Source organism: Nicotiana tabacum, chromosome 19 (assembly GCF_000715075.1).
Source record: "Nicotiana tabacum cultivar K326 chromosome 19, ASM71507v2, whole genome shotgun sequence".
NCBI classification, from domain to species: domain Eukaryota; kingdom Viridiplantae; phylum Streptophyta; class Magnoliopsida; order Solanales; family Solanaceae; genus Nicotiana; species Nicotiana tabacum.
In genome coordinates, this window is record NC_134098.1 from 141,173,943 (window position 1) to 141,246,031 (window position 72,089).

At 39.2% G+C, this 72,089-nt stretch overlaps 2 protein-coding genes and 1 long non-coding RNA gene across 3 annotated transcripts in view; 2 read left to right on the plus strand and 1 right to left on the minus strand.

Annotated features, from left to right (window-relative positions):
- The first annotated feature begins 17,179 nt into the window (after positions 1–17,179).
- Positions 17,180–20,252, plus strand: LOC107785429 (homeobox-leucine zipper protein HAT3-like). Its single transcript, XM_016606734.2, has 4 exons — positions 17,180–17,785; positions 18,237–18,547; positions 18,799–18,878; positions 19,507–20,252. The coding sequence occupies exons 1-4, from the start codon at positions 17,638–17,640 to the stop codon at positions 19,862–19,864; spliced, it is 897 nt and encodes a 298-aa protein (XP_016462220.1). The 5' UTR covers positions 17,180–17,637; the 3' UTR covers positions 19,865–20,252.
- A 579-nt stretch (positions 20,253–20,831) lies between these two features.
- LOC107785419 (actin-related protein 2/3 complex subunit 5A) lies at positions 20,832–25,709 on the minus strand. Its single transcript, XM_016606725.2, has 4 exons — positions 25,485–25,709; positions 25,288–25,360; positions 25,088–25,188; positions 20,832–21,111 (listed from the first exon to the last, which is right to left on the minus strand). Exons 1-4 carry the CDS (start codon positions 25,571–25,573, stop codon positions 20,976–20,978), a joined length of 399 nt encoding a protein of 132 aa, XP_016462211.1. The 5' UTR covers positions 25,574–25,709; the 3' UTR covers positions 20,832–20,975.
- A 45,648-nt stretch (positions 25,710–71,357) lies between these two features.
- LOC142173318 (uncharacterized) overlaps positions 71,358–72,089 on the plus strand; it is a 7,052-nt gene continuing 6,320 nt past the window's right edge. The window contains exon 1 of the long non-coding RNA XR_012703043.1: positions 71,358–71,863. This is a non-coding gene — a long non-coding RNA (uncharacterized LOC142173318). The remainder of the gene's footprint in view (positions 71,864–72,089) is intronic.

Here is a 72,089-nt window from a genome sequence, read left to right on the forward strand (position 1 = left end):
GGGACGAGTGTGCACCTTTTTGTGCTCACAATCATATATGAATTTGATCATGGCAAGACATAGAAATTTTACCACTTCGGGTGGTTATAATTTCTTACAAACTCTATTAGAGTTATAAACAAAATTTATCGTCTTTGTTAGTATTTAAAATTAAATTATAGAATTTTAACAATTTAAAAGAGAAAAATAAGGTAAAATACTTACCTTAAATCAAGAATTTATTCCTTAGGGAAGTTCATGGAACAATTGACAATCATTATGCTCAATATTATGTATAAGTTGATGTCACGACTCAAAATTTTCTGAGTATATTTCAAATATCTCAAGACTCATTTCATTGTCATGACAGTTCAATGCGAACTTTCTTATGTCGTACATTAATACATCTCAACTTTCTACTGCATATCAGATTATTGACTATACTTAATGTAGCAATATTATATTATAACAACAGCTGAAATGATTGGCATCAGTTGTGGCCACAACCTTTTAATATATAACATATTTCGCAACCATTCCGTCTTTTTCTAGCATTTGTATACTATTTATTCTTACTCCAAAATGCAATACAGGTCTATATGAGAAATTATAGCACCTTCATTCATGAAACAAATCCAACTTGCTATGGATTTTTACCATTTTTATCAGTTAGTTCACCACATTATAGACCATTGTATTAATACATCCATTCTGGAAAGGCATGTGAACAACTTTCGAATTGGTAGCTTCATCAATTAGTCATTACTAAGATTGAACAAGTAATGAATTCATCGACTACCATATCAGTATCCATTAAGGATTCATGGGGTTTGAAGAATCATATGATCTAGTTCTTCTAAATAATATAGACATTACATCTAACATTCGCTTTTGTCATGCATAAGCTTAACGCCCCCACATTTCAAACATTTAATGTGCCTTTTATATTATTCTTTAATTTTTAAAACCATTCGATATTATTATTTGGTCATATTTTGCATGCCATTATTTGGTGCTTGTTTTAGTCCGTAAAGTGACTAACAAGTCGACACACCTTCTATTCTTTTTTGGGAACCACTCTTTAGGTTATTCCGTATAAATTTCTTCCTCCAAATCTCTATTTAAGAAGGTTGTCTTCACATCCATGTGATGGATTTCGAGGCCATACACGGCGGCTAACACTATTAACACCGAATAGATGTAATCCTAGTTACCGGTGAGTATATGTCAAAGTAATCAAGACCTTCTCATTGCTAAACCCTTTTAACAACTAATCTTGCATTATATTTGTTAATAGTACCATTAGATTTTATTTTTCTATTGAAAATTCACTTAGAACCTAAAGGTTTATTTTCTGGAGGAATATCAACCAATTTTCGAGTATGATTACTTAATATAGATTTTATCTCACTATTGACTGTCTCTTTCTAATATTGTGCTTCCGAGGAAGACATTACTTCTTTGAACGTTGGAGGCTTATTTTCCAACAAGAATGTTAGAAAATCTGGTCCAGAGGAAGTAGTTGTCCTTTGACGTTTACTACGTCTTGGATTTTCCTCATTAAAGGTACTTTCCTTTGCTTCTTCCCAAGGTGGTTTAGATTTTTCACTAGACGACTCATATTCCTTTTTATATGGATTTATATTCTCAAAGAATTCAACATTATCTAATTCGATTACCATATTAATATGAATGTCAGGATTTTATGAAAAATGAAGCAGAAAGCAATATGTCTTATTATTTGTTGCATATCCTATGAAACCGCAGTCAATGGTTTTCGGTCCAATCTTTATCCTTTTGGGTTTAGGGACTTGTGCTTAAGACAAATACCCCCAAACTTAGAAATATTTTAAGTTGAGCTTTCTTCTTTTTCATTTTTCATATGGAATAGATTGCGTATTGCTATGCGGAACTCGATTGAGTATTCGGTTAGTTGTAAGAATACTCCCCCCTCCCCCCTCCCCCCCCCTCCCCCCAACAAAAGTTTTTGGGGTAAACCAGAACTTATCAACAAGGCATTCATCATCTCCTTTAACGTTCTATTCTTTCTTTCCGCAATTCTATTAGATTGTTGTGAGTAAGGGGCAGTCGCTTGGTGAATAATGTCATATTCCAAATATATTTCTTCAAAAGGAGATTCATAACCGCCGCCCCTATTACTTTGTAGAGCCAACCACAAGAATTGTTGTTTGTGTCATGACAGAGACAAAATTAATAACTGTGAAGTTTTTAATCTTCGAACCGAGTAATATCTGACACAATCAGATTTAATAAACGGTGAAGTTTTTTAATCTTCAAACCGTATATCTGACACAACCAGAAATAATAAAATGAAGAAGTTTTTAATCTTCGAGCCGTAAAAATCACTAAGATTTTAATCTCTTGAACGAGTAGAAAGTCACTTAGACTTTAATCTCTGTCAAATGAGTAGAAAGTCACAAAGACTTTAATATCAAAAAACGAATAGAAAATCACATAGATTTTAATCTCGAAGCAGGAGTAGAAAATCACGAAGATTTTAGTCTCCAAAACAAAAGTAGAAAAACACTTTGGATTCTAATTTTCTTCCAAATGGTTTTTAAACCATTATAACATGTTAATAGTTTGATATATTATTCTTATCAAACTAACATATGTATATCTTTATATAAGATATCACCTTCATGATCCCAAAATAGTTTTCAAATATCAATGTAAGACAAATTCATATCTTACAATCTTGAAAATAACTATCCACATATATTTATGCATGTTACCAAATTGCATATATTAACAAATTAAATAAATTTTTTTATTTGGTCAAGGAATAACAAAGTAACCTTTAAGCACGTGTTATTCCTAATCATGCATACAATTTCTAAATATATGATATGAGATCATCACATAATAAACATATCTAAAACCGGATTTTATAAATCACAAAGGGTAATTAGACATAGAAATTAAATAAAGTAAAGAAAGTAGAACCCGATTCGATCACTTTCTTCAAGTTTCATTGCTTTGATGTTGTCGCTCTTGACATATGCTAAATCAATGTCACTGCCCCGAACAGTACCTTACAGACTTGTAACACTATTATCACCATGTTTGAGAAAATTCCATATTAATATCCAATTTTCAGAAAACCACTAAAATTTCCCAACAGACTAACCGACTCTTTCTCACTATGGTTATCTCAACGACTTTGAGCCACAACATCATCTATATCTTATAATCCCAAATGAATATGTAATGTTTGAGTCGTCACATGAGTCTATAACTTTCATTTATCAATTATGAAAGATTCCAATTTTTAAGAAGAAACCAACGTGGATGGCGAGCCTTGCTTCTTCTACAGTAGTAAATTCAAGTACTCTGTATTCCTTCTCCTTCTGTTAGTAGTTGTATTGTCACGGGCCGTTTCCTTACTCAGCGGCACCGAATTACCTGTGTGGCGCTTGCAGTTCCCCTCGCTGCAGGCCACCCTTCATCCTTTCCCAGGTTTTCAAGCACGATCATGTGCCTGTGGTGAAGCCTGCCTGGAAGGCATGCTCCAATTGTGCCGCCCGTAAGATGCCTAGGCTCTTGGCCTCGACATGTCGTGGCGCTTCTTGTCTTAGGATCATAATCCATAAGCACCCTGGGGGTTGGTTAAGGACATGTCTTGTCCTTCGCCCAAGACTGAGCATCGCTCTCGTGTGCACAGCCCAATCCTCAAGCTTGACACTCGCTTGGTGCATCCGCAACCCGGCTTGTGCCTCGTCCGAGTAAGGCAACCTTTAGACCTTGGCCATTGTCATGTGCGACTTGCGTGCCCTGCCCATACATAGCCCTCGCAACACACTTCCATCCCGTCTAGTGCAGTGTCGCCCCACAACTGCACGTTTAGACCAACGGACCCTTGCTCGCATGGCTGAACCCAAGCCATGCGTATAAGTCAACACATGATGCCCCTAAGATAGGTTCATCAAGTATCCAATCGGCATGGAGGTCTCTTTCCAACACTTCGGCAGCCCGCGGGGCAGACCGTCCCACACGTTGAGCCTCCAGCGCCCTTTTGGTGCCCAATGCTAACCCGAAGGCGTCGCGCCGTCCATAGAGTTCCTTAACTCGTATGGATACCTAGGACACTCCTTTGAGTCATCCAGGCAGGACCTTGAGGTTGCCCCCCAAGGTAGCTCATTCAATACGGCTTGGTGGCAGCACGTATGGGGGAGGCAGGTCAGAGCTTTCATTACAAATACCCCCCTTATATATGCTTAAAATTAAAAAGCCCAAGTTACCTGAGTAGACAAGTCTACGCCAGACAATCAGAAGAGCCTTTTCTCACCAGTTCTTGGCAGAAGTCACAACCCAAAGTGCGGGTTCTGACATCCTCCCACACTCATTATGTCATCGTCCCCGATGACATATCATGGCCTACGACATCCCGGAGTCTGCCCCCTCAGGTATGTACATTTCGGCTCCCTTTGTCCTGTGGGTTGGACTTCCTCGAAGTCCTGCTTAAAAGGAGTCGTTCCCCATGCACTTCTCCCCCAAGTATCTTCCAAGCGTGCCTCTGCACTTCACCTACTTTCGGTGTTCACTTGAAAAGTGCCTACGCACTTGCACCCTCTGGTGTCTAACTTTGTGATTGACCCACACTAGTCAATCACACCATGACCCTTACGACCTTCATGTCCGTCTGAAGCTTTTCCTTCAATGGTAAGCATATCAACGTGCTCTTTGGCGTGACTCTAGTAGCTCAATCACTCACATAGCCTTATAATTCCCTCCGACATAGCTCCCGTAGCCTTTCACTCCCGTAGCTTTTCCTTGCCCTCAGTACCTTTGAAGATGTGTTCGCTTCCGGACTCACAACTTCGCCCTTATGCCTCTTGCATAGGCGGGATCCTCCCACACTCAATGTGGAGGATATTTCTTAGCGCACACGTCCCACTTGGCATTCAGCCAACTCTTGGGATGTCTCTTGGTGAGTACTACATTCTCAAAGTCATAGCATCTCCGCATTCCCGAACAAAGCTATTTGTTTTCCAACTGTCACTTCCTCAGCAAGTACCCAATGCTCCCGGTAGTATGTCAATACTCGCCCTATAGTCAGGTACTCTCTTGGTCCTGCTAGCACGGCTTCCCGGTTGGGTTGTGTCTCGCACTTGGACTCTCAACGGTCCCCGATCATTCGGCGTACCCCTTCCAGAATGATGACATCTTCTAACTTGGAAATTCGCCCAATTCTGAAGCTTCGCTATTTCCTTCGAATCCGTCTCCTCACCTTGGCAATTTCCTCAGGCAGTCCAAAAGTCTATCCCGTAGGAAATACACTCAACTGATGTGTTGCACGCATCCTTGGCAAGATCTCCGCTATGATCATGCCCAATATTTATAGTCCACGGCTCCCACTCTTTTGCAATATGGTTGCACGACCTGGGAAACATGGCCTTCCCTTGACCATCCGACTCATCGGCATATTACCACATTCAGTAGCACCCTAGACTTTCTTCGACCAGCATTATCGGGTTCTCGATCTCTGGTGGCATATGAACATCAATCTCTGCTTTGACATGATCTCCGCACTGACATCCAAAATGCACTCGCCATCTCCACCACTGCCTTGACATTGTGCCATGGCATAGTATGGCCTTAATCAGCTCTGATACTATGTGTCACGGGCCCATTTCCTTACGCTCGCCAGTGGCACCGAATTGCCCGTGCGGCGCCTGCAATTCCCCTCGCTGCAGGCCAGCCTTCATCCTTTCCCAGGTTTTCAAGCACGATTCTGTGCCTGTGATGAAGCATGCCTGAAAGGCATGCTCCAATTGTGCCGCCCGTAAGGTGCCTAGGTTCTTGGCCTCGACATGTCGTGGCGCTTCTTGTCTTAGGATCATAATCCATAAGCGCCCTGGGGGTTGGCTAAGGACATGTCTTGTCCTTTGCCCAAGACTAAGCATCTCTCTCGTGTGGACAGCCCAATCCTCAAGCTTGACACTCACCTGGTGCATCTGTAACCTGGCTTGCGCCTCGCCCGAGTAAGGCAACCTTTAGCCCTTGGCCATTGTCATGTGCGCCTTTTGTGCCATGCCCATACATAGCCCTCGCAACACACTTTCATCCCGTCTAGTGCGGTATCGCCCCACAACTACACGTTTAGGCCAACGGACCCTTGCTCGCATGGCTGAACCCAAGCCATACTTACAAGTCGACACATGATGCACCTAAGATAGGTGCATCAAGTATCCAATCGGCACGGAGGTCTCTTTCCAATACTTCGGCAGCCCGCGGGGCAGACCGTCCCACACGTCGAGCCTCCAGCACCCTTTTGGTGCCCAACACTAATTCGAAGGCGTCGCGCCGTCTATAGAGTTCCCTAACTCGTATGGATACCTAAGACACTCCTTTGAGTCATCAAGGCAGGCCCTTGAGGTTGCCCTCAAGGTAGCTCATTCAATACAGCTTGGTGGCAGCACGTATGGGGGAGGCAGGTTGGAGCTTTCATCACCTATACTCCCTTATATATGCTTAAAATTAAAAAGTCCAAAGTTACCTGAGTAGACAAGTCTACGTCAGACAATTAGAAGAGCCTTTTCTCATCAGTTCTAAACTAAAGTCACAACCCCAAAGAGCGGGCTGTAACATGTATCCTTCATAAAAGTCCACACCACAGTATTCTTTATTTATATCATGATTTGTATATTTCTCATGATTTGGTCCATCGTTTGTGGAATAAAAGATAGGAAAATCTGTTAGGTGCATTATTGACAAGTTAATACATCCACTTCCAGGGCAAACTTCTGAAATTTAACAAGCACCCATTGTCAAAAGTGAAAGAGAAATATATACACTAACGATCACTCTGCCCGTAAAAAAATTCTTTTCTGAACACACAACATAAGAAAGATACTAAAGACTCCCTTAGTTTTGAGAAAATCAAAATAACAAACTTTATGTCTTAAAAGGCAACTAATAGCGTCCTTTCCATGAACAGACGCAAAAAAATAACCGCTAATGGCAATTTTCAAGGCATCTGCCTTGCTCTTCTCACCACCGAAATCACAATTTTTTCCCCCTTAATTTCTTTGGTTGAAGCAGAAGCACCACTAAATAATATGGTTGAACGACTAGACGACAGCTGCACTTCAAGTCCGTAGACTCTACCTTTATTTATTTTTATGAGAAACAAAAAAAATATTTAAATGAACAAGAGAAGAAACATACAAGTTGTGCAAAATAGTATCAAAACGAAGTCATATCTAAAAAATTACTAAAATATTTTATACCTCTATTTACTCCACCGGTTGCTTGTGTCCATATCGAAGTCATATCTTCGGGCGTCAGTTGAGAATCGGGATGAGTTTGTTGCCACTCCTCCATTCTTCTTTGATACCCTTCCTGAAATGTTGTTGACAAACATTATATAAACGAATTAATCTTAACCAAGAATAAAGGTAGTATTGAATTTAATATCTTACATATGTCTCTAATGCATGCGGTTCGACCCATCTTTCTTTTGTACCATCCTTCTTCTTCTTCCTATGTGTCTCCTCAAGACAGTAGCATGAGAAACATTTCCCCCATGTGCCTTTTCCTTTCAAAATCAAAAATATGAATTTATTACTTGAATCTCATATAAGTAAAGCTAAGTAAATTTTTATAAATAAATTACCAATCTTCATCGATGGGCCGCAAAACTGATTGAACCTCCGGTGTGCAACGAGCCACCCTTACTGGAGGCTTTGTTTGCCTTCGCCTTTTCGCTCTTCTGCTTCCATTCTTCGGTATTCCACTTCTCCAATAGTTGTAGTCAGACATCTTCATGCAACCATAAAGGCCTGCTCCCACCTTTCTGAGCAACAAAATGTGTATCTTTAATCCTTTTCTGATCTTTCTTCTTGAAATTAGCATTTACCTGAATTTCATGCTGAGGCTGCTATACATACTTAGTCTGCAATTAAAACAAAAGTTAGACGAATACAATAGATATTATATAAATTATTTGTACCTTAAATTGAAGCCACATATTCACTCTGATTTGGTATGGAATCACTCTCAGGGAATTTCACGGCTCATGGAAAAATGGCTTTATAGCTTCCACAACCATATGTGTGGCCTAAAAGGATGGCAAAAACCTATATTATATATAAAATAGACATTCGTTAAATATATTTAGATCTTTATTCTAATAATTAAAATTAAAGAATTACTTACCCGTCCCCATGGAGTACGATAATGCCGAAGAATGGTGTGTTTCCAATAAGGTAACTCCCAAAATATGCTCTATTTTGTCGAGTTTTGTGTTACATTATACCCCGGTTTCTTATTAGGCAATGTATACTCTGTTACCTTAGGTAGATTCATAACTCTGTTCCAAATCTCTTCATGTGACAAGACATGCAGTGGCTCCTCATAATCAATTTTGTTCTCCAAAAATACACTAGTATTTCTCCTAAACTCATGATCTATTAGCAAGAAGCGGCGATGACAGTCAAACCATATGTTCTCGCCTCCATATTTCAAAGTGAATGCCTTTGTGTCTTCCATACAAGTCGGGCAAGCTAATTTTTCGGCAGTTGAGCACCCGGACATCATTCCATAAGCAGGAAAATTTTTTATAGTCCACATCAAAGCAGCACAGAGTCTGAAGTTTTGCGTAGTTGATACATCATATGTTTCCCCACCTTGATGCCACAATAACTTCAACTCATCAATTAGGGTCTGCATGTATACATCAATCAATTTTTTTGGATTGCATGGACCTGAAACAATACAAGTTAGAAACAAATATTGACTTGTCATACACAATTCAGGCGGCAGATTATATGGCGTAACAAACACTGGCCAACATGAATATGGTGCAGCAGATACTGCAAATGGTGAATCCATCAGTACATAATCCCAGCCTAATATTTATCGGTTCACAGGCAAAGTCTGGGAACACCCTATCAAAATGCTTCCATGCTTCTCCATCTGACGGATGACATAGCACATAATATGGCCTTTTATGTTCATAATGCATTTTATATGAGGAGCGGAACTCATTAATGCATACAACCTCTTTAACCTTGGTATAAGGGGTAAGTAGTGCATCGCCTTCACTGGAACCTTCTTCTGTTTAGCATTTGTGACTTCTTTGTAACGCACCTGGTTACAAAATTTACAATTTTCTAAAGTTGTATCATCCTTATAGAATAACATACAACCTTTCTCACAACAATCAGTCCTCTCCGATGAAAGACTCAACTTGGAAACCAATTTCTTTGCCGTATAAAAATCTTTGGCAAGTCAATCTTGGTCAGATTAAGTTCATTCATAAGGCCAATGATAGAATCCATACCCACTTGAGAAATAGAATTATCCGATTTATACTTAGTAATCTAACTGCAACAAACAACTTGGAATGCGCTGCGCTTTCATAAAGCGGACAACTAGCTTCCTCTAACTGTTTGAAGAAGCTCTTAGCCTCATCATTTGGTTCGGATTGAGCCCCATGAACATCTCAAAAGCATCCCTCATCATTTCATTAAATCTAAAATTTTCAACATTAATATTCTCCGATGTGGGACTACCTTCTTCACCACCAGAAGAGTTCTAAAAATGAACACCATCTACACTAGCATGACTCTCCCCATGAATAGTCCACACATAATAATTTCTCATAAACCCCTTTCTACAGATAAACAGTAACAATATCGGACACCAATAACTTAAGGCACTTGCATTTCACACAGGAGCACCTAATCGTCCCTTCGATAAGGAAATCATCAAGTGTCTTTGCCTTAACAATAAAGCTAGAAACCCCTTCTATAAATTCATCCCGCAATCCCGTACGATTCCCATCAAACATCCATCTACGATGTCCAAATTCCATCTACACAAAAATGTTAAATATTATTTCATTTAAAAGTTCTTATTTTGAAAGGTTAAATGTTATTTCATTTTGCGTATCTACCTGATCATTTTCACCTTTGTATGTGAGTTAAGTCAAAATAATACTACTACTATTTAGCAAGAGCATTGAATACCAAATATAATTACCCAAACAAAACAAAAAAAAGCTATTAAAAAAAAATCTACATATATAACAATTCTAAAATATTTTCAAATATAATTCAATTAAGGATCTAGAAAAATTAAAGAACTAGTTGAATGAATTAAATTGTGGCTCTTAAATTCCATTGCTTGCTAATAATGGAAAACACAACATTAGACATAATTGTGCCATGCCTTCCATTTTAAGTAAAGTTCTTACCATCTACATGAATTATTCATCTCATTTTTTAATTTTTTTCTTTCCCTTTGAGTTTTCTTCTATTTAAAGTATGTTTTTAATACTAAAAACAGTGAAGAAGTCAATAAACAACTACATTATCTCATTAATTATTCTATGCACATATCTTCTTCCTAAAAAAAATGTAAGAACTTCACAGATTAGATAGCAAAATTATTTAGTAAAACTATCCCAACTTGGTAATGTTATCCCCAAACTAGTAGGTAAAACTTAATGTTTTAATTGTTAAATTTTATTTCAAATTATATTTTTAGGGTCTCCGCTACTAATTCATATAATCTTCTCAAAGGCACTTCTAAGTTACCAACATATAAGTTTAATTTAGCTACTAACAATAGTCATAGATTTAATTTAGCTAATAATAATCATTTTTAACAAATCAAACTAGAAGGAATTAAAAAAATTAGTGTATTTAAAAAAAAATAAAGGAGGGTGAGGGAAATACCTACTTGACTGGAGGGAGGGTCGTCGGTGATGGAGATACTAGAGAGGGAGGTCGCCGTACGGAGCTGCTGCTGCTGGAGGGACGGTGGACCTGGGCAGCCGGCTGGGAGGAGGGAGGTTTGAGTGTGAGAGAGAAAAGAGAGAAGGATGAAAAAAGAAAAGGGTGGGGTGGGGGGGGGGGTTAAAGAGGTTTCCGACCGATTCGATCACAAAGGAGGTCAACAAAGTCAAACCTCGTTTTAATAAATGTTTGCGACCGAATCGGTTGTAACTTTTTTAGTTATTTTTATTTTTCCGACCGAATCGGTCGCTAATAGCTTCGCGGTATTTTCCGCCAATTTTTGCATTTAATGGACGGAATATCTGTCGTAATTATTATTAATAATTGAAAATTATATTTTTAGACCATTTTTGACCGATTTCGTCGGAAATTTTCGACTACTTTTTCCGGTTGGAATATTTCGGTCGAAAATTGGCCGTTTTTAGTAGTAAAAATCAGAAAATCAGAGATGGAAAAATCATAGTTCAATAAACAAAACATAAAATAATTCCGAGCTCACAAGTTGCTTGTGTGTCCTTAAGAAATTTAATCCCCTCACTTGTTGCCCAAGGTTATGGATTAATTCTTTTCAGGATAGAACAGAATAACTATGCTGTGATAGCGGCACTACAAATTACAGAACTTCAGGGAACTCATCAAACAGAGCAAATCATACTTAACACTTATATTTATTTGGAAAATAATGCAACAATGTAAAGAAGAGGAGAGAAGTTTTTAGATTTTCCATGTATAAAAAATGAGACCAAGCTTCTAAATTTATAGACAATGAAAGGGTGAGATGAAAAAGTGCAATCCAAAAGGTGCCTCTTCCATTTTTCATTCACACCCTTTAAGAAAAACAAAGGCCAAATACATATGTAGGCCCTCAAACTTGTCACTTTTTTTCATTTGGACACTTAAACTAACCTTTATTCCTATTGAATACTTAAACTTGAACCTAAGTGTGTCTATTAAATACGTCTCCCATATTTTCTCTGGAACAACTTAAGCGTGTGTTTTCAAATGCCTTTTATTCATGGTAATAACAAATCCATATGTGACACGTGGAAAGTAAGAAGAAAAACAAAAAGAAAAAACCTTTCTTTTATAATATTTTATTCGAATCTCTTTCTCCCCATCTTCTTCTCCGCTCCCCCAACACCCCAAGACCTCCATCATGAAAGTGAAAAAGATTTATCGAGGAGAGAAGGTGGCCACATAACAATCATAACTTGAGAAATAATCCTACAAAATCACTTTGATATTCGAGTTAATATTTATACGGCACATAGCAAACATGAAATGAGAATGAATCTCTTAACTTTGAAGAAAATTCTTTAATAGAGGCAATTTATATGCTCTTCTTTCACTTAAGAATTCTGGAAATCAAAAAGTATTTTGGTCTGGTTAGTTATTGATTGAGGTTAAGGAGTATAAAATAATTTTACAGAATAAGAATGAGGGTGGTTGGCGAGTTGGTTGCCTTACGGTGGAGCCACAGAGGAAATCTTTGAGTATCTCTTAGTGTCTCTGTGGAGAATAATGTGTGTAAATTTTGTAGTATGATTTTGTGGCGTGTAGGTGAGTGAATTTCAATCTCTTTGTGTGGAATTAATTTTGTGGTGAGAACAGAAGAGAAAGGTGGTGGATGATGGTGGCAAGGGGAGAGAGTGAGGAAGAAGAAGGAATTGTTTTTGATTAAAAAAAAAAAAAGAAGCCTCACGCGCTCATAGTTAGTGCACCACATACACTTTGCCATGTTAACAATGTGTGTTTAATAGATACACTTAGGTTCAAGTTTAAGTATTCAATAGGAACAAATGTTAGTTTAAATGTCTAAATGAAAAAAAAAAGGACAAATTTGAGGGCCTACATATGTATTTGGCCAAAAAGAAAATCAACAATTGTTGTTAACCTCATAAAATCTCCTAATTAGGACTCCTACTATGTATATAAAAGAAAAAGAAAAAAGAACTAAAACTTTTTAAAGTATTTGAAAAACACTTCATTTTTTTTTTCAGTTTTTAAGAAAATGTGAAAAAGAAATTCTATTGGTTGATAGCTTCTTCCAGCATTAGCAAAGTGGAGGGACAAAACAATAACAAGCGCGTGTATGAACTTTGTAATGTAGAGAGTGGCTACTAAAATCTCAAGAGAAAACTCGAGGGCAATAATGTATAGAGAGAGTATCCAATGATTGTACAGATGCGCGTGTCGGATGGTATTGAGGCAATGTGACACGCACGAGCGCTCTAAGTGGGTCCCATGTTCCGCCACGTGAGCAAGCACCCCATGCCCCATCACGTGATCCTCCCTCTTTCTTGTCTTTTTCCCTCTTTTCAAAATCTTTTTAACTTTTTTGTTTTTGTTTTTGTTCTTTTTCCCCTTTTTATTTCTCTTTCATGGAGCTCATCCTTGGCTTTGGATTCTTCCAATTTGCTTGGCTCAAACTTTATAGCCCAAAGGTTGAAACTTTTTATCCTTTCGTTTTTTGCTTTTTTGCGTTTCTTTGTTTTACTTTCATTTTTTATCATCCTTTTCTTATTTTGGAAGTCAATGAGCAGAAAAAAATGTGGTGGGTCTAGCTTAAGTCCACCTTATTTTCTACATGATTACATAATAGTTTGTGATATTGGATTAGCTAGGTGATGGTTTAGATTATAACTTTACATCATAGTTGAACAGTTTATATGTGTAAGGTTAATTTCGTATATATTTAGTAGTATGGTTGTATTTATTCTTCAAATCTCCGTAATAGATAGTTAATTAGTTTTAAATTTAAATAAATAGTACTTATATTCTAAAAAATAATTTTAAGAAATACTTAACTTTGTAAGTATTATATTAGTTTACCTAAGTGTCATTCTCCTAAGAGGGTGTGGCGTCATGTACTTGCACAATACTTATAACTTTCATATAATCAATAATTTGTCAAATAGAACACTTCAATGCACACTACAACCAAAAGGCACAAACTGTAACATCTTATTAAAAAGTAATTTAACGTTTGACCATAGATTTTCAAATTTGTTTTGAAAAATTTTATTTGGGTGAAGTTTGGTTTGAAGATAAAAATGTATTTGGATATCAGTTTTCAAAACATATTTACCAAATTTATTTTGGAAAAACATGAAACATGACTTATACCCACAAGTTCTAAAAACTATCATAAATACCTAACATTACCATTATCAATAACATTCATTATATTATCGCAAACCATAGTCCTGAATATAAATAAATTTGGTACAAAATTATCATTTTTATAATAAACTACATGATACACTATCAGATGACCGAGAAGACAAAGCAACATCATTACAAAATTATAAATGGTGGGCTCTTTTATGAAATACAAAAGTTTGGGACAATTTTTAAAAAATGTAATAGTAATATTTTGGCCCAAAACCAACTATTGAGTTGGTTTTGAAATTTGGGATTTTACCAAAATATAGGCAAAATCTATGGCCAAATATGTGTTTGCCAAATAAAATTCAAATTTATTTTGGCAAAATCTATGACTAAATGGGTCCTAAAAATAAGAAACATATCTAAATGAATCTTTTTTCACATATCGCTTATTCGATCACCCCATCGCTTATTCGATCACCCCATCCATACAGAAAAGGTATTCCAAAACTATTTCATACGCAGTTATCTGTCGACAACCTACTAGAATATAAAGAAAAGGCCTAAAATTTAATTACTATTCTAAAAATATTTTTGTATACTTTGCTAAATTATCAAAGGTAAGCCTCTCATTAAAAATTGCATGAGCCCTATTTAACTTGTACCGGTTTTATTTTTCCATTTGTATCCGTACTTGTCTTTTTGTTAAAAGTATTTTAAAAAACGATTTTGCCCTTCTTTAATAAAAGATTACTTTCTGTCCAAGTATATCGGTATATTGTCTCTTGTCTCTGTCTCTCCAACAAAATTATGTATAATCACATGTACGATTTTAATGGTTACTTTTGTACATTGCATTAACTGTGTATGAGATTTTAATTTAGGATTCGTTTTATGATTTAATTTCTGAATTTTTAGTTGATAGTAATCTTAGTTGAATCGTTTTTCTCTTTTTATTTGTGCTAAAATAAATTAAAGTTTCGGATAAAACTCATGACAAAACTGTAGACTGCAGGACAAATTTCAGCATGTTTTGGTATGAAATTTTAGCAAATGAACTAAATAACTTCAGCATGCATTAGCAAAAACTCATTAGAAAATTATATACTGCAAGACAAAAACTTAAGCATGTTTAGTCTGAAATTTTAGCAAATGAACTAAAAAACTTCAGCTTGTTTAGACTGAAGTTTCGGATAAAACTCATGACAAAACTGTAGAATGCAGGACAAAACTTCAGCATATTTTGGTATGAAACTTTAGCAAATGAACTAAATAAGTTCAACATGCATTAGCAAAAACTCATTAGAAAATTACATACCGCAGGACAAAAACTTAAGCATGTTTAGTCTGATATTTTAGCTAATAAACTAAAAAACTTCAGCATGTATAGACTGAAGTTTCGGATAAAACTCATGACAAAACTGTAGACTGCAGGACAAAATTTTAACATGTGTTGGTATGAAATTTTAGCAAATGAACTAAATAAATTCAGCATGCATTAGCATGAAATTTTAGCTTCAATCAGGGGCTGAGCTACAATAGTGGGTGCGGGTTCGGGCGAACCCAGTGACTTTTTTCGGAATCCTGTATTTGTATTGAAATATTTACTAAATTTATATAAATATATACTGCCTTACCCAGTAACAAAAGAGGTCTTAGTTCAATGGTAAGGATTGTGGGTTCGCTGGGAAAGATGGGGGTTCGATTCCCTCTGAAAGCAGTATTTTATTTTAAAATTTAAAACCCACACATATCAAATCCTAGCTTCGCATCTGGTTTCAATGTGAAACAACTTCATGCTATATTAACATGAAATTTTAGCTTCAACGTGAAACAACGTTTTTCTATATCCTTCACGCATTAAATTTGAAGTTTTGAAAAGTTTTTATATCCATCAAGTGTGATTCTGAAGATGAATCTGGTTCAAGTTTCTAGTTTTTTGATAAAGCTGCTGAGAGGAGAGGAGATCTTTTTTACGAATGAGGTTGCAGATCACGCGATTAATGCGTGATGCAAGTTTTATATCTTTTGTCAGGGGTATAATTGTCATATTATTGCGGAATTTTTGTCAGCTGACTACCAAATCAATAAATTTTAAAAATAAGGTACAAATTAAAATGTGACACAAATATAGGGTACGACTGCAACCCGCTATCCCAGTGAACATATAACCCAATGTTTTAAGTTCGTAGAATACGTGAAATTAAAGCTTAGATACAGTAAAGAATAATGTTAAAGTTTTTTCTTTAAAATTCTTTTGTGGAGTATTGGGTAAAATTCATTCATATTCCTGGACCTATTTGTTGACAATATTTTTTGTTGTCTGAATCACAGAAGTTAGCACATAAATGCAAGACTATAAGTGAAAAGAGAGTAATATATAGCTTTAAAGGTGAAACGGTAATTATTTGAATTTGGAACGAGTTAGCCAAGATCAAACAATGCCAAGTCCTTATATCCTTCCATTTGACACTGGTACTTCAGAAACTGTTAGTTGAAGTTGTAACTTACAATGTAATTGCAAACTCAATTAAAAGACAACAGTAATTAGTTTCATTACAAATATTACTTCTGTAACATACTACTCCTATCATTTAAAACAAGGGAAACTTGCGTTTCTTCCTCCCCCATATTATTCAAACCAAAACATTCTGTAACCTATTATTCAAACATATAATTATGAAAACTTATGACAACTCTTAATCAAATCAATAAGTACATATATCACTATTAATTACTTTCGCTGTTTCATAACATTGTAACAGTTTTGTTTCCGATAGTCAAACTAGGTCAATTTTGACTTACCATTTAAACATATCCTTTTGTAGTTGTGATACGATAGAGATAGCATGCAGTTATAACATTTTTCATGTACTCTTTAAATTTTGTAAAATAAATATAAAAATAAATCCATTTAATTTGAGATCAATGCAATTGAAATGGAGTTTTAGCACAATAATATAAGAGTTTCAGCTGTGTGATTACATAGGTACAAAATTCAGCGCGTGAGTAAAAAAGTAGTTTAGAAAAAGTCTTTCACGAGGGAGCACGCACGTTAGTCAACAGTCAACGTTGGGAAAAAGAGTAAAAAAGCCGCTTTTCAATGAGAAGTTACAATTCAGGGAAGAAAAAGCAACATTATTAACCACAGGCGGAATTGAAAGGTGGAGCACAGTACAGTCAGTAACTCTACCTTCGGTTACTTTTACACTCACAAGTCATTCACCATGGTTAAATTTCACTAAACCACGGTCTAAAAAAGCCCCATGCAAAATTTGCCAAATATAAATAGACAGAAAAACATCCAAAGAAACAACAAGGGAAAAGCCAAGCTAAAATCAAAGCCAATCTCTATCATCATCATTGAGCCAATAGCCACTGACATAAGTCATCATTGAACATCTATTTGCCTTCTTCTCTGTCTATTCACACATCTCTTTCTCTCTAAATCAGAAAGTATTTTTTTATTTTTATTTTTTGTGTTTACAAAAAATAAAAGGACACAACTATAAATATTTTTCTTGTTTGTATATATATTGTTCATTTCTGAATCTTCTGACCTATCCTATAAACTGTATTGCACTAGCCAAAGGAAAAAAGCTGTAACTCCTCTGCTACAAAAGAGAACCAGCCCATTTTTCTTCGTTCTGTCCCCCACCTCCTACCCAACACATTCATATCCCAGAGAAAGAAAACCCCCATTTACCTTTCTTTTGGTTTCCAAAGAGAAAGAAAAAGGAAACTTTATTGGTTATTCAGAGGAAAAAAAAGGAAGAGCAAAAAGATGGGCGGTGAGAAAGAAGATGGTTTAGGTTTGAGCCTCAGCTTAGGAATGAGTTGCCCTCAAAATAATCTCAAGAATAATGACTTCATTTCATCATCAACTCCTCCATTCCTCTTGCCCTTCTTGCATAATCATCAAATTTCTGCAGGTAAAAGTGACAAAAGATTACAACTTTTTGTTTTTTTTTTCTTTCATTTGGTCCGTGAAGGAGAGACTTACGGCAACGATATAAAGTTATTTGTGTGTGACCTATTAATCACGGGTCCAAACCGCATGGAATAATCAGTATATAGGCCGCTTACATCACAACACTTACGGTGCAACCTTTTCTCAAATCCTATGCTTCGTGTACCGAATCAACCATTTTTCTTTCATTTGGTCTTGGATGCATGCTCGAAGACGAATCACTTTTGAACTGGAGTGGTTCAACTTTTATACTGTCCTAAAATTTAGAATTAGTTGAAATTTTAGAAAATTGTCACACATTCAAACCCATCAGAATATTAGATTCAGTTGAACTCAATAAATATAGGCTTCATTCGGGCCAACCAAATGGGTTTTTTTTAGCACGTTTGATTTATGTAAATGTTTTTTGGCAGAGAGAAATGAAGAAGCAAAAGAATCTATAAGAGGGGAAATAGATATGAATCAACCAGCGAGAATGATAGAGTCATGTGATGAGGAATTAGAAGATGAAGGTTTGATAATGGTTTCATCACCTAATAACAGCACAGTTTCGAGTGTGAGTGGGAAGAGGAGTCATGACAGAGAAGATAACGAAGGGGAGAGGCCCACCAGCTCCCTGGAGGATGACGGCGGCGACGCGGCGGCGAGGAAGAAACTCCGGCTGTCCAAGGAGCAAGCAGCCCTTCTTGAAGAGACATTCAAGGAGCATAACACTCTTAATCCAGTAAGTGGCAGTTGTAAATATTTTATGCTTAAAGGGTAATTTCGGAATAAAGATTTATTAAAAAAAAGTTTGTTTAAACGTGTTTAGTAGTTGTAATTGGCTTTGGGGGTGAGAATATGTCAATCTACTTCTCCCCAAAAAAATAATCCGATAGTATTATAAAAAATTTGGGAAAAACTATAAGCATCTATGTTTCTCAAAGAATCTGATTTTTTAAATGCTAAGGTGATGAATTATTATTTTTTCTTTAGAAGCAAAAATTGGCACTGTCGAAACAGCTGAATCTCAGGCCAAGACAAGTGGAGGTGTGGTTTCAGAACAGAAGGGCAAGGTATGTTATTTGCTTACTGATTCAAGGGTATTTTTGGCATTGAAATAATATTTCACGTTTGTAGCATGATCTCCGATAATTACTTGAGCACGTGTAGTGTTCCATTATAAGATTTTGATTATGATAATCTAAGTAAAGCCCTCTCGGGTTACACACGTGTGCATGGATTATACTTCTTACCCTTGAATTTAAAACGGTCAAACAATTTATTCTACAATAATTACAAAAACAGATTTGTCCTATTTCATTTTAATTTATAAGGTTTTTTTGCACTGAACTTATTATACTTAGTTAAGAATTTCATACTGGTTGATAAATTTAGTTTTGTTAATGTATATATGTTTCGCGTTAAATTACGGTTCATGACTGTGATTGTGCCTTGCTTGAGCCAAAGATCTATCTTGGTAAGGTAGGGGTAAGGTTGCATACACACTATCCTTCCTAGACCCTCACTTGTTGGATTACATTGGGGTTGTTTTTGTTGTTCAAATAGCGGTTCATTTGCTTTTGATTTTGGTTCATTCGACCCCACTTGTCGGATTATACTGCTGTCAATTATTTGAACATAATTTTCTATGACGACTAATACTTAATTTAGAAGGACTAAGTAATGGCTTGAATAATGCAGGACCAAGTTGAAGCAAACAGAGGTTGATTGTGAGTACTTGAGGCGTTGCTGTGAGAATCTGACAGAGGAAAACAGACGATTGCAGAAGGAAGTTACTGAGCTTAGAGCATTGAAGCTTTCTCCACAAATGTACATGAACATGACTCCTCCCACCACCCTTACCATGTGCCCTCAGTGCGAGCGTGTGGCCGTATCGTCTTCTTCCTCCTCTGCCGCCTCTTCTTCAGTCACCGGTGCAGGTGTCTCTCGCTCGAACCACCCTGTAGGCGCCCTTCACCAACCGCCAGTGCCCCTCAACAAACCATGGGCTGCAATTTTCTCCCCTAAAACACTCGACGTGCAACGAACACAACTGTAGTTTACTCTTGTTGTGAGGGTGAAAAGGTCATTTTAGACACAATGGGAAGAGTATAAACTCTACTTGGAGCCAAACAGATAGACAACGGGTAGTGAAAAGTGGTCCAGATAAAGGTAGGGAGAAATCAGAAAGTGTTTATAGAGTAGGATGAATGAGATGATTACAAGAGAATCTTTAGTTCTTTTATTCTTGTTGGGGTTCTCTTTAGTAGATGAATGATTAATGCTCCAAAAGCGGGATGTAATGTTGGGTCAAGAGCAACAATTGTTGAATTTGTTCATTTCATTTGTGTAGGGAAATGGTTACTTAAATGGGACGACATATATAATTGTGCTCACTAACCACCTTTATACATCCCTATTGGGCACTTGTGGACATGATTGCTATAGTATTATCCATAAACCTTGTGCCTCTTAAAAGTATTTGACTAGCTAGGCTTCCCCATAAGGTCACAAAGTCGATTACATTAACCAATCCCCTCTGTGTCTGTTTATTTTACTTTTTATTTTTTCACAACAGTGATATCTGGATCATCTTGCACGTACCTTTCATTAGCAATAACTCTATCTATTAAGGGTTGAGCAAATATGAAAAAAATAATAATTCCATCTCATTATTTTCATTCATAGATAGCTAGGCCACACCATTAGATGCAAGCGATCCCGAGGTATCACAAAATGCACCGCATGCCCTAGAATGTATTAAGTTGCAATCTTTTGGTTTGGGTTGGGGGATGGGGGCTTGAGATGATCTCAAACAACAGCAAAGTTGTACAAAAAAACTTTCGATACAGTTTATAGAACTCTTGGAAGCAACATCTCCTTGACTTGATACTGTCACATAAACTACATCCACCAACAGTAGAAAAGGAATGGCAGAAAGCTCAAATAGCCTTGGAACAGTTCTTATGTTATATATCTAGAAGAATACAGATTTAAAGAGAGGAAACAACCCTTTGAAAACAAGCTGAACTTAATCTTAGCTTCAATTAAACATGCAAAGACATATACCAGTGCAATTTCAAAGTAAACATTCATTTGTATTGATGAAAATCTTTTTTGTTCATAAAGTTTAGCATTGTGTTCATTCAGCTTTGATAAACAGATATTAGTCACACAGTATTCACAGTGTCAGCAAGACAACGCAGTATGCAACCCAAACCAGCTTTTTCTGTAAGTTTTTCATGAATCCTTAGGCATTGGTCACATGTTGGGCGGTCTCCAGTAGACAAACCTCTGTACAAGTACCTGCACATCAGATAAGAAGGTTTGACTGTGAATCTTGTAACCCAACTTCAGAAATATGCCACATTACTTGTGCAACATGTAGATCTATGGATTTATTTTCCTTTTTAAATATTCATAAATGGCAAGGCAAATTCATATTCATTTCTTCTCTGTGTCTCAAGTATGTATACATCATACAAGTTCATGTTCAACTACAGAGTGTGTGAAGCAGAGTCTAGATGGTCCAATATCAGAAAAAGAAAGAATGTCTCCTTCCATTTCCCCTCATCCTATAACTTCAACTTGACTTGTTCTGCTATTCCTAGAGTTCAAATTAGTTATGCTGGGGTCACTGGAATGGTCCATTAAAGCAAATGAAAGCTGTCAAAAAGAGTTCATTCAACAAGGAAATGTCACCTTGCGTCACATAATTCCTTCATCTTCTTTACACTAACGAAGATATAAACAGATTTAGGACTAAACTTTAACCAGAACCATAAGAAATCAAATCAGCAGCAAATTATTTAAAGCTGGCATCTTGTTGGCAAAGGTAGAATATTGGTATATCCACATTTGCTGCAACTAAACTAATTAATGCTAATCAGCATACAACCATAACTGTACAGGTAAGAAAGATCTTCTCTTTATCCCTCCCCTTAATTGAACTAGCTACTAGACTAAATGAGACATTATGTGAAACACTTATCAAGGTAGTCTGAGAAGGAGATAAAGGAAAAGGACTTGACATAAAAATTTATATATACAAGGCATTCCATTTTCTTCAATTTCACCTAAGCTTTTGTTTTGATTTCAGAAATCATTGTATCTGTCCCGAATTTCTCCCGTTAATTTTGGTAAAAGTATCCAAAATCGGTTGACCAGATCCGGATCACACACTCATACCCATGTTGTGTCGACACGGGTGCGGCACCGAAAATGAAGAGTCTGAGCAACTTAGATACCACCTAAGTCGTAATGCCTTATTACAAATTATGATTATGCAATCAACTTTTTTATGTAATCAATTTATATTTCTTTTTGTATCATTTTTAATTCTTACGATTATTCATTAATTTAGGTTATATAAAATATAGTATACTTCAAAATTATAATATCCTTCCAACTTGTGTCATGTTCCGTTATTTTCAAAATTTGTGTCTTCATGTAAGACATGACTCTCATGTCTGTTGTTTCTGTGCTACTTGTGTCGGACCAGTGGGGAGCATAAATACAAGTCTCCATATTTGGAAGGCAACTCCATCATGGCCTTATATTTCAAAAGAAAACAAAAAATACTCTTAGGTATCAATATGTCTAGCTTTTGTCGTTTTTCAAAAGTCAACTATATTCCCTTCTAAAAAAAGTCAACTATAATAAACGTAGAGAAAAATAAAAAAAAATATAATGGAGAGGATTTCAATATACTGCATATTGTGCATATATTGCTATCAGTGATTGAAAATTTATAATAGATGTTAAGCGGGTGGAAGAGAAAATATTTGTCTAAAGGAGAAGAGAACGCTATTGAAATCTACTTTGCCTAGCTCGAAACAAGGGATAAAAGAAGGTTTTATGGGAGAAAAAGGAGAGGGAGTAGATATATCATTGATGAAATGGGAGAAAACAAAAGTCCCCACAAGGGAGGAATAAGGAGATTAGATGTATAAATATGGCCTTCTTTGGAAAATTGGATATGGGGTTTGCATATATGGTGATGCTTTACAGAAAAAAGCGATAGTGGCTAAATACAGAACATTTAGAAATGGATGATAGTCGAATGAAGTAACTGAGTAAACACTATGAAAAGGGATTATGAAGGGGAAAGATGAGTTCACAGGGTTCACTGGCTTTATTTGTTGGGAACTGTAACTGGAAACAATTTGGTTGGATATATGATGTGGAAACTGAAATTAAACTTGAAGCTTGCTTATCAAGAGTCTATGTGATTACTCATGATATGATGGCAATTATCACTGAAATCATCACAATAAGAACTAAGAGTTCATCTTGGAAAATTTCCATTGAGAAGACCTGTTCAGATAGGGAATGGAAAGAAGTAGAGAAGTTCATATAAATCTACAGTTTCTGTGGCAGAAAGTGGTGAGGATATACTAACGAAGTTGAAAGGAGCGTTGCTCGTACGTTTTTAAAGAGCTTCTATAATGTGGGTCTTACCAAGGAGGAGAAAAGAAAACACGGTGAAAGGAGATAAGGAATACACAAACACCAAAAAAAAATCACTTTCTTCACATGCTGCATAGTGGGATGCAATTCTTTCTGACAGAAAATCCAATAAAGAGGAAATAGATTGTTCTAAGTTGGTGTTTCATGTGCAAGGTATTGTTATACTGCAGGATGGCCTCAAAGCTTTGGGCGGAGGTGTTTTTTTACACCAGAAGACAACTATAAAGGCATGGCAAGTTGGAGGGAAAGGGATCTTCGGAAGAGTTGAAAACATGCCCCACTTTGCCTTTTCAAGACTACATGGAATGAAAGAAGTAGTAGTAGCCCTTTCAAAATTCAAAGCAGTAACAAGAGCTTAAGGAATCTGAAGAGCTTCTGTTGTTTCATTTATATATTTGGTGTAAAGAAAGAATATACTCTGTATACTAAATTAGGTAGTTAGATAGGTGCCAAAAGTAGCCTACATAACCACATTGTACATATATTTTGAGCACCATCTCGATGAATTAATAAAAACGATATCTGATTATAAGAAAAACTCAAACTTGTAGCATTTTTACAGTGCTATCTTAATTTATAAATAACATTTCAAATTATTGTACACATTTAGTTCCATTACAAACTGATCAAATTAAAACATTTGGAAGTGAAACAGGGCCAAATACAATGGGGGCAGGAAAATATTGGGTAATATTTGTAAATGGGCCCGGATAAGCATACCAACCCAAGTTATTCGCAATGAAATTCAGACTCTTCATGCCAGATGATTCCCTCAACTTTAGAGTTTACATATGTAGTTCCATATCAGTTTCCAGAACTAAATTTGCACCCAATCAAGAAACTAGCAAGTATTAGAGCAGTTCCCTGGTTGCCGGTAAGTGGTAACAGAAAACCAAATGAAAAAGGCAATCTCACCTACCTATATGGTGAATTCATTTAAAAAAACATTTCTTTTAAACTGTAATATCTTGTATTCATGGAGATATAAGACCAACACCAAACTTAAACTAGTAGCTGCACTTTAAAAACCTAAATTGAGGTCATAAAAACTTGCATATTGTTGATCAAATTTGATGAAACATATTGTTGGCAATTACCAAAATGTCCAACTATAGTTCTTTGGAAATCTCTAACAAAGTTTCTCAAGTTCAATAGATTTCATGACACATCTCAAATCCAAACCTAAAGTAAAATGAACATAAAATATTTAGTGCAGTGTATAAGAGTGTACAATTTCAAACTATGCCATTTTCAGGTTGTGATACTCGATGTAAGAGCTATAAAAGACTGTTCCACCAATTATTCCACCTAATCTTTTTTTCTTTTTTGAACATGGTAAATCTCACCCCCAAACGGCCGCAACCTAGGAGTCCAACAGTGGCCTTTTCCATTTTTTTCCCATTGGTGACTCGAACCCCGACCTCAAAATTGGAGGTGGAAGAATCTTATCACTAGGCTAGTCTGCCCAGGTCTATTTCCGCTTAAACATAATTATAACACTAGACTGGTCCTTAGTAGCAACATAAGGTAGAGAAATATGTGTCTCATTCAATCGCAGAGGAAATACGTTGTGTTTTTCACTTTCTTCTTGACCTTTACAATTAGTTGCCTATGCATGTAATTGCACAAATCTATTTAAAATGCTTTGCAACACCAATAGCTCAATATACAATGATAGAGATAGAGTACTCATAGTAATAACAATTCTCTGTGGACATGAATCACATCTATTATTATATATTGGCAACATAATCTTCAAATCCTATGTAGGCCAAAAATACAAATAACAAGTAGGAATAAGAAATAAACTTACTTCATGAGAATATCATAGTACTCAGGATCCAAAGCAGAGAACAAGCTATCAACATCTTTGATAGCCATTATAGCCCTATGCACCACTATCCAATTAGCAGACTGCAAATTCCCAAAACAAAAAATTAAATGTCAACCTCAGAAGTTGCATCATAGACCAGCATTCTAATAAAAAAAGATAATTTTACAAAAAGATTGAACCTTGCATCTTTCATCTTTGGTCTTGGGAGGTGATCCTTCTAGAGCTGTTTTCAGAGCTTCCACTGGTTTATACCTAACAAATAATCAAAATCACAAGTGGGTCTTTAGTATTATACAATTATAGATGTGGGTATTTGCTTTTATGCAGGTATAAACGAGGAAAAATTGGAACTTGAAAAGGGTAGAATTTTATGTACTGTTTGAGTAAGCTTTCGATCTTGCGGGACTTGTGTTCGATTCTGGTGATTATGGCTTCGAAATTATCTGCTTCAACAAACTCCGCCATTTCCTCTACCTTGAGCCCAATTGCGCCGCTACTTTTGGGATCTTTATTGGGTGTGTTTGATGATCTGAATACCGGTATTGATTACCAACAGGAGTGAGAACTCGAGTTCTAACTCTAAGACGCTTTTGCCAAATAAGAATATTAAATGAGAATATGGCGAATTCCTCAAACGATTTATGAGTCGTATTAGCTTATTGCGATTTATAAATTGCATTAAATGAACCGCGACTATGGCGCGGAATGATTTCCAAATGCGATATACCAGCTGCGATTTAAATATCAACCGGTTTTTGTAAATTGTATTTAAATGCATTTTATCATTCGATATTACTAAATATAATTGGAATTTGTAAATTATGATTTGCATATGAATCAAATTCTAACAAAAACAACTTATGATTTGTAAGAAAAATGCGGTAATGTTCCTCTTAATTTTTTAAAATACCAGTCTTAAGGTACTCGTGTGCGCGTGTACCTCATCTCAATAGATACAAATTTTAAAAAAAAGACATTCATGTTAAACTTAAAATTAGAATTTATTTTTTCAACCAATTCGTGTTATAGCTTTCTTATGTGCCTATACGCACTGCAACATTTCCAAAGAATTCGAAACAGTAGAAAATAACTATTTAAACAAATTAAGTTACCGAAAAAATTGCAAACAGTTCTTATTCAAATTGAGACTCTTTCAGCAAAGTATTTACATAGCAGATGCGGATTCATGAATCAGAATTCATTAAAAATTATAATTGACGTTGTATAGGGTAAAATGTGTTTATATTAAATGATCGCATAAGGAAGTGATACGTGGAGCCGAAGACAGAAAATAGTAGACAAAAGATAGTTGAATCCGAAGGCAACAATCTCATATGTTATCAGAGAGAATTATACTCATAAAGACGAAATAAATGCCTCCTACCCGGTAGTATTTAATGAGGAATATTCTATAGAGTTAAATACGCGGACCGTTACAAGGAATATGACATTCACTGTCCGCCGTTACATATTCTTCAATGGCTCTCATAATTAACATTAAAGAATGGCTTGATCCTAGATTTCGTTCACTAAGTGCAACTATAAATAGTAAACTATATTATCATTGTAGAGGACATGACTTTTCTGGCAAAAAATACGCTACACTTTATTCAAAGCTCAATATAATTTTATCTTCTTGTTTATTGATATCATTACCGTTGTGCACGGAAGCCTTACTCCCGGAATTGCTATTTCTGCTATTTTATCTTTATCTCAAGGCTAAGTATTACATTTTCGTCTAATTCATCTATTATTTTAGGATCAAATTAATTCACTTGTCTATAAACCACGTATAAATTCAACTGTACCATTTTACGGGTAAATAGTTTAGCGCACATCGTGGGGCTTAGACAGTTGTATAATTAAGTTGGTCCTTGCCTCTTTTACTAACGTGTTTGATTATTTATTCTTAGCAAAAAATCATAGAAAATGGCAGATAATGGTGTTAAATACACACACAACCTTGAGGCCCAAGGAAATCAACCCCGACACGAGGATTCAAATAGTGATACCCGCAGTGAGGGGAACGAGGCCACTCCGGTCCACGACATGCGGTATCCACGACATGTTCGAGAGGCAACTCCTGATAATGCTGAAGAAGAGCACGTTGTCGAAGCGGTAAGGGTGTTGCAGGAGAAACAGGAGGCCATTTTAGGTTATCTCACACAGCAGGATAAGGTTATGACGGAACTGAAGCAAGCGTTATCGGGTGCTTCCAATAACACGAATGGACGAGGTCTAGTTCCTCCCGGTGCTCCCGCAAATCAAACAACACAAAGGGTCGACAACAACACCCCGAGGGGTGAGGTTGGCTTCGATAGGGCCGGGGGAAACGGCTCCGGTCACAACAACGAGAACGATCCCTTAAAAACGAACTCTTACGGTTTATAAGGGAAGTGAACGCCCGCATGGACCAAATCTCGGGTGCGCCATTAGTGTTGGAAGGGCCGAACTCAAAGAAGTACACTTAGTTGTTGTACAAATCGAGCGCGACACCAAAATTGATCGCAAAGCTGTTTAAAATGCCAGACATGGTGAAATACGACGGGACTTCAGATCCTTAGGAGCATATCACCACTTATACAACGGCGGTGAAGGGGAGCGATTTAGCTCCCCAAACAAGGTGTACAAATTAGCCATAAGAAATGGCAATGTCTTTTTAGCACAACGAATGCTTATGTACTTTTGAGAATGGAAGGAATAAAGTAAAGTCCTTTTATTTCTATCTTGTTTCTTATCTGAATGGTGAATTGATTTTGTCATTTGAAAGTTAAACAATTACTTCAAATGTTAGTGACGTAATAAATAGGAGACGACCTCTTCAAGAGCACCGTAAACATAAGAGAGCCCTCTCTTATGAAAACCCTCACGTTAAATGGTTGATTTCAGAAGAACTTATACCCGGAATCCAAATGCTTTCGGGGTAAAATACACCCGAAGCCTTGCACAAAAAGACACAAAAATCAAACTTGCAAAAATACTTAAATGAAAATAGACGCAAGAAGAAAACTTGCGCAAATACTTAAATAAAAAAAGATGCAAGAAGCAAACTTGCATAATGTTTAAACGAAAGCGCGCAGAAAGGAAAATTCATGCAATAATTAAGCAAAAAGTATTTTTATTTACAATGAATGCGCCAAACGGAACAAGTACAAAAGTATGAAAAATAAATAAAAAGCTAAGCTGCTGCATCTCGGGAACCCGGAGGTAAGAGAAGCATTCGCGCCCCAAGGAGAAGGAGGTAAATCCGCCGCTGGTTCGATATCTTGGCCTTCATCATTTTGACCCTCAGCATCGTCACCTTACGGTTACTCTTTAGTTCCCAAGAACTCAAAATCGGAACCAGAAGAATTAGTAGCATCGGGTCTGGCCGAAGGACCTCTTTTTGCAGCTAACTCCAGCTCAAGGGCCTTAGCGATTTCGGCATCAAAGTCTATGACACCCGCTTTGGCCTCTTCCAAGGTTTTTCTACTCATGCTATACATAGAATGTGTTTTCTCAACAATGAGGGAAGCTGCTTGACGCTGAAGTTCTTCTTTAAGTTGGTCAATCTTGGAAGAAAGATTTTCCCACGCGGATCTGACGGACTGTAGGCTGATATCGAGGTCACGGGCCGAGAACTGAAAAATCTATTATGATCAATGATCTTCTTATACTTCTCCTCCAATTGGGCATACTTCACCCCTGCAGCTGCAAGCTCTTCGGTTTTGGAGTTCAAGGCCGCTTCCAAATTATTTAATCTTTCAATGGAGACAACCTCGCGATCGGATGCAGTAAGAACAACATTATGGACTTCAGTCCATTTGGCCCTAGCCTCTTCAAATTGAACCCTCAACGGGGCTATCTCTTGGCTAAGGGTATCTATTGCTTGCTCGCTTTGATGCAACCAAGCTTCCAACACAACAACCTCAGCAACTTTAGCTTCCAGTTCTAAGAAGCGAGCAACAGTTTGGTCCCACTCGGCCAAAAGTTGATCCCACTTAGAGGTAAGTTCTTCTTTATCTCAAATCAACCTTTGGAGGCCCTCGGAAGCAAGAAAATTTGCATGCGAAAAAGAAAATGTAAACTCAAAATAATATTGTATAAAAGGTAGAAGAAATAACGAAGGATATACTATTGAGGCGTTGTGCATGGCATTGTTCAACAAGCACTCTCCCGAGAGAGCTTGCAGCTTTTCCCTATCTTTTTCTAAAGCCAAAGGCTTCAGATAGTTAGCAAGTTCCACCGGCCGGGACATCAGATTGTATCCTGCAGAGATCGAGAGAGTAACACTCCTCCTTTGCGGATCCTCTAAGGGGGCAACATAATTTTTTCCCAAGTTCCCATAAACTGGGGACTGGGGGAGGGGAACATCCTCTTCTCGAACAGATGTGGCCGGTGGAGATGATGTAGCAGTTGTTGGTGGAAGAGTTGCTTAAGAAGGAGATGAAGCTGATGGCATTGAAGGGTGAGAAGCAGCTGCGACAAATGCAATACTGGTTGCTTGTCAACCGAAGACGACAGGGGCCCGGTACTCAGCCTCACGGTATCAGGCGCAACGACTGGGATCCGTCAATGGGAGTTGGCATTTTCTACCATCTCAAACTCCCCCTAGAGCATCGAGGCATCGTCCTCGGTTTGTGCAACTAACTCAACAGATTGAGTATTCTGTTGAGTTGATGAAGGTCGTCATCTTCTATGTAGAGAAGCCCCCTCATCACTAGTTTCTCTGTCATTATCAATAACCACAGTATTTATGGCTGGCTCGAGCGCGACGCTCGACACCATAGCATCTTAAGACCATTCGGGCACGACACTCCTTGCCCTTTTTTTCCCCCGGCCATGGAGGAACGTCTCTTTTTTTCTTGCTTGCTCTCCATCCAGGGACTCCGAAAAGAAACACTTGTACCCGAAGCGGGCCCGAAGACGCTTGTTCGAATAAACGCCTCCTGAAGTAGCCTCGTCGCTTCAGCATGATTAGCCAAAACATCCTCCTCGGGGATGACAACCGAGCCGGGGGGTAGACCTGAATTCAGCAAAAAGAGAAAGGATTAATCAACTTCCTTACACGAAAAGCAAAGACGAGACGAGTCCAAGTTACCATGATTTTTGGCCTTCTACTTGTATTTAAGGGCTAGTTCTTTCCACGTGTGGGTCTCGGGAGTAGTGACGTCCAAGATTTTCTGGACCCACTAGTCCAAGCCTTCAACCTTAGGTGGTACCCATTGAGTTGCTGAAACAGGCGAAAGAAAAAGGGTCAATAATGGTATGAGATGATCTTTAATGAAAGAAGGGTTAAACGAGGAACTTACGAGTACGGTTCCATGATTCCGGAAATGATGAAGCCATTGACGGAATAATATCATTAGTGGAAACTGCAACGAACCGTTCCAGCCACCCATGATCGTTGTCATAATCCATGCTAGATAACAGATCACGGCGGCCACGTTTGCTGAAATTTATCATTCCCCTGCAGAAGATCTTGTGGGAATAGAGGTTCATCACTTGAGCTAGATATAGCTCCTCTCCCGTCTCCTGACATAGGCGCCGAAGATAAGCGATTGTCCTCCACCCAGAAGGACTTACTTCTACTAAACAAACTTGGTAGCGGAGGCAGAACTCCACAATGACAGAGTCAAGCTCTCCACTCAAAGAAAACGCTCCCAAAGTGAAGGGATACATATAAAAATATGTAAAACCCTTCTTGGGTAAGGTTACCTGCTTCGCCAGATCAGGAGCGATAATGTTTAGATCTTGGCAACGACAGTCTTTCTTCACAGCAGGAATGCTGGAAGGACAGATGGAAGAAGGGTATCTACCAACGACCCATGTACGAGGGTTAGGAGAAGGAAATTTCTCTTCGAAGTCTTTAGTTATGACAAGCATTTCGGGGATGATGGTGCTCACCGTAGGAGGAGAAGCATCATCGGCTTTGCCTTTGTTCTTTGAGGAACTAGGGTTTTTAGAAGAAGAAGTCATTCTGTATTAGAAAAAAAGGAAAAGCTTTTCTCTTATGAAGAAGGTTAAAGAAAGGTTGAATGAAGAGAGTTTGAGAAAGTTTGAAAAATTATGAAGTGCAAATGAAGAAGTTTGATGCGTATAAGCGACGAAATAGGAAACTATAATTGTGGCCATAATTACCTCGATAACCGAAAAAAGTGATGCTAAATCATGGGATGATGCGTGTTCAGAGCATTAAATGCGGAGAGATGTGCGTTTAATCAACCGTCAGAAAACTTTTCGGAGGAGGTCAGTGAATTTCCCACCAAAGAAGGTGTTTCTACCAACTTTCCGGTGACAGAAAGTTATTCCACCGGAAAATAGGGAGACTATCTATATAGGGTAAAATATATTTATATTAAATGATCGCATAAGGAAGTGACACATGGAGCCAAAGGCAGAAGATAGTTGAATACAGAGGCAATAATCCCATCTATTACCAGAGAGAATTATACGCATAAAGGGGAAATAAATGCCTGCCACCCGGTAGCATTTAATGAGGAATATTCTATAGCGTTAAATACGCGGCCAGTTACAAGGAATATGGCATTCACTGTCTGCCGTTACACATTCTTCAATGGCCCTCATAATTGACATTAAAGAGGGGCTTGATCCTAGGATTTCGTTCACTAAGTGAAGCTATAAATAGTAAGCTATATTATCATTGTAGAGGACGCCACTTTTCTGGCAAACATACGCTACACTCTATTCAAAGTTCAACATAATTTTATCTTCTTTTTTATTGATATCATTGTTGTTGTGCCCGGAAGCCTTACTCCCAGAATTGCTATTTTTACTATTTTATCTTTATCTCAAGGCTAAATATTACATTTTCGTCTAATTCATCTATTATTTCAGGATCAAATTAATTTACTTGTCTATAAACCATATATAAATTCACCTGTACTACTTTACGGACAATATGTTGACTATCAACGAAGATTTTGGAGGTGGAGTTTGTTCATTTATTTTGGTAAAGTAATCTAAAAGAATCAAAGTGGTTTATTTACAGTAGGTTTCAAACTCTGTACTAATTAAACAAATGAAACAACAACTTTAGGAAAAAAAAATTATCACTACAACAAAATTTTGAGAGGTAAATGTTTTTGTTTATTTTGCTAAAAATATATATAGAAAAAATCAAAAAATATTATGAAATAAAGAATGTAAAGTAAAGACAAGTATAGAGAGAAACTAATATATTATTCAAATTTCAAACTTATGTACATAATAAAGTGAAATCTCCTCTATTTATAGAAGAAAGGAAGTTGTTGTGTAAGCTGTTTCTATACCAGATATATATAATCTTCTATCGGGGGTGATGTTTATCCATAACGGGGTACCGAAAGGATAAGCTCATTGTACCAGATATAGATAATCTTCTACCGGGGGTGATATTTATCCATAACGAGGTACTGAAAGGATAAACTCATTGCACCAGATATAGTAAATCTTCTACCGGGGGTGATGCTTATCTATAACGGGGTACCGAAAGGATAAGCTCATTGTATCAGATATAGATAATCTTCTACCGGGGGTGATGTTTATTGATAACAGGGTACCGAAAGGATAAGCTCATTGTACTAAATATAGATAATCTTCTACCGATGGTGAAGTTTATCCATAACGGGGCACCGAAAGGATAAACTTTTTCAGGAGGCTTATTTCCAATATAGCACTAAATAGATAAACATATTTACAGTGGAGTCCCATATAGATAAGCTTCTTTAGGAAGCTTATTTACAAAGGAGTACTAAATGAACATCCATAATATAACACTCCCCCTTGGATGTCCATTAAAAGATAATGTGCCTCATTAAAACCTTACTAGGAAAAATCACATGGGAAAAAAGCCTAGTAAAAGAAAAAGAGTACTCGTATTTAATAATACACATAACTAGTTGTCTCAAGTGGTGAGCACCCTCCAGTTCTAACCAAGAGGTTGTGAGTTCGAGTCACCCCAAGAGCAAGGTGGGGAGTTCTTAGAGGGAGGGAGTCGAGGGTCTATCGGAAACAGCCTCTCTATCATAGGGTAGGGGTAAGGTTTGCGTACACACTACCCTCCCCAGACCCCACTAATGGGATTATACTGGGTTGTTGTTATTGTATAACTAGTTGTCTCATTAAAAACCTTATTGTGATGACCCGATAGGTCATCTTTGAATTTAATATTTATTTCTGTATTCTAAAACCTCAAATAGCACCTTTCAGTATACTTTGGCTTGCGTGCACAGTCAGTGAATTTTTCTGAAAAGTTTTTATGTGAATAATTAATTAAAATATGAAATAGAGCTTTAAAACTCAACTAAGTTGACTTCGGTTAATGTTTTGAAAAAACACACCCAGATCAGTATTTTGACAGTTCCTGTAGGTCCGTATCGTGATTTGGGACTTGGGTGTATGCCCAGAATCAAATTCGGAGGTCCCTAGCTCAAATTATCGCAATTTAACAGAAACTAGAAATCTAAAGGCTAAAAATTTCTAAAGTTTGACCGTGAATTTGACTTTATCGATATCAGACTCGGATTGATATTCCGAGAGTTGGAATAGCTCTGTTATGTCATTTGGGACTTACCTATAAAATTTGAGATTATTCCGGATTGAATTGACATGTTTCAGCGTGAGTTATAGAATTGAAAATTTCATAAACTCATAAGTCCGAATCGAGGTGCGAATTATAGTTTCGACATTGTTTGACGTAATTTGAGACCTTGAGTAGGTCCGTGTTATGTTACGGGACTGGTTGGTATATTTGAACGGGGTCCCGAGTGGCTTGCGTGAGTTTCTGGGTGAGTTTTGAACGCATTTGGGCATTTCGACACTCTGATGATGTTCTGGAACAATTGAAGTGCGGAGGGCACATTTTGGAGTGCGGATGTGCGGCCACAAACTCCCAAAGTGTGGAGGCAGTGGTAATTGTGCGGAACGCAGTTGAAAATTTGCGGACCGCAGTTAAAATTGTGCGGTCTAAAGAATTCCTCTCGCGGCCGCAGAAAAGTGATTCTGGAGGTTCGATAGTCTAACTTCGGAAGCTTATATCTTTTAATCTACAAGGAATTTGGAGATGATTCAAAAATGAAAGTTGTAGCTTTTTGAGTCTAGTTTCCAAAACGGTATACTATTAATCATCTGAACATATGTAGAAAAAGTTATGGGTAATTTACTGAAGTCTGGTAGTGCAGAGCTGCTGAAGTGCGGCCGCACAATTTTGGATTGCGGTCGCAGAACGTAGGATGTGCGAACCGCAGAAAAAATGTGCGGTCAGCACATTGGGAGATCAGATCTCGTACCATATAAATGAGGGTTTCATCTTATTTTTTTTGTTTTTGGACTTAGAGAGCTCGGCTTGTGACGATATTTCGTGGATTTTTCAAGAAATTCATCGGGGTAAGTGATTCTAACTCGGATTTGGTTAATATACATGAATATATCATTGTTTACATATTTCAATTAGTATTTTGAGATGAAAATTTGGGAAAAATGATAGAAACTTCATAAACTATAATTTTATGATTCGAAGGGCAATCCGATGTCGGAATTCGATAATTTTTGTATGGTTGAACTCGTATCGGAACGGGTGTTCGAATTTCGTGATTTTTTGTCGGGTTCCAAAAAGTAGGTCCTATGTTGACTTTTGTTGACTTTTCCGAAAATGACTTAAATTAAGTTTCTTTCGAATTGTGAATAGTTTCTAAAGCTCAAATTGAATTATTGGTAAATAATTTGCTAGATTTGATTGGTTTGGAGGATAATTCGAAAGGAAAAGCTGTGGTCGAGTGATCACTTGAAATTGCAAAACAAAGTAAGTGTCGTGGTTAACCTTGACTTGAGGGAATAGAACCCTTGAGTTATTTGTTAAGTGAATTTCATGTGTAATGACGTATAGGCGAGTGAATTTCATGTCATGGGCTGCTTTCCATCATCGACCCATGACCCCTTGGACGTGCCCCGTGGCGTCCCGGCAAGCCTCCCAACGCTTAGCGCCATGGTCGGCCCCGTGGTCTCGGCAGCGCCAAGTGACAAGCGAGCATGCGCCTCTGTCGCCCCACCGATAATCAGTGCCAGCGCCCAGCGGCTGGCAAATGCCATCAGTGTCGCGCGCACCGACAATGCCGCGCGCACAAACCATCATGTTGCCAAGAGCGCCGCATGCACAGACAGTGCTCCACGCGCAGACCCAATGCCAAGCACCAGCGCCCCGCCGCTGGCAGATCCAAATAGTGTCGCGCGCGCCCACAGCAATGCGCGCGCAGACCCTGATGCTCAAGACAAAGTTGCTGCCATTGGACTTGCTTCCCTAGAAGACTAAGTCCTTTTCATTGTAATTATAGAGTAGTTTTACTTCAATAATCTTCAGTGTGTTTCTACAGCTTTCTTAGGTCAACTCATGTAACTTTGGTTTATTTTTTTTAAGCATTATTAAGGGGGACCAAAGCATTCAAACATTCAAGCATTCAAACAATTCTCTGTACTGGTGTCTCTCCCCCCGACACCGCATTGCATCTTGTAATAGCTTTCATCATCATCAATACAATCATCAGCTTTCATCATCAATTGCTCATTTTTCGCTGCTCAATTGCTCACGATATTGGTTTTCCCGTACGGCACTGTCAATCTAGTCTAGCGTACGGCGAGGACCTCAGTTGGCGCATAGCAACCGCACTGACATCGGTTGCTTAGCCTTACGTCGCCCTTCCAAGGAACTTCAGGAAGGCGCCGCGTAACAGTTGGTATCAGAGCCTAGGCTCCACATCGGACGAGGGAACTCATTGCCATCATCATCACCATTTCTGACCATGGTGAATTTCGGGGATCGCATCACAACCCTAGAAGAGACGGTTGACGCATTACGGCCCATCGTGCATACGTTGCCTGATCTAAAAACTGACCTAGTGCAAAGGTTGGATGACCTGGACCGCAGTATGCGGCAGGCAGAAATTGACATAGCAAACATCAGTCAAGACTCTGAGGAAGACCGGGAAACGGCTGCCGTCGAGGCAACCAAAATTCATGGCAAATTCGAGGACCTCCAACAGGAGCGTGCCGAGGATTTAGCCCATCGGGAACTAGAGGCAGACAGACTGACAGTCATGCAGCAAACCATAGACAACTTGACAGGCCAGCTCAATGTTGTCAATGCTGCCCTTCAAAGCCTGCTCAAAGGAGGCGAAAACCACATCAGGGGTGCCATGAACATTGCCCCCACTCCACATAAGCTGAAAATTCCAGAGCCCAAGCCATACAACGGATCCCGGGATGCTAAAGAAGTGGAAAACTTCATCTTCGACATCGAACAATACTTCGATGCCGTTGGACATTTGGAAGAATCCAAAAAGGTAGCAACTGCTGCCATGTATCTTCAGGGTGATGCAAAACTCTGGTGGCGAGTCAAATATGAAGCCATCAGGGCCGGTGAAGATACTCTCCAGACATGGGCAGAACTGAAGGCCGCCATACGCCTGCAGTTCTTCCCCAAAAATGTGGAATACAATGCACGAAGAAAGTTGCGTGAACTCCGCCACACCAGGTCGGTGCGGGACTACGTGCGTGATTTCTCCGCACTCATGCTAAACATACGAGATATGGGGGACAAAGACAAACTGTTCGCATTCATAGAAGGTTTGAAACCTCATGCTCGTATGGAGCTGCAAAGAAAACGGGTAGATACCCTGCCCAAGGCCATTCAAGTTGCAGAGTGCCTTGGGGATTAACAGTTGGAAACTCAGAAGGATAGGCCCCAGCCGCTTGCCCGAGGGGGATACAACGGGAGCCAACCTAACAACGGTGGCCCCAACAGAAACGGAGGAGATCGAGGTGCATCCAAATCCAAGACTCCTTCCTCAAGCAGCAACACTGCTGCATCAGTCAACAACAATCAGGGGAGAAAGCCCCCATCAGAATGCCGTCATTGCGGCGGGGAACATTGGAACAATCAATGCCCCAATACACAAATCTACGCTCAACAAACTGTTGACGATGATGAGTCCGATCCAGACGGCTCAGTCACCGAAGAACAGGTAGGGGCCTTCAACGCATTTGTTGGCTCCATTCATGATACCTTGGCGGGAACCAGTGCTGGCAACCCCAAGAAGAAGGCATTCCCAATCGACAAGAAAGGGAAAGGAAAGGCGGACGAGAGGCCTCTCTCATCACAAAAGAGGACCTTAATGTTCGTTGACATGAAAGTAAACGGCAGACCTATTCGGGCATTGATAGACACGGGTGCTAGCCACAACTACCTGGCCTCAACTCAGGTGCAACGCCTCGGTCTAGCAGTGCAAAAATGCAAGGGTCGTGTCAAGGCTATCAACTCTCCATCTCAGCAAGTGAGTGGAATAGCCAAAGAAGCGCCAATCCAGCTTGGCCCATACAAGGGAATATTCGACCTACGCATAGCTATCATCGATGACTTCGAACTGATAGTGGGATTGGAATTCCTCAGGCAGACCAACACCATCCCGGTACCATATGCCAACATGCTCCTAATGATGGGAGACAACGGGGCCAAACCCCACACCATACCATGCATATCCAAGAAGATGGCCGCTGGAAACATCACGGCCATGCAGTTTAAGGAGGGAATAGATAGACCTGAACCCACGGTTCCGGCTACCCTCAACATCATCAAACAGACATCACATCATCGGGGTCCAACAGCTCATGGCGCCCCTCATTGTGTGAAGCCTTGTCAAGCAGTCCAAAAGGACAAGTCGGATCACTCAGCACAAGCGGGACTCTTGGAGCCGCTTCCTGTCCTACAGAGACCTTGGGAAAGCATCTCCCTAAATTTCATCATAGGATTACCCAAGGTCGGAAATCATGCAACCATCATGGTGGTAGTAGACAAATTTTCCAAGTATGCTACCTTCATCGCAGCCCCACAGAACATATCGGCAGAAGAAACAGCTCGACTCTTCTTCTCCCATGTTGTCAAACATTGGGGTATGCCCAGCAACATCATTAGTGACTGCGACCCACGCTTCACTAGCAAGTTTTGGACCCAACTCTTCAGTTGCCTCGGATCCAAATTGAGTTACAACTCAAGCCATCATCATCAGCAAACATGTGATCAAACAGACAGGTTCAATGACATGCTGGAGGAATATCTCCGCCAATTTGCAACCGGATCACAAACACATTGGGTGAAGCTTCTGGATGCTGCTCAGCTGTGTTTCAATTCACAAAAGTGCGCCCATACAAACAAAAGCGCTTTTGAAATTTTACCGGACAGCAACCGCTACTCCCACAAAATGTGAATGCACCAAACATGCCATCATCTCATCGAGCTGCCAGTTTCTCTACAGAATGGGAACAAACTTTGAAGATAGTGCGGAGCTATCTTGTCAATGCCCAAGACAGGGCAACGAGGCAGGCCGAACAAAACCGTCGCTTTGCCCAACATCAAGCAGGGGACAAAGTGATGGTAAGAACCCCGAGGCGGAACTTGTTTGCAAAGAGGACCCATGATCCTCGCCTATTGCAAAACTACATCGGGCCTTTTTCCATTGAAAGGCGCATCGGGAAATCCACATACAAGCTGAACACACCAGCCTGGTGGAAAATCCATCCAGTCTTCCATGTCAGCCACCTCAGGTCATTTCAGAAATGCATGGAAGATCATTCAGAAAGACATCTCACAACACCGAGGGGAACAGACCTCCCAGCCAACAAGACCCTGACCAATCATCATCATCCGGCAGGTAAGGCTCCGAGGACGTCGCCAACTCAGGTGGGGGAGAATGTCATGGGCTGCTTTCCATCATCGACCCATGAACCCTTGGACGCACCCCGTGGCGTCCCGGTAAGCCTCCCAATGCCTAGCGCCATGGTCGGCCCCATGGTCTCGGCAGCGCCAAGTGACAAGCGAGCATGCGCCTCTGTCGCCCCACCAATAATCAGTGCCAGCGCCCAGCGGCTGGCGAATGCCATCAGTGTCGCGCGCACCGACAATGCCGCGCACACAAACCATCATGTTGCCAAGAGCGCCGCACGCACAGATAGTGCTTCGCGCGCAGACCCAATGCCAAGCACCAGCGCCCCGCCGCTGGCAGATCCAAATAGTGCCGCGCGCGCCCACAACAATGCGCGCAGACCCTAATGCTCAAGACAAAGTTGCTGCCATCGGACTTGCTTCCCTAGAAGACTAAGTCCTTTTCATTGTAATTATAGAGTAGTTTTACTTCAATAATCTTCAGTGTGTTTCTACAGCTTTCTTAAGTCAACTCATGTAACTTTGGTTTATTTTTTTTAAGCATTATTAAGGGGGACCAAAGCATTCAAACATTCAAACAATTCTCTGTACTGGTGTCTCTCCCCCCGACACCGCATTGCATCTTGTAATAGCTTTCATCATCATCAATACAATCATCAGCTTTCATCATCAATTGCTCATTTTCCGCTGCTCAATTGCTCACGACATTGGTTTTCCCGTACGGCACTGACAATCTAGTCTAGCGTACGGCGAGGACCTCAGTTGGCGCATAGCAACCGCACTGACATCGGTTGCTTAGCCTTACGTCGCCCTTCCAAGGAACTTCAGGAAGGCGCCGCGTAACAGTTGGTATCAGAGCCTAGGCTCGACATCGAACGAGGGAACTCATTGTTTGCATATTTATCTAAAAATTATAAATTATTTTAAATCATGAATTAATTATTTCTCTCAAATTCCTTGTTCAATATTATGTCTTAAATCCATGCTATAATTGCTACATGCTTATTTGAATTATGTGTCATAATTGCTACTGGACACTTAGCATATTATATATTAAATTGCCTATTTTCTCCCTGATTTTCACAATTAATTGCTACTTGTCATTACTTATTTCCTAAATAAATCATAATAATTGTATGCTTTGTTGCCTAATAATTTCTTATTAAATGTGGTATTTATTGGAGTATTTTTACATTTAAGAGTTGTTTAATTATATTGATGGAGTGGGTTGCACGCCGCAACAGATTTAATTTAAGTTTATATTGTTGGATCGGGTTGCACGCCGCAACAGATTTATTGAAAGTTTTTATTGTTTGAGCGGGTTCCACGCTGCAACAGAATTAAATTGAAAGATTATATTGTTGGATCGGGTTACACACCGCAACATAATTATTCTAAGTTTATATTGTTGGAGCGAGTTGCATGCCGCAACGGAACATAATTAAAGGTTTATGACTGCTGGATTAACTTCAATTATTGATATGATTTACCGGTTTTACTTCTATTCATGTTATTATTATTATTATTGTGTACAAGTTAATGTAAGCGACCTGCCTTAGCCTCGTCACTACTTCGTCGAGGTTAGGCTCCGCACTTACAGAGTACATGGGGTCGGTTGTACTCATACTACACTCTGCACTTCTTGTACAGATACCGGAGTTGGTCCCGGCGGCGCACTGTAGATTTGCTCGGATTCAGCTATCAAAGGAGACTTGAGGTATAGCTGCATAACGTTTGCAGCTCTGAAGTCCCCTTCTACTGTATCTTAGTTGTGTGCTTCCTTTCAGACAATTTTATTTTTGTTCTGACCCTTGTTTGTATTATTCTAGAAGCTCGTGCACTTGTGACTCTAGTTTTGGGATGGTATTTAGACATCATATTTGTTTTGGTTTGTTCACCTAAATTCAGATATTATTTTAGTTGTTGATTTCATTACTATTTAATTAAGATGAAGTGTTAAAAATGGTTAAATTATTCTGACGTTGGCTTACCTAGTAAGTGAAATGTTAGGCGCCATCACGGTTCCGAAAGTGGGAATTTTAGGTCGTGACAAGTTGGTATCAGAGCACTAGGTTACTTAGGTCTCACGTGTCACGAGAAAGCTTAGTAGAGTCTAAAGGATCTGTACGGAGATGTCTGTACTTATCTCTTAGATGCTATGAAATTTAGGAACAATATCACTTCTTTCTTATTCTGTCGTGCGATTTTATTTTATCATCGATGATTAAACCATTTTATTCTTATTCTCTCGTAGATGGCAAGAACACATAATACATCTACCGACGGACAGAGGCCAGAGCCCCCGGTGGCAACTATGACCAGGGATAGAGGCCGAGGTCGTGGTATAGGCCGAGGTAGAGACAACGGTAGAGCTCAGTCTAGAGCTCGAGCAATAGCACATGTTTAGAACCTCAGGTGGATTTCGAAGCGGAGGTTCCATCTCAGACTGTACCTATTGGACTAGTTCAGGTCCCGTAAGGATTCATAGCTACTCCAGTACTTTAGGATGATCTAGTTCGTTTGGTGAGACTAATGGAAGGTGTGGCCCAAAATGGTACATTTCTAGTGGCACCAGTCGTCTCACAGGTTGGGGGAGGAGCTCAAACTCCCACTACTCCCGCTCCGGAGCAGATGGATCCTCAGTATCAGGCTCCAAAAGTCCCGCCAGTTGGGGTAGTTCAGCCAGTTGTTGCGGCGCAGGCCAGTGACAAGCCCGCTATGTCTTCTGAGGCTTTATTGAGGTTGGACAAGTTTACTAAGCTCTTTCCAGTTTACTTCAGTGGTATACCTACTGAGGACCCACAGGATTATCTTGACCGCTGCCATGAGGTGCTGTGGAATATGGGAATAGTTGAAAGCAACAGAGTTGATTTTGCTGTGTTTCATATGACTGGTTCCGCCAAGAGGTGGTGGAGAGATTATGTACTTGCTAGACCAGCGAATTCGCCTGGACTTACCTGGGAGCAGTTCTCATAACTGTTTCTGGAGAAGTTTGTTCCTATCACACCGAGAGAGGAATACTACAGGGAGTTTGAGCATCTCTAGCAGGGTAGTATGACCGTTACCCAGTATGAGACCCGATTTGTGGACTTAGCACGTCATGCCATCATCTTTCTTCCTACTGAAAAGGAGAGGGTGATGAGATTCATTGATGGACTCACTTATATTATCAGACTTCAGATGGCCAAGAAGAGAGGGAGTGATATTTCCTTCCAGACATCCGTGAATATTGCTAGGCAGATCGAGTTAGTTCGTGCTCAGGAGAGAGGGCCAGTGTCAGATAAGAGGTCCCATCGTTCCGGTAATTTTAGAGGCGCTTCATCTGGAGGAATAGGTATTTATGGTATGGGCCATCCTCCCAGACCATTTTATTCAGCACTTCTGGCATCTCACGGTGATTCAAGGAGTCACAGTCCTATTATGCCTTACTCTAGGAAGCCAACATTTAGTGCACAATCAGCTCCTATCAGTGCACCGCCGCTCCAGAGTCACTACAATGGTTATCCGGCCCGTTCTGGTCAGCTTCAGCTTCAGTAGCCACAACAACAAGATGGGTGTTATGAGTGTTGGAACATTGGTCACATCAGGAGATATTGCCCTAGGTTGTCGAGCAACAGATCTCAGCAGGATTCTCGTGCCATCATACCGGCACCGGTTGCTCCACCGCCCGCCCAGCCAGCTAGGGGCAAGGGTCAGACAGCTAGGTAGAGGTCAGGCCGTTAGAGGTGGAAGCCATCCAGTTAGAGACCATCCTAGGGGAGCAGTTCAGAGTGGTGGGACCCAACTCCAATTTTATGCTTTTCTAGCTAGGCTTGAGGCCGAGTCATCAGATGTCGTGATCACATGTATTGTTCCAGTTTGCCATAGAGATGCCACAATTTTATTTGATCCAATATCTACTTATTCCTATGTGTCCTCCTATTTTGCTTCATATTTGGTTGTGCCTCGTGATTCTCTAAGTGCTTCTGTGTGTGTGTCCATGTTGGTGGGGAGATTCTATTGTCATAAATCATGTCTATCATTCGTGTGTGGTTACTATTAGGAGTCTTGAGACTAGCATAGATCTTCTACTTCTTGATATGGTAGATTTTGATGTCATCTTGGGTATGGATTGGCTGTCACCTTATCATGCTATATTGGATTGTCATACCAAAATGGTGACCTTAGCCATGCCGGTGTTACCTCGAATAGAGTGGAAAGGGACTCCTGGCCATTCCACCAGCAAGGTTATCTCTTACATGAAAGCTTGTCGTATGGTCGAGAAGGGATGTCTAGCTTATTTGGCTTATATTCGCGATCCTAGTGCAGATGTTTCTTCTATGGATTCAGTCCCGGTTGTCTGGGAGTTTCCAGATGTATTTCCTGTAGATTTGTCGGGGATGCCACCCGACAGAGATATTGACTTCTGTATTGATTTGGCTCCGGGCACCCAGTCCATTTCTATTCCACCATACCGTATGGACCCGCCAGAACTAAAAGAATTGAAGGAGCAGTTACAAGATTTTCTTAATCATAGGTTCATTAGACCTAGCGTCTCGCCCTGGGGTGCACCAATGTTATTTGTAAAGAAGAAAAATGGTTTAATGCGGATGTGTATAGATTATAGGCAGTTGAACAAGGCTACTATCAAGAACAAGTATCCATTGCCAAGAATTGATGACTTATTCGATCAACTTCAGGGTACCAAGGTGTTTTCAAAGATTGATTTGAGGTCTGGTTACCATCAATTGAAGATTAGGGCATCCGATGTTCCTAAGACAGCTTTTCGGACTCGGTATGGACATTACGAAGTCCTAGTGATGTTATCTAGGCTGACAAATGCCCCAACAACATTTATAGATTTGATGAATCCGGTGTTCAAACCCTATTTGGATTCTTTTGTGGTCGTATTTATTGATGATATCTTGATTTACTTCAGCAGTCGAGAGGAATATGAGCAGCATCTTCGAATTGTACTTCAGACCTTGAAGAATAATCAGTTATACGCCAAATTTTTGAAATGTGAATTTTGTTTAGACTCGGTTGCCTTTTTAGGGCATGTTGTATCGGTAGAAGGCATAAAAGTGGATCATAAGAAGATTGAGGCAGTTCAGAATTGGCCTAGACCTACTTCAGCTACAAAGATCCGGAGTTTCCTGGGTTTGGAAGGTATTATCGCCGGTTTGTGGAGGGGTTTTCATCTATAGTATCCCCACTGACCAAATTAACCCAAAAGGGTGACCCATTCAGATGGTCAGAAGAGTGTGAGTTGAGCTTTCAGAAGCTCAAGACTGCTTTGACTACGGCGCCAGTGTTGGTATAACCCATAGGTTCAAGATCTTATACGATATATTATGATGCATCTCGCATTGGGCTTAGTGCAGTATTAATGCAAGATGGCAGGGTGATTGCATACGCGTCACGACAATTGAAAGTTCACGACAAGAATTATCATGTTCATGACTTAGAATTGGCATCCATTGTTCATGCGCTGAAGATTTGGAGGCATAACCTTTACGGTGTCTCGTGTGAGGTATTTACTAATCATCGTAGCTTACAATATTTGTTCAAACAAAAAGATCTCAATTTGAGGCAGAGAAGATGGTTGGAGCTGTTGAAAGACTATGATATCACCAATTTGTATCACCCCGAAAAGGCCAATGCGGTACCTGATTCTTTGAGTAGAAAGGCTATGAGTATGGGTAACCTTGCATACATTCCGGTTGGTGAGAGGCCGTTAGCTGCAGATGTTCAGACTTTATCCAATAAGTTAGTGAGGTTAGATGTTTCAGAGCCTAGTCGGGTTCTAGCTTGCACAGTCGCTCAGCCTTCTTTATATGAGCGCATTAGAGAGTGACAGTATGATGATCCTCATTTGCTTGTCCTTAAAGACACGGTTCAGCACAGTAGTTCCAAGCAGGTTGTTGTGGGGGAAGATGGAGTTTTGCGGATGCAGGGTTGTATTTGTGTGCCTAATGTGGATGGGCTTCGTGAATTAATACTTGAAGAAGCCCACAATTCCCGGTATTCTATTCATCCAGGTGCCGCCAAAATTTATCAAGATTTGCGGCAACATTATTGGTGGAGGAGAATGAAAAAGGATATAGTTGCATATGTAGCGCGATGTCTAAATTGTCAGTAAGTCAAGTACGAGCATCAGAGACCTGGTGGTTTGCTTCAGAATTTAGAAATTCCTGAGTGGAAGTGGGAGTGTATCACTATGGATTTTGTTGTTGGGCTCCCACAGACTCAGAGAAAGTTTGACGCAGTATGGGTCATTGTGGACAGGTTGACCAAGTCAGCACATTTAATTCCAGTAGCAGTTACCTATTCTTTAGAGCGGTTAGCGGAGATTTACATCCGCGAGATTGTCCGCCTTCACGGTGTGCCCGTGTCTATCATTTTTGATCGAGGTATGCAGTTCACCTCGCACTTCTGGAGGGCTGTATAGTATGAGTTAGGTACGCGGGTCTAGTTGAGTACAATATTTCATCCACAGATAGACAGACAGTTAGATCGCACTATTCAGATATTGGAAGATATGCTTCGCACTTGTGTTATAGACTTTGGAGGTTCTTGGGATCAATTCTTGCCACTTGCAGAGTTTGCCTATAATAATAGCTACCGGTCGAGCATTTAGATGGCTCCATATGAAGCATTATACGGGAGGCGATGTCATTTGCCAGTTGGCTGGTTTGAATCGGGAGAGGCTAGGTTGTTGGGTACCGATTTGGTACAAGATGCCTTGGATAAGGTCAAGATTATTCAGGATCGACTTCGCACAACTCAGTCTAGGCAAAAGAGTTATGCCGACCGTAAAGTTTATGATATTGCATTCATGATTGGAGATAGAGTATTTCTCCGGGTTTCACCTTTGAAAGGTGTAATGAGATTCAGAAAGAAGGGCAAGTTGAGCCCTAGGTATATTGGACCCTTTGAAATTCTTGAAAGGGTGGGTGAAGTATCCTATAGGCTTGCATTTCCACCTAGTTTATCAGAAGTCCATCCGATGTTCCATGTGTCTATGCTCCGGAAATATCATGGTGATCCGTCCCATGTGTTAGATTTCAGCTCAGTCCAATTGGATAAGGATTTGACTTATGAGGGGGAGCCACTAGCTATTCTAGCCCGGCAGGTCCGACAGTTGAGGTCTAAGAGTTATCCTTAAGTTCGGGTGAAATGGAAAGGTCACTAGATTGAGGCAGCTACCTGGGAGTCCGAGTCGGACATGCGAAGTAGATATCCACACCTTTTCACCAGCCCAAGTACTTTTCTAATTCCGTTCGAGGATGAACGTTTGTTTTAGAGGTGGAGAATGTGATGACCCGATAGGTCATCTTAAAATTTAATAATTATTTCTGTATTTTAAAACCTCAAATAGCACCTTTCAGTATGCCTTGGATTACGTGCGCAGTCCATAAATTTTTCAAGAAAGTTTTTATGTGAAAAATTGATTAAAATGTGAAATAGAGCTTTAAAACTCAACTGAGTTGACTTCGATCAATGTTTTGAGCAAATGGATCCGTATCAGTGTTTTGACAGTTCCGGTAGGTCCGTATCGTGATTTGAGATTTGGGCGTATGCCCGAAATCGAATTCGGAGGTCCTTAGCTCAAATTATCGCCATTTAACGAAAACTAGAAATCTAAAGGCTAAAGATTTACAAAATTTGACTGTGAATTTGGCTTTATCGATATCGGACTGGGATTGAGATTCAGAGAGTTAGAATAGCTCCGTTATGTCATTTGGGACTTACCTGCAAAATTTGAGATTATTCCGGATTGAATTGACATGTTTCAGTGTGAGTTATAGAATTGAAAATTTCATAAACTCATAAGTCCGAATCGTGGTGCGAATTGTAGTTTCGACATTGTTTGACGTAATTTAAGACCTTGAGTAGGTCCGTGTTATATTACGGGATTGGTTGGTATATTTGAACGGGGTCCCAAGTGGCTTGCATGAGTTTCTGGGTGAGTTTTGAACGCGTTTGGGCATTTCGACACTCTGATGATGTTCTGGAACAGTTGAAGTGCGGAGGGCATATTTTGGAGTGCGGATGTGCGGCCGCAAACTCCCAAAGTGCGGAGGCAATGGTAATTGTACGGACCACAGTTAAAAATGTGCGGATTGCACTTGAAATTGTGCAGTCCGAAGAATTCCTCTCGCGCCCGCAGAAAAGAGATTCTGCAGGTTCGATTGTCTGATTTCGGAAGCTTATATATTTTAATCTACAAGGAATTTGGAGATGATTCATAAACGAAAGTTGTAGCCCTTTGAGTCTAGTTTCCAAAACAGTATACCATTAATCATTTGGACATTTGTAGAGAAAGTTATGATTAATTTACTGAAATCTAGTAGTGTAGAGTTGCTGAAGTGCGGCCGCACAGTTTGGATTGCGGCCGCAGAACGTGGGATGTGCGGACTACACAAAACAATGTGCGGTCAGCACATTTGGAGATCAGATGTGGTACCATATAAACAAGAGTTTCATCTCATTTTTTATTTTTGGACCTAGAGAGCTCGGTTTGTGACGATATTTTGTGGGTATTTCAAGAAATTTATCGGGGTAAGTGATTCTAACTCGGATTTGGTTAATATACATGAATATATCATTGTTTTCATCTTTCAATTAGTATTTTGAGATGAAAATTTGGGGAAAATTATATAAACTTCATAAACTATAATTTTATGGCTCGAAGGGCAATCCGATGTCGGAATTCGATAATTTTTATATGGTTGAACTCGTATCGGAACGGGTGTTCGGATTTCGTAATTTTTCATCGGGTTCCGAAAAGTGGGTCCTACATTGACTTTTGTTGACTTTTCCGAAAATGACTTAAATTAAGTCTCTTTCGAATTGTGAATAGTTTCTAAAGCTCAAATTGAATTGTTGGTAAATAATTTGCTAGGTTTGATTGGTTTGGAGGATAATTCGAAAAGAAAAGTTGTGGTCGAGTGATCACTTTAAATTGCAAAACAAGGTAAGTGTCGTGGTTAACCTTGACTTGAGAGAATAGAACCCTTGAATTATTTGTTAAATGAATTTCATGTGTAATGGGCGAGGTGACGAGTGCCTATACGTCGTCAAATTGATTATTTGCATATTTATCTGAAAATCATAAATTATTTTAAATCACGAATTAATTATTGTATTAATTATTTCTCTCATATTCCTTGTCCAATATTATATCTTGAATTCATGCTATAATTGCTACATGCTTATTTGACTTATGTGTCTTAATTGCTACTTGACATTTAACATATTAAGTATTAAGATGCCTATTCTCTCCTTGATTTTCACAATTAATTGCTACTTGTCATTACTTGTTTCCTAAATAAATCATAATTATTGTATGTTTTGTTGCCTAATAATTTCTTATTAAATGTGGTATTTGTTTTTAGAGTTTTTTTACATTTAAGAGTTGTTTAATTATATTGATGGAGCGGGTTGCACGCCGCAACGATTTTATTTTAACTTTATATTGTTGGAGCGGGTTGCATGCCGCAACGAATTTATTGAAAGTTTATATTGTTGGAGCGGGTTGCACGCCGCAACAAAATTAAATTGAAAGATTATATTGTTGGATCAGGTTACACGCCACACCGGAATTATTCTAAGTTTATATTGTTGGAGCGGGTTACACACCGCAGCAGAACATAATTGAAGGTTTATGACTGCTGGATTGACTTCAATTATTGATATGATTTACCGGTCTTACTTCTATTCCTGATGTTATTATTATTATTGCGTACAAGTTAATGTAAGCAACCTGCTTTAGCCTCGTCACTACTTCGTCGAGGTTAGGCTCGACACTTACAGAGTACATGGAGTTGGTTGTATTCATACTACACTATGCACTTCTTGTGCAGATATCGGAGTTGGTCCCAGTGGCGTATTGTAGATTTGCTATCAAAAGAGACTTGAGGTATAGCTGCACAACGTTCGCAGCTCTGAAGTCCCCTTCTACTTTATCTTAGCTGTGTGCTTCCTTTCAGACAACTTTATTGTTCTGACCCTTATTTGTATTATTCTAGAAGCTCGTGCACTTCTGACTCCAATTCTGAAATGGTATTTAGACATCGTATTTGTTTTGGTTTGTTGACCTAAATTCAGATATTATTTTAGTTGTTGATTTCATTACTATTTAATTAAGATGAATTGTTAAAAATGGCTAAATTATTCTAACGTTGGCTTGCCTAGTAAGTGAAATGTTAGGCGCCATCACGGTCCCGAAGGTGTGAATTTTGGGTTGTGACACTTATAAGGAAAACCCTGTGGGAAAAACCTTAGTAAGGAAAAAAGAGTATAGCGCATTTTTTACTCCCCGTGATAAATACCTTGTTTCAAATATTTGAGTCTCCGCATTCCAATCTTGTATACCATTTTATCAAAAGTTGAAGTTGGCAAAGATTTAGTGAATAAATCTGCCGGATTGTCACTTGAACGGATTTGTTGCACATCAATGTCAGCATTCTTCTGAAGACCATGTGTGTAGAATAATTTTGGTGAAATGTGCTTCGTTCTATCTCCTTTTATAAATCCTCCCTTTAATTGGTCTATGCATGCAGCATTGTCTTCGTATAAAATTGTGGATCTTTTATCACATTCCAAACCATATTTTTCTTGAATAAAATGAATCACTGATCTCAACCATACGCATTCCCTACTTGCTTCATCGCCCTTCTCCGGCGCATCAGAATCGTCACTATGAGTTGCCCAGGTGCCACCGGGTCTGACAGTACCTCCACATGTAAACACGTACCCGATTTGAGATCGAGCTTTATGTGGATCAGATAAATAACCTGCATCTACATAACCAACAAGATCTGCACTGCCTTTGTTAGAATAAAATAAACTCATATCTAGTGTTCCCTTTAAATATCGCAATATATGCTTAATCCCATTCCAATGTCTCCATGTAGGAGAAGAGCTATATCTTGCTAGTAAATTAACAGAAAATGCTATGTTAGGCCTTGTAGAATTAGCAAGATACATAAGTGCACCAATTGCACTAAGATAAGGTATTTCGGGACCAAGGAGTTCCTCATCCTCTAATGGAGGTCGGAACAAATCCTTATTCATTTCAAGTGATCTAACAACCATTGGTGTACTCAATGGGTACGCTTTGTCCATGTAAAAATATTTTAAGACCCTTTCTGTATAGGCAGATTAATAGATAAAGATTCCGCCTGCTAAATGTTCAATTTGCAGACTAAGACAAAGTTTTGTCTTTCCAAGATCTTTCATCTCAAATTCTTTCTTAAGATATTTAATTGCCTTTTGGATCTCTTCTGGAGTTCCAACAAGATTTATATCATCAACATAAATAACAAATATAACAAATTCTGATGCCATTTTCTTTAAAAAATACATGGACAAATAACATCATTTATGTAACCCTCTTTCAGCAAATATGCACTGAGGCAATTATATCACATGCGCCCAGATTGATTTAAACCGTACAAAGATCTTTGTAATCTGATTGAGTACATTTCACGATACTTTGAACTGTATGCTTCAGGCATTTTAAATCCTTCAGTGATCTTTATATAGACTTAATTAAATGAGTCATATAGTTTATGACTTGCATTTAGATGGCATGACATCTTTAGGTGTCTGTACTATAGGTCCCATCCTCACAATCTTTTATAATATTATGTACTATATTGTATCAAATATATTGTCGACGATCATTTTGTATCGGTTCGCAATCGACATAACTTGTTGAGATTTCATCGCTTTCTTTATTTTCAGATACCTGAACTTCTTCTGGAGTTTCATGAAATGTTATGTCGTGGGCTCTTCTAGAGATTATTTCCTCCTTATTATGATTATTTTGATCATTTGCTCATATTATTTTTCAAGGATTGTTACCTTTGTAACCAATCGATTTACTACGGTTCATGCGTGCAGTAAACTTTATCCTTCAGGGACTTTAATTTTAATAGGAGCATTTGCAGCTGAAATATGATATTTAATTTTGGATCAGCAAATGCTTCTGGCATTTGACTTGAATTACCTTCTGAATGAGAATTACACTAATGATAATTCGGTTCATATAACATATTTTTCAACTGCTTATTCCATCCCCCTAATGTTAGAAAAACTAACATATATCCCAAATCTTCTTTGGGAAACCTATCTTTGTGCTTTGTGGTAGAGAAATTAATCATATACCACGTATCAAAAGTTATTAGATAGTAAAAATATTTGATTTCTGATCCTAAACCAATTGTGAGGGGAGGACTTATCATATATTGTTGGTCTGATTACAAGCGTTGCTGTATGCAATTTAGAAAATCTTAGACTAACACATGAAGCTTTGTTCTCATAAGTAATAGTTTAGCCAATAATAGGAGGTATTCAATGCTAAACCATCTTGGATATAAACCAGCGTTATCAAGATGAACTGTCTTGATTTCATAATCTGAACATTATGCTCTTAATTGAGAAAAACAATTCAAATGTCAAACTGTAGGTTGACAATAATCGCACATGTAACCATCTCATATATGCATCTATAAGTGGTTCACATGATAGGTGAATGGGCTCATATTTACCATTTATATATTTTAGAATTAGGGGTCTTAGTTCCAACTTTGGCTAGTATAATCATATTATTATGAGAACAAACAACACAATGAAATTCTTAAAGAATCTTCTAGTTCTTCAATATATGCTTATCAGAATTCTCAATTAGCTCATCATATTTAAACCAGATGGCAAATAAAAACTTCCAGTTTATTATGGCATGTGCTATCTTTTAGTAAACTTCTGGTTTACTATGGCACAAACTTTTATATCAGTAAACTTTTGATTTACTGTGGCTACTTTTGTATCAGCGAATTTTTGATTTACTGTAACTACTTTAGCCTTAGTAAAACCTCAGATTTACTGTGACTGCTTTTGCATTAGTAAACTTCTGGTTTACTGTGATAGATGATATAGTACAAATTGAAGAATAAGGCGGGTCACATACATATTATTTTATCCCTTATGATTATGGAAACATGAAGATTTTCAATCATTTGTAGTCTCAATATGATAGCCGTTTGTATTAGTAAACTTCGGGTTTATCATAATATATGTTTTGACCATAATCATATAATATGAATGACATATTTGTATATAAGCTCTTCGAGAGCCTTCATTTATTATTCACAATCTAATATTATTCGGACACTACTTGTGTTATGTGTCTTCTAGACAAACAGTTAGCTCTTTAGGAGTTTTTGATACATTTTGTACTATCAAATATTTCCCAGACACTTCTGGCATCATGAGAGAATCATAATCAAATGAACAATATAAAGACAATTCTAAATTTGTAAATATTAGAAATTAAGAATTTCAGTATTTTTACCAACTTTGTGACAAATGTCTCCTTTAGGGAGAAACACCATTAACGTCTGAATATTTTATATCAAAGCGGCAACCACATAGTTATTACATCCTTGAGGGAAAGATATACGAGTTGTTACTTTTTTCGGGGTAGTTAATAACAACTAACCATAAGATATCAATGTGATTATAATAGAAAGTATTCTACAAGAATCATTTTTGCCTTAGAATGAAAAAATTTCAAAGATGTTTGACGTACAACAGCTACGTGCGGTAATGAACTTTATGCCACAAAAAATAATATTTATATCCTTTATTATTCTACCTATTCAGGAGGCGAGTTGTGATATTTCTTCATTCATTCCAGGGAATGAAAATGTGCTTCAAAAAAAACTTTGAATAGCTCATTATTTTGTTTAAGCACAAAAAGACACTGCTTCAAAATATTTTCTTACTTCAGGAGAAAATTTTAATTGTTTTACTATTTCAGGAGCAAATTTAAAATACAAAATGTTGAGTATATATTATCTCAATCATATTACCTCTTATGGAGGTGAATTATAATATATTTACATCAAGAGCGTATTCATATTTATAATTTTATTAATATTATCACATTTACTTCAGGGAATGGATTAATATTTATCAAAAATTCTCATCATTCAGGAAATCGAACATAATTATCTGAACGCGCATTAATCACATCAAATTGTGATACTTCAACCTCTTTTAAAATATTTACTACTTCAGGAGCAAATCGAAGTGCGCATGTAATATAGCGAATATTTCTCTAGCTTATCTTTAATTGTAACCATAGAAAGCCTAAATTATCACTTCTGGTGGTCATAGGCATATACCACTTTTGGTGGTTAACAAAATTTAGTTACAATGAGATATACGAAACATAACCACTTCTGGTGGTTGTATATTTCTTGCAAACTATGCTGGAGTTTAAGTGGATCTAACAATATTATCCACTTTGTAATCCTTTATTAAGATAATAAGGATGAAAATAAATACCAAAATAGGTACTGTATGCGTATCATATAACCAAGCAAGCGATGATAAAGATATTAAACCAATTATAAACAAAAGGCTCAAATTACTTTACACAAATTTAGCCACTCCAGGCGTAAGTGATATCCATATTACTACTGCAAGAAGAAAAGCTCACCACCTTAAGGATATAATCTGCCTTATGATACTCGGTATGAACAAGATCTAACCACGAACGTAAGAGCGTCACCTTATATCGGAGATGAACACTGAAATAGAAATTAAATTCGAAGTAAGTGCTCAAAATGGTAGATTCTCGTGCTGATAACGTGTTATGAAATAAAAAATATAAAGTAAAGACAAGTATAGAGAGAAACTGATATATTATTCAAATTTCAAACTTATGTACATAATGAACTGAAATCTCCTCTATTTATAGAAGAAAGGAAGCTGCTGTGTAAGCTGCTATTATATCAGATATAGATAATTTTCTACCGGGAGTGATGTTTATCCATAACGCGGTTCCGAAAAGATAAGCTCATTGTACCAGATATAGATAATCTTCTATCGGGGGTGATGTTTATCCATAACGGGGTACCGAAAGGATAAGCTCATTGTACCAGATATAGATAATCTTCTACCGGGGGTGATATTTATCCATAACGGGGTACCGAAAGGATAAACTCATTGTACCAGATATAGATAATCTTCGACCGGTGGTGATGTTTATCCATAACGGGGTACCGAAAGGATAAGCTTCATTAGGAGGCTTATTTCCAATATAGCACTAAATAGATAAACATATTTACGGCGGAGTCTCATATAGATAAGTTTATTCAAGAAGCTTATTTACAACGGAGTACTAAATGAACATCCGTAATATAATATATTTATAAGAAAAAAGTTATATTTATAGTAGATTTTAAACTTTGTATTAATTAAAAAGATCAAATAATTAATATAAATAAGAATAGTAATACTTTAAAATGAATTATAATTATAAGTTTATCCAAAACAAAATGCAATTATGAAAGGTAAAGAAAGTAATCATTTTCTTTAATTATTCGATACAACCTTCGCCATTTACTCAACCAACAAATCCAAGGAAAACACCTTAAATATAATATTTTGGAGAGGAAACATTTTGGATGCAAGCAGAAATGTTTACTTTTGCTTCTTTTCCTAACAAATTAACGACCCGTGAATGTACTATATTAAATTAATTATCATCGAACTAACGTAATAATACTAATTAACCTTAACGTAAATGCACTTCTAGTTCATATTGTGTGGCCTACTTGAATATTTCTATTTCTACTATTTATAAATGAGAAGGAGGAGGACGAACACAGCTACATAAGTTGTACTATCTGTTGTATTGCAAGTATCTTTAGGATAAATTGGTAATTCTACTCCTTTCATTGTCATGCAAACACCTGTACTATGTATAACACGTGTCTTGCCTTTTGTGACTCATATTTATCCCTACACCACCGATTCATCTTTCCCTTTGACTAATTAATTTGAAAAGTATTTCTGAGCAGTAATTAATGTTTGGTCAAGATTTAAAAAATCGCTTCTAAGTGTATTTTTTTCAAGAGTATTTTTCAAAAAAGTATTTTTGGAGATAAGTTATTTTTTTCTACTTCTCCGAAACTACTTTTGTTTCTCGCATTTTTTTTTTCTTTCAAAAACTTGGCCAAAGATCTTAATTTTAGAAGAAAAGTACTTTTAATGCAAAAAAAATATTTTTACCTCAAAAGAAGCTTAGCCAAACAGGTTATAAATCACAATTTGGTGAGTACGGGTTCTTTCCCCTTCTTTTGAATAGTTTCTTTCTAGAATTTAACATGTATGTCAATAATAGTACCTCCATTTGCACTCGCATTATGTCTTTCTAATGAAATTTGTCTTTTTCGTGACATATTCTCACTAATTTTACTGAACAACAAAAATTGAATCTTCCCGAATTGGGAGATAGTACTTTGAAATTTCAAATCAAACTTGAATATTAAAGTCTCCAGGGCAGAATTCACGGAATAGACGCATCCATAATTTTTAACTATTTATATAACAAAGGACAATCAGACAGTAAGAAAAGTAAGAAACGACAATAATGTCTGACAAAAATAAGGCAATTTGTTAAAAGTCGATTACATAAAAGTGCCAATCTTTTCTTTTATGTGACAAGAAAAACAAAGAATGTTGAATGCGGCTATGCACCTATGGTGTTTAATGAATATGCCCGACTCATCTTCTTTGGTTCAACTTATGATGGTACCTCTTGTGTCTTGAAAGTTTAGTTTTAATACTTGGGACAATAATTTGCTATGTTGTTGTGCGCTTTTTGATAGGAATGAGGGTTTAAAAGTTACTACAGCGGCTATCCGGGCCGTCGGGGTCAGCCTCAGCTTCAGCAGCCGAGAGAGTACTTTGAGTGTGGGGGAATAGGTCACATCAGGAGGTATTGCCCTAGATTGTCGAGCAGCAGACCTCAGCAGGGTTCTCGTGCCATCATGTCGACACTGGTTGCTCCACCGCCCGCACAACCAGCTAAGGGCGGGGTCAGGTTGTTAGAGGTGGAGGTCAGGCCATTAGAGGTGGAGGTCAGACAACTAAGGATCGCCCGAGGGGTGGAGGTCAGAGTGATGGGGTCCAGCTCCGTTTTTATGCATTCCCAGCTAGACCTGAGACAGAGTCATACGACGCCGTCATCACATGTATTGTTCCGATTTGCCATAGAGATGCTTCAGTTCTACTTGATTCGGGCTCTACTTATTCCTACGTGTTGTCCTATTTTGCTTCATATCTGATTGTGCCTCGTGATTCTTTGAGTGCTCCCGTATATGTGTCCACGCTTGTGGGAGATTCTATTATTGTAGATCGTGTTTATCGCTCGTGTGTGGTTTCTATTAGGAGTCTTGAGACTAGTGTAGATCTTCTACTTTTTGATATGGTGGACTTTGATGTTATTTTTGGCATGAATTGAGCTGCCACCTTATCATGCTATATTGGACTGTCATGCTAAAATGGTGACCTTAGCCATGTCGGGTTGCCCCGATTAGAGTGGAGGGGGACTCCTGGCCATTCCATTAGCAAGGTTATTTCTTATGTGAATGCTCGGCATATAGTCGAGAAGGGATGTCTTGCATATTTGGCCTATATTCGTGACTCTAATGCGGATGTTCCTTCCATTGATTCAGTACCTGTTATGCGTGAGTTTCAAGAGGTGTTTCCTGCAGTCTTGCCGGGGATGCCACCCGACAGGGATATTGATTTTTGTATTGACTTTGCTGCAGGCACTCAGCCCATTTCTATTCCACCATACCGTACGACGCCACCTGAGTTGAAGGAACTGAAGGAGCAGTTGCAAGATTTGCTTGATAAGGGATTTATTAGACCTAGTGTATCACCTTGGGTGTGCTCCCGTGTTGTTCGTGAAGAGGAAGGATGGTTCGATAACGATGTGTATAGGCTATCGGCAGTTGAACAAAGTCACTATCAAGAACAAATATCCCTTGCCAATGATTGATGACTTATTTGATCAACTTAAGGGCGCCAAGGTGTTTTCGAAGATCTATTTGAGATCTGGCTACCACCAGTTGAAGATTAGGGCATCAGATGTCCCTAAGACAGCTTTCCGGACTCGGTACGGGCATTATGAGTTCCTAGTGATGTTATTTGGCTTGACGAATACCCCAACAATATTTATGGATTTGATGAACCGAGTATTTAAGCCCTACTTGGATTTTTTTTGTGGTCGTGTTCATTGATGATATCTTGATCTACTCCTGCAGTCGAGAGGAACATGAGCAGCATCTTCGGGTTGTGCTTCAGACCCTGAGAGGTAGTCAGTTATATGCCAAGTTTTCAAAGTGTGATTTTGGTTGGACTCGGTAGCCTTTTGGGCAATGTTGTATTTGCAGAGGGCATTAAAGTAGATCCTAAGAAGATTGAGGCGGTTCAGAACTGTCCTAAACCTACTTCAGCTACAAAGATTTGTAACTTCCTCGGTTTGGCAGGGTATTATCGGCAGTTTGTGGAGAGGTTTTCATCAATAGCAACCCCATTGACTAGATTGACCCAAAAGGCTGCCCCATTCAGGTGGTCTGATGAGTGTGAGTTGAGCTTTCAGAAGCTTAAGACTGCCTTGATTATAGCTCCGGTGTTGGTGTTGCCCACAAGTTCAGGATCCTATACGGTGTATTGTGAAGCATCGCGTATTGGGCTCGATGCAGTATTGATGCAGGATGGCAGGGTGATTGCATACGCGTCGTGGCAGTTGAAGGTTCATGAGAAGAATTACCATGTTCATGACTTAGAGTTAGCGTCCATTATTCATGCATTGAAGATTTGGAGGCATTATCTCTATGGCGTCGTGTGAGGTCTTCACGATCATCGGAGTCTACAGCATTTGTTCAAGCATAAGGATCTCAATTTGAGGCAGCGGAGGTGGTTGGAGCTGTTGAAAGACTATGATATCACTATTTTGTATCATCCTGGTAAGGCCAATGTGGTGGCTGATGCCTTAAGTAGAAAGGCAGTGAGTATGGGTAGCCTTGCATATATTCCAGCTTGTGAGAGATCACTAGCATGAGATGTTCAAGCCTTGGCCAACCAGTTCGTGAGGTTAGATGTTTCGCAGCCTAGTCAGGTTCTTGCTTGCATGGTTTCTCGGTCTTCTTTATAGGAGAGCATAAGGGAGCATCAGTATGACGACCCCTATTTGCTTGTCCTTAAGGACACAATGCGACACAATGATTCCAAGCAGGTTACTATTAGAGATGATGGGGTTTTGCGGATGCATGGTCGGATTTGTGTGTCCAATGTTTAAGGGCTTCGTGAGTTGATTCTTGGGGAGGCCTACAGTTCGCAATATTTCATCCATCCGGGTGCCGCCAAGATGTACCAGGATTTGAGATAGCATTATTGGTGGAGGAGGATGAAGAAAGATATAGTTGCGGATGTAGCTCAATGTTTGAATTGCCAGCAGGTAAAGTACGAGCATCAGATGCCTAGTGGTTTGCTTCAGAGGCTTGAGATTCCTGAATGTAAGCGTGACCGTATTACCATGGATTTCGTTGTTGGGCTCCCACAGACTCAGAAGAAATTTGACATTGTATGGGTGATTGTAGATAGGTTGACCAAGTCGGTGCATTTCATTCTAGTAGCAGTTACCTATTCTTCAGAGCGGTTATGTCACGACCTCAATTTCTCTCCGTAGGATGTCGTGATGGCACCTAGTCTGTAAGACTAGGTAAGCCTAACATACATGCAGAATTTAACTGAAATAGTAATAAAACTTTCAATTTAACCAATAGCTAATAAAAGGACTCTGCAATTCAACTGAACATAACTTCCAAAATCCGACGATACCGAGTCACAAGCACTACATGAGTATACTAAACATCCCTATAAACCAGTATCTACTAAAAAGAAAATGAAATAGAACTAGATAGAGGATGACTCCGAGACCTGCGGACGCTGACAGGTATACCTTGAAGCTCCGATCCAAGCTCGACTCACTAGCGCCTAGGCTGGTATGAAGTACCTGGATCTGCACAAAAAAGATGTGCAGAAGCATAGTATGGGTACACCGCAACGGTACCCAATAAGTATCAAGCCTAACCTCGGTAGAGTAGTGACGAGGTCGGGTCAAGACACCTACTGAAATAAATAAAGAGACTGAGTAGGTATAGTATAGTATGACAATGAAAACAAGGGGAATGATACAAGGAAGAGATATAACAAGAATAGCTACATTGAGACTAAGGCAATTAAGACATCACGGAAGAAACACACAATAAGAATGCCAAGGAAATGATGCAACCAAAACACAAGTGATGTAAATGAAAGGTATCAACAAGAATCCCTACCGAGGTACCGCATCGTAGTCTCATTTCACAAATAAAATCACAATCTTTCCTTATATCACCACGGGAGCCTTGCATTTAATTTTGAAAATTATTTCCCCGAAATAGCTAATCACGTTATAGCCCACCTTATCCCACTGCGTGGCTTCAAGTAGTTTGCCTACTAGCAACACGCGCATCAAAGCCTCCTTATCTCACCGCATGCGTTTCAACCCCAAATCCTTATACCACCGCATGTGTATCAATATCACAACATATCACAAACCACACCTCAAGTGCCCAATACCACAATTTTCCAAAGAAGTCAATAATAATAGTGTTTTCACAATAAATAGCCCATGGCTCAACCACAATATATACAAGAGTCTCAACAATAGCAACCGATAGTGAATAACTCAACAAGAATGGTATTTTAACAAATTTGCAACTTTGCCTCAATGTGTCATGACCCAAACTCCCTCCGTATAACGCCGTGACAGCACCTAGTCTCTACGACTAGGTAAGCCTAATAAATTGCAGAAATATAACAAAAACGAAAGTAAAACTTGGCGACTAACAATAGTGGATAACTAAATAACTAATAACAATGCCGCTCGGCATGTGCAATAACCAATACTCTATAATACACAGTCTTCCCAAAACCCGGAACATCGTACGTCACAAGCTACAGAAGGAAAACTAGTATCTCTATACACCAGAGTCAAACAAAAGAAGTACGAAAGGTAAAATGACATAGGAGAGAATAGAGGGGGACTCCGAGGTCTGCGAACGCAGCAGATATACCTTGAAGTCTCCGTACAACAGCAAGCACTCTCAGCTAGTAGCGGGGCTAATAAGGAGCACCCTGGATCTGCACACAAAAATATGTGTAGAAGAGTAGCATGAGTACACCACAAAGGTACCTAGTTAGTGCCAAGCCTAACCTCGGTAGAGTAGTGACGAGGTCAGGTCAGGCCCACTGGTATATAATAAATAAAGCAGGAAAATATAATAGTATAATAAGAGATTAGAATTTAAATAAAAGAAAACACAACGATATAACAATGCAACACACATGGATAAACAACAGGGGATCTCCCGAGATACCGTCTCGTAGTCCCAAAATAAATATGCAGGGAGAACTCTCGAGGTACCGCCTCGTAGTCTCAAAAGTAAATATACAGGGAGAACTCCTGAGGAACCGCCACGTAGTCTCAAAAGTAAATGTGCAGGGAGAATTCCCAAGGAATCGCCTCGTAGTCTCAAAAGTAAATATGCAAGGAGAACTCCCGAGGAACCGCCCCGTAGTCTCAAAAGTAAATATGCAGGGAGAACTCCCGAGGAACCGCCCCGTAGTCTCAAAAGTAAATATGCAGGGAGAACTCCCGAGGAACCGTCTCGTAGTCTCAAAAGTAAATACACAACTCAACCGATAAATACCATAGTTAACAACAAGAATTCTATAGTTAAGACTGATAAAGAACAAGGAAAAATAGGAAAATCAACTAGGCATGCTTCACAGAGTTCAAATAAGCAGTTAAAGCATGTTGATATGCGATATCAGGCTAATCAGGATAGCCACGTATGTTGGAATAGCTCAATTAAGAATGAAAACACACTAATACTCATTTAAACGATATAACTCAAATTAAAGAAAAAATATGTTACTACTCAGTAAAATAAATCGAGGTTTTCAATAAATAGCCCGTGTACGTACTCGTCACCTCACGTACACGGCTCTCACATATCATGACAAAACCAAATCCTAAGGAGATTTCCCCCACACAAGGTTAGGCAAGCCACTTACCTCGAACCAAGCTCAATCAACCGGTAACAATACCTTTTCCATGAATATCTGACTCTGAATGGCCCAAATCTAGACAAAAACAATTACATATCATAAATACAACTATAATAGACTAATCTAATTAATGAAATCAAGACTTTAACAAATTTTTTGAAATCCGTCCTAAAAAGTCGATTCGGGCCCATATCTCAAAATCGGGCAAAAATCATAAAATCTGAAAGCCCATTCACTCACGAGTCCGACCATACTAAATTTATCAAAATCCGACCTCGAATGACCACTCAAAACCCAAAATCAAACTCTTCAAATCCCTAGCCTCAAACTCCCAAATTTCACCTTAAATACACACTAACTAGGTGGAAAAATAAATGGAGAAGCAAGATTATTGATCAAAAATAAGCACAAGGGACTTACCTCAAGATATCCCTTGAAAATGCTCTCAAGAAATAGCCAAACCCGAGCTCAAAATATCAAAAATGAGCAAAAATGGCGAACCCTTGCATTTAAGTGTTATGTCCAGAAATTTCGCACCTGCGGACCTCTAGTCGCACTTGCGGCGCCGCACCTGCAGAATTTTCATCGCAGGTGCAGAAATGACTTAAAGGGACTGGGCCCGCATCTGCGAGCAATGGGCCGCACCTGCGTGCCCGCTCCTGCGGAATTTTTTCGCTTCTGCGATCCCTCACGCCCTGGCGCCCTTCCGCTTCTGCGCTCAATCTTCCGCATCTGTGGGATGCACAAATGTGGTTATACCTCCGCACCTGCGACCCCTGGCCTCTTCCTTCAAAACTGCACCTACGTGAATTGGAAAACTTCTGCGGGCTTGCACCTGCGGTCAATGTTGCGCCGGTGCGATCACACGAAGTGCAGAAGCTTCAGCTATTCTTCCAAAACCAAATTTGATCCATTAACCATCCGAAATCAACCCGAGGCCCCTGGGACCTCAACCAAACATACCAACTAGTCCTAAATCACCATACGGACTTAGTCGAGCCCTCAAATCACATCAAACAATGCTAAAAACACGAATCACCCTCCAATTCAAACTTAATGAACTTTGAAACTTCAAACTTCTACAATTGACGCCGAAACCTATCAAATCACGTCCGATTGACCCCAAATTTTGCATACAAGTCATATTCGACATTACGGACCTACTCCAACTTTCGGAATCGGATTTCGACCCCGATATCAAAAAGTCCACTACCAGTCAAAATCTCCAAAAATTCGACTTTCGTCATTTCAAGCCTAAATCAGCTACCGTCCTCCAAAACACAATTCGGGCACGTCCCTAAGTCCAAAATCACCTAACGGAGCTAACAGAACCGACAGAACTCCATTTCGGAATCATATTCACACAGTTTCGACTACAGTCCAAAACCTAAGGCTTAAACCTCCGTTTAGGGACTAAGTGTCCCAAAACACTCCAAAAACCAAAATGAAACCTCCCGGCAAGTCACAATAGCAGAAATAGGTATGGAGGAAGCAGTTAATAGGGGATCGGGGCTATAACTCTCAAAATGACCGGCCGGGTCGTCACACAAGGTGAATCACGACCTTTATAACTTCAACACCATAATTCAACAATAAGACATTCCAAGAAATAACAACTTCAAGAAAAGTAACTCAACAGTTAAATAATGAATAAGAAATTGAGATAATAATAACTTCACTAAGCATGTAAAGGCAATTAGCAAGTAAGAGATAAGACAAGTATTAAGACAAGTATTAGCAATGTCAAGTAAAACATGTGAAGATAGACTAATGACGATGAAAATAACATGTTATGGCAACTCAATTAAAGGCTGGCATGAAAAGAATCTACATAGCTAAAATCGGTTAATTACCATATTTAACCCATGTACACACTCGTCACCTTGCGTACACGACTTTCACATATCACAATTAACACAAAACAACACCAATCCTAAGTGGTAATTCCCCCCCCACAAAGTTAGGCAAGACACTTGCCTCAAAACACGCTAACTCAATCCACTAGTAAGCCTTTCCCGTGATTATCCAACTCTGAACAGCTCGAATCTAGCCAAAATAACTTTATAACATAAATACAAACCATAGGAAGCTATTCCGAACAATAAAGTTGCAATTTTTAAAGATAAACAAAAAGTTAACTCAAAATGTCAACCCCAGGCTCGCATCTCGGAACCCGACCAAACGTACAAAATTCGAACACCCATTCAATAACGAGTCCAATCATACTAAAATTACTTAAATCTGACCTCAAATCGCCTTTTAAATCCTCAAAATATAGTCTATGAAGTTTCACAAATTGTTCCCTAATTTTCATTCTCAAATCACTAATTAAATGACGAAAATAGTGATAGATTCATGTATAATAGTCAAATCCGAGTTAGAATCACTTACCTCGATGATTTCCTTGAAACTCCCTCGAAAAATCGCCACAAACCGAGCTCTCTAGGCCAAAAGATGAAGAATGAGATAAAACCCTAGTTTTGGAAATTTAACACTGCTGCCCAGTTATCCTCTTTTGCGATCGCGGACAAACACTCGCGATCGCGGAGAACAAATCTCCCCAGCTCATAAAACCTTCTTCGCGATCGCGAGAAGCCAGTCGCGAACGAGATGAGCCACTTACTTAACTTACGCGATCAAGTCCAAGTCCACGCGAACGCGAAGAACACCGCTTGCCTCAGCCCCAACCTCACCTTCTTTATGCGCGAACACAGTCCACCTCCTGTGTTCGCGATTCACAATCTCCTCAAACACTGATATCGCGACCCATACTTTATGAACGCGAAGAGTAAAATTCCATATGCCACAAACTACCCTACGCGATCGCGGCACCTCCTCTGTGAACGCGATGAAGGAAACCAGACTTAGAAAAACCAGCAATCCCAAATCAAGAACATTTGGTCCAAACTCAATCTGAAACACACCCGGTCCCCCCGGGACCCCGTCCGAACATACCAACAAGTCCTAAAACATGATACAAACTCGCTCGAATCCTCAAATCACATCAAACAACACTAAAATCACAAATCGCGCATTGATTCAAGCCTAAGGAACTTATGAACTTCTAACTTCTAAAACTAATGTCGAAACATACCAAACCAACTCCGATTGACCTTACATTTTGCACATAAGTCATAATTGACACAAAGGATAATTTCCAACTTTCGGAATCTAAATCTTGACCCAATATCAATAAAGTCAACTCTCGGTCAAACTTCTCAATCTTCCAAACCTTCAACTTTCTAATTTTCGCCAATTCAAGTTGAAATGACTTGCTGACTTACAAATCTACATCCGGACACGCTCATAATTCAAAAATTACCATACAGAGCTTTTGGAACATTCAAAACTCCATTCTAGAGTCGTCTACACAAAAGTGAAACTTTGGTCAGCTCTTTCAACTTATGCTTCCAACTTTGGGACTAAGTATCCCATTTCACTCTGAAACTTAGCCGAACCAAAACCAAAGACCCCGGTAAGTCACATAACCACAATATAACATAGAGGAAAAAATAAAAGGGGGAACGGGGATAAAATACTCAAAATGATCGGCCGGGTCGTTACATCCTCCCCCTCTTAAAATAAATGTCCGTGCTCGAACGAGTATAGAGACATACCTGAAGTGGTGAGAAGATGAGGATAACGACTACACATATCATGCTCAGTTTCCCAAGTCGCCTCCTCGACTAGTTGACCCCTCCACTGATTCTTCACTGAAGCAATACTCTTTGACCTCAACTTTCGGACCCGCCTGTCCAAGATGGCCACCGACTCCTCAAAATAAGACAAATCCCTGTCTAATTGGACTGAGCTAAAATTTAACACATGGGATGGATCACTATGATACTTCCGGAGCATAGAAACAAAGAGTACCGGATGAACTGCAGCTAGACTAGGTGGCAATTCAAGCTTGTAGGCAATCTCACCAATCCTCTTAAGATTCTCAAAAGGTCTGATATACCTACGGCTTTACTTTCCCTTCTTCCCAAACCTCATAACACCTTTCATGGGCAAAACCCGAAGCAAAACATGCTCTCCAACCATGAATGCAACACTATGAACCTTCCGATCCGCATAAATCTTCTGCCTAGATTGGGTTGTACGAAGCCGATCTTGGATCAACTTGATCTTCTCCAAGGAATCTCAAACCAAATCCGTGCCTAATAACTTAGCCTCTCCCGACTCAAACCAACCAACTAGGGAACGCCATTATCTCCCATATAGGGCCTCATAAGGAGCCATCTAAATACTCGATTGATAACTATTATTTTAGGCAAACTCCTCAAGCTGCAAGAACTGATCCCAAGAACCCCCAAACTTCATAACGCAAGCACGCAACATATCATCCAATACCTGAATAGGGCGCTCGGGCTGTCCATCCGTTTGAGGGTGGAATGATGTATTCAACTCAACCCGTGTGCCTAACTCACACTGTACAACCCTCCAAAATCGCGATGTAAACTGTGTACCCCTGTCAGAGATGATGGATACCATCACGCTATGAAGTCAGACAATCTCGCGAATATAGACCTGAGCTAGATGCTCTGAAGAAAAAGTAGTCACCACCGAAATGAAATGAGCCAACTTGTTCAACCTATCTACAATCACCCATACAACGTCAAATTTCTTCTAAGTCCGTGGAATCCCAACAAAGAAATCCATGGTAACTCACTCCCATTTCCACTCGGGAATCTTAAGCCTATGAAGAAACCCACCTGGCCTCTGGTGCTCATACTTCAACTACTGATAATTTAGGCACCGTTCTACATACTCCACTATGTCTTTCTTTATTCTCCTCCACCAATAGTGCTGCCTCAAATCTTGATACATCTTAGCGTACTCGAATCTACCGCGAACTGAGGGCCTCTTGAAGAATCAACTCATGCAAACCATCCACATTGGGCACACATAATTAGCCCTGCATCTGCAATACACCGTCATCTCTGATAAAAACCTCCTTGGCATCGACGTGCTGCACCGTGTCCTTAAGGACAAGCAATTGGGGGTCGTCATACTTACGCTCTCTGATATGATCATATAGAGAAGACCAAGAAACCATGCAAGCCAGAACTCGACTCGGCTCCGAAACATCAAATCTAACAAACTGGTTGGCCAAGGCTTGAACATCCAATACTAATAGCCTCTTCACTTCCGGTAGATATGCTAAACTAACCAAGCTCTCCTCCTTTCGACTCAAGGCATCGACAACCATATTGGCCTTCTCAGGATGATATAGGATAGTGATATCATAGTCCTTAAGCCGCTCTAACCATCTCCCCTGCCGCAAGTTAAGATCCTTCTATTTGAACATATGTTGTAGGCTCCAGTTGTCGGTATAGACCTCACAAGGGACACCGTACAAATAGTGCCGCAAAATCTTCAAGGCATGAACAATAGATGCTAATTCCAGGTCCTGGATAGGATAATTCTTCTCATGAACCTTCAGGTGTTTAGACACGTTGGCAATCACCCTACCGTCTTGTATCAACACCGCGCCGAGGCCAACATGTGATGGATCACAGTACATAGTGTAAGACCCCGAACCCGAAGGCAAATCCAACAATGGGACTGTAGTCAAAGAAGCCTTGAGCTTTTGAAATATCTTCTCACATTCCTCGGTCCATCTGAACGGAGCACCCTTCTGGGTCAATCTGGTCATAGGTGCAGCAATAGATGAGAAACCCTCTACGAAATGATGGTAATACCCTGCCAAACCAAGAAAACTCTAGATCTCAGTAGTTGAAGGCGGTCTGGGCCAACTCTGCACTGCTTAAATCTTCTTCAGATCTACTTGGATCTCCTTACTCGACACCACATGACCTAAAAATGCCACAGAATCAATCCAGAATTCGCACATTAAAATTTTTGCATACAACTTCTTTTCTCTCAAGGTCTGGAGCATGATCCTCAAGTGCTGCTCGTGATCCTCCCGGCTCCGGGAGTACATCAAGATGTCGTATATAAACGCAATAATGAATAAATCAAGATAGGGCTGGAATACATTGTTCATCAAGTGCATAAATGTTGGGGTGTTGGTCAGGCCGAATGACATCACAAGGAACTCTTAGTGACCATACCGAGTCCTAAAAGCAGTCTTTGGAATATCCGGATCCCGAATCTTCAGCTGATAATAACCTAACCTCAAATCAATCTTTGAGAACACTCTGGCACCTTGTAGCTAATCAAATAAGTCATCAATGCGTGGCAATGGATACTTGTTCTTCACTGTAACCTTGTTCAACTGTCGAAAATCAATACACATGTGCATAGAACCATCTTTCTTCTTTACAAACAAGACCGGAGCACCCCAAGGTGACACACTGGCCGAATGAAACCCTTATCAAGCAACTCTTGCAACTTCTCCTTTAACTCCTTCAACTCCCTAGGGCCATACGATATGGTGGAATAGGAATGGACTGAGTGCCCATCAACAAGTTAATACCAAAATCGATATACCTATCGGGCAACATGCCTGGAAGATCCGTCGGAAATATATCTGGATAGTCTCTCACTACCGGAACTAACTCAACGGTAGGAGTATCCATACTTACATCTCTCACAAAGGCGAGATATGTATCATACCCCTTCCCAACCATCCGTTGTGCCTTAAGGAAGGATACAACCCTGCTAGGAATATAATCCGAAGTACCCCTCCACTCCAACAACGGTAAACCTGGCATAGACAATGTCATTGTCTTGGCGTGACAATCAAGAATAGCATGATAGGGAAACAACAAGTCCATCCCCTAAATAACATCAAAGTCTACCATACTGAGTAACAATAGATCAATTCTGGTCTCAAAACCACCAATAACAACTAAACACGACCAATACACATGGTCAACAATAATAGAATCTCCCACAGGCATGGAACATAAACAAGAGAACTCAAAGAATCACGAGATATACCCAAATATGAAGCAAAGTAAGATGATACATATGAATAAGTGGATCCTAGATCAAATAAGACTGATATATCTCTATGACAAATCAGAACAATACCTGTGATAACTGCATCTGATGCAACCGCCTCCATCCTACCCGGAAAAGCATAACACCAGGCCTGGTCTCCCTCTCTAGGGCGACCCCTACCTGCCTGACCTCCACCCCTAGCTGGTTGTGCAGATGGAGCAGAAACTGGTGCGGTAACCACGACCTAAGAAGTATTGGGACCCTATGGAATACGTGGAGCCTGAGTAGTCTGTGGAGGTGCACCCCTCCTGAGTTTGTGGCGGTCCTTCACCATATGACGAGTATTAACACACTCAAAACAAGCTCTCGGAGGACGTGGATGCTGAAACCGGCTCGGGTCTGGTTGGCTGTACTGACTGCTAAAGGACCCCATGCAGGAGGTACGCTAGACAGTGGTGGTGCATAATGAGCAACCTGAGGCTTAGGAGTAGCTAGAGTGCCACTAGAAGCTAGAAGTGCTTGATTGAACTAGATGGCTCATATAGCCACTATCATGACGGGCTGCAACTGGGCACGAGCACCACTATATCCGCCAGAATCACAAGGCCTCTTGGCCTCCCTGTCCTCCCTCTCCTAGCCATGCATACCCTATAATCTCCGTACGATCTCTACCACCTGCTGATATGGGGTATCTGTCTTTAACTCCTGATCCATGATGAATCTAATCCTATAGTTGAGCCCCTCGATAAATTGATGGATTTGCTCTCTGACCGTGGAAACCAAGGCAGGTGCATGTCTAGACAACTCACTTAATCTGATAGCATAATCTGATACGGTCATATCACCCTAGCGCAACAACTCAAAATCCGCGCGTCATGCATCCTGAAGGCTCCAGGGAATAAAATCTCTCAGGAACATCTTCCAAAATTGAGCCCATATGAGTGAAGCTGCCTCGGCTGGGCTACTCTCCTCATCAGTCCGCCACCACTGGTATGCTGGTCTCGACAACTGGAAAGTATTAAAAGTAACCATGCTTGTCTCCACTATACCCATGGTACGGAGAATACGATAGCACTTCTCTAGAAAACCCCGGGCGTCCTCTATAGCTAGGTCGTTAAAAGTAGGATGATGGTACTTCTTGTACCTTTCGAGTCTGAGTTGCTCCTCTTCAAATAATGCTGCCCTAACCTCGGGCTAAATTGGGACAACCAGTTGCACTGGTATAACTTTTGGGACCTGGGCAACATGGACCCGCTGCTCTGAGGTATGGGCCACAGGAGTCTGTGCTCCTCCTCCAGCCTGAAATGTTGCTAGTGCAAGTGGAATCAACCCCGCCTGAGCCAGAGTACCAAACATGATCAAGAACTGTGCGAGGATCTCCTGAAGTGCAGGGGCAGCAACAGTTGCCTCAGGTGTCTGCCCCCTAACTGGAGCTACTGGTGGCTCCTCTGTCGCATCTCAGGCAGGTGCTCTAGCTACATCACGTGCCCCTCCTTGGACTTTATCCCGGCCCTGTCCACTCGCGGCTTTAGTAGGGGCGCGGGTGTCTGATCGTCGAATCCAACGGTGTGTGTCCTCACTATCTGTGAGAGAATAAAAAGAAAAAGTTTAAGAATTCGAAGTCAACAAGTTCGCATGATGAAGAATCAAAGAAGTGAAGTTTCGTAACAGTTCCATAGCCTCTCGAAGATAAGTACAGACGTCTCTGTACCGATCCGCGAGGCTCTACTAAACCTAGGGGTGGGCATAAAATTCAAAAAACCAAATTTTGAACCGAACTGAACCGAATTAATTTGGTATTTTGGTATCATTTTTTTCGGTGTTTCGGTATATTCCGGTACAGAAATTATGGTATTTTGATATTTCGCTCCGGTATACGGTATTGAGTTTTTGATATTTCAAGTATTTACCGAAATACTGAAATATTTAAGTCCAAGCCCAACTCTATTTGTATTTTTCAGCCCAATAAGCCTAAGACCCACACCCCAAGCCCCCTAATTCCCTAATCCATTAGCGCTCCTAGCGGCCTCTTTAGGCTTAGAGACAACAGACTTACGGGCAGTAGCTTCTTCTGCTTACCTCATTTCCCTTTTTTATTTTCTAACCCTAGACTTCTATCAAAAATTGCAACATTTCTTGGCTGATGCTGATTCACGACTACAATAACAGAGGGCGACGAAGACTTCACGACCTCGGTAGCAGGTGTATGCCTTCTATGTTTTTGTTGCATATGATTATTGTTTAATTCTGATTTCTGCTAATGCTTGTTAGATGGCAGATGTTGTTGTTGTGTTGCATTCTGCTACTCCTTTAAAGAAGTGCTTGAATGGACAATTGCGTTTATTGTTTCTGTGTTTATTGTTTAATGTACTTTCTACAGCTGATTTATGTGTTTGTTATTTAATATATTTTAATTCTGTTGATGCTTGTTGTTATTAGCCTCGTTAGTTGGCTAGTTCCTTGGTATACTTGAATTCTGCTAAAGTTGCTTTGTAAACTTTAGCAGGCTGCTAGCTTATTCATACAGGCTGCTAGCTTATTCAAATGATGCTTCTTCACGTATTGTCTAGCAGCTAGCCTAGCACATCGTGTCCAATCCTGTGTCCACTTCATTTATATCATCTATTCCGCTAATGTATCTAACCAAAATCGTACTGAAATCGTACAGAATCAAAATAAGAATTACCGAACCGTACCGAACTACTTTGGTACAATATTTTATATACATAATTGATAAATCGAATACGAAATACCGAACCGAAGTTCTTAAATACCGAACCGAAGTACCGAATGTTCACCCCTAACTAAACCTACTTGTGACTCATAACACCTATGAACTTAGGTTGTGATACCAACTTGTCACGACCCCAATTTCTCTCTGTAAGATGTCGTGATAGCACCTAGTCTCTAAGACTAGATAAGCCTAACATACATGCAGAATTTAACTAATAGTGTTAAAACTTTCAATTTAACCAATAGCTATTATAAAAGGACTCCGCAATTCAACTTACCATTGTTAGCACGCAATTTTTTTCCAACCCATAGTTTACCCCTAAAAAATTTACAAAAATAGTTTTCTAGTTGTCTTTAATTTTTATAGAATTTCTAGAAATTTCTCTTTATTTGTTTGTTTGCATTTATTTGCATTTGTGCATATTTAAGAATATCGTAAATCATGAAAGTCATCAAAAATATTTAATCTTTATTTCATAGCATTTTAGGTTTTTAATTGCATTGCATCACTAAAAATAAAATCACAAAAAATGCATTTAGTTACTTTACATTTTAGGTGCAGTTAATTAGTCTCTTTTTCTTTAATTAATTTGTAAAAGTAATTTATTAGTTTTAGTTGTTAAAATAGTTAAATGGGTTCATTTTGCAAATTAGTTTTAAAATTAGGTTTGCTAGGATAAATGGCTAATGTTGAAAATCAAAATAAAGAGGGAAAGGGGAGCTGATGGGTCAAAAACCCGGACTGGGCCATTGTTTCAGGCCCAAACCTTTTCCCATATCACCCTAGACCCGGTTCACTTCACCTGGTCTCCCAGAGACTACCAAACAACGCCGTTTTTTGAGTGCGTAATCTCGGCCATTCATTCCTTTTGATCGAATGACTGAAAACTAACCCTTCTTCCCCATATAACTGTACGAACCAACCCCCCCCTCCCCCTCCCAAAAAGCCTCTCAGAACGCCTGTTTCTATCACCACTGTTTCTCCGTCCAACACAGCCGTGGGAAATCGCCCACGGCGGCGGCCGACTTCTAAACATCCCAAATTTTTCACCACGTGATCTCCATATCCCCCTCTATCTTAATCTACCATTGGATTTTTCTTAAGGCCCTCACAGTTTCGTGATTTTTAAATCTAAGAACCAAACCAAAAACCTAATCCACCCCCTTCTTATTTTCTCCTAAATCTTAGCCTACTCGAGGTCGAAACCTGCACCAATTAACCTTCCTCGCTGTGTATTTCTATTTGGTGTTAGTATTCGATCCGTTTCTAGGCCGCCAGAATCTTTCGTATCTATCAAAATCCATTGAACCTCAACGGGCTTTGTCCAATGAAACACTTATCGGACATCAAGGGTTCAGATCAGTGTTCACTGGACAAAGATCGTTACCGTTCAACATTGAAATGCCGGTGTTTCGAATCATGTCCTAGGCTTTTGAGTCTTATCGGCTCTGTAAGGTTCTTTTCCTTAATTTCTTTTCTTCATTGTTATTCACATATGTTTACATATCGTGGTTTTAAGGGTTAATGTGTTAGTTTAATTATTAGTAGGCATGGCTTGAAAAGTAAAGAGGAACTGTTTGATTACATTGATCATTAGCCAAATTATATGATTGCATATTCCAATTTGTTTTAATCATTTTAGTAATTGTTGTTTAATTAGAATTTGAAATTGATTG

Excerpts from the sequence above, each read along its gene's own strand:
- LOC107785429 (XM_016606734.2), top strand. The coding sequence starts at position 17,638 with ATGGGCGGTGAGAAAGAAGATGGTTTAGGTTTGAGCCTCAGCTTAGGA. Across the intron at positions 17,786-18,236 it reads TAATCATCAAATTTCTGCAG|AGAGAAATGAAGAAGCAAAA; the intron begins GTAAAAGTGACA and ends GTTTTTTGGCAG. Across the intron at positions 18,548-18,798 it reads AGCATAACACTCTTAATCCA|AAGCAAAAATTGGCACTGTC; the intron begins GTAAGTGGCAGT and ends TTTTTTCTTTAG.
- LOC107785419 (XM_016606725.2), bottom strand. The coding sequence starts at position 25,573 with ATGGCGGAGTTTGTTGAAGCAGATAATTTCGAAGCCATAATCACCAGA. Across the intron at positions 25,361-25,484 it reads ATCGAAAGCTTACTCAAACA|GTATAAACCAGTGGAAGCTC; the intron begins GTACATAAAATT and ends ATTATTTGTTAG. Across the intron at positions 25,189-25,287 it reads CCAAAGATGAAAGATGCAAG|TCTGCTAATTGGATAGTGGT; the intron begins GTTCAATCTTTT and ends GGGAATTTGCAG.